The sequence below is a fragment of the Coturnix japonica genome, unplaced genomic scaffold (genome assembly GCF_054131305.1).
Source record: "Coturnix japonica strain WE unplaced genomic scaffold, WE-NBRP24 Scf044, whole genome shotgun sequence".
NCBI classification, from domain to species: Eukaryota; Metazoa; Chordata; class Aves; order Galliformes; family Phasianidae; genus Coturnix; species Coturnix japonica.
The window spans coordinates 778,835-850,923 of NW_028188947.1; positions in this window are offsets into that span (position 1 = coordinate 778,835).

Genomic DNA, 72,089 nt, shown 5'->3' on the forward strand with positions numbered 1-72,089 from the left:
TGGGACAATGGGACAATGGGACAATAATGGGACAATGGGACAATGGGACAAATGGACAATGGGACAATGGGACAATAATGGGACAATGGGACAATGGGACAATAATGGGACAATTGGACAATAATGGAACAATGGGAAAATGAGAAAATGGTACAATGGGACAATAATGGGGACAATGGGACAATGAAACAATAATGGGACAATGGGACAATGGAACAATGGGACAATAGGACAATAATGGGACAATGGGACAATGGGACAATGGGACAATAATGGGACAATGGGACAATTGGAGAATTGGACAATAATGGGACAATGGGACAATGGGACAGTGGGACAATGGGACAATAATGGGACAATGGGACAATGGGACAATAATGGTACAATGGGACAATGGGACAATGGGACAATAATGGGACAATGGGACAATGGGACAATAATGCGACAATGGGACAATAATGGGACAGTGGGACAATAATGGGGACAATGGGACAATGGGACAATGGGACAATGGGACAATAATGGGGACAATGGGACAATGGGACAATGGGACAATAATGGGACAATGGAACAATGGGACAATGGGACAATAATGTGACAATAATGGGACAATAGGACAATAATGGGACAATAATGGGACAATGGGACAATGAGACAATGGGACAATGGGAAAATAATGGGACAATAATGGGACAATGGGACAATGGGACAATGGGACAATAATGGGACAATAATGGGACAATAATGGGACAATGGGACAATGGGACAATGGGATAATAATAAGACAATGGGACAATGGGATAATAATGGGACAATGGGACAATGGGACAATGGGACAATGGGACAATGGGACAATAATGGGACAATGGGACAATGGGACAATAATGGGGACAATGGGACAATGGGACAATGGGACAATGGGACAATAATGGGACAGTGGGACAATGGGACAATGGGACAATAATGGGGACAATGGGACAATGGGACAATGGGACAATAATGGGACAATGGGACAATAATGGCACAATGGGACAATGGGACAATAATGGGAACATGGGACAATAATGGGGACAATGGGACAATGGGACAATGGGACAATAATGGGACAATGGGACAATGGGACATTAATGGGACAATGGGACAATGGGACAATGGGACAATAATGGGACAATAATGGGACAATGGGTCAATGGGACAATAATGGGACAATGGGACAATAATGGGACAATAATGGGACAATGGGACAATGGGACAATAATGGGACAATTATGGGACAATGGGACAATGGGACAATTTTGGGACAATAATGGGACAATGGGACAATGAGACAATGGGACAAAGGGAGAATAATAGGACAATGGGACAATGGGACAATAATGGGACAATGGGACAATGGGACAATAAGACAATGGGACAATAATGGGACAATGGTACAATGGGACAATGGGACAATGGGACAATAATGGGACAATGGGACAATGGGACAATGGCACAATGGGACAATAATTGGACAATGGGACAATAGGACAATAATGGGGACAATGGGACAATGGGACAATAATGGGACAATGGGACAATGGGACAATGGGACAATGGGACAATAATGGGACAATGGGACAATAATGGGGACAATGGGACAATGGGACAATGAGACAATAATGGGACAATGGGACAATGGGACAATGGGACAATAATGGGACAATAATGGGACAATGGGTCAATGGGACAATAATGGGACAATGGGACAATAATGGGACAATAATGGGACAATGGGACAATTTTGGGACAATTTTGGGACAATAATGGGACAATGGGACAATGAGACAATGGGACAATGGGAGAATAATGGGACAATGGGACAATAATGGGACAATGGGACAATGAAACAATGGGACAATGGGACAATAATGGGACAATAATGGGACAATGGGACAATGGGACAATAATGGGACAATGGGACAATAATGGGGACCATGGAACAATGAAACAATAATGGGACAATGGGACACTGGGACAATGGGACAATGGGACAATGGGACAATAATGAGACAATGGGACAATGGGACAATAAGACAATGGGACAATAATGGGACAATGGTACAATGGGACAATGGGACAATGGGACAATAATGAGACAATGTGACAATGTGACAATGGGACAATGGGACAATAATGGGACAATGGGACAATAGGACAATAATGGGGACAATGGGACAATGAGACAATGGGACAATGGGAGAATAATGGGACAATGGGACAATAATGGGACAATGGGACAATGAAACAATGGGACAATGGGACAATAATGGGACAATGGGACAATGAAACAATGGGACAATGGGACAATAATGGGACAATAATGGGACAATAAGACAATGGGACAATGGGACAATAATGGGACAATGGGAAAATAATGGGGACCATGGGACAATGAAACAATAATGGGACAATGGGACACTGGGACAATGGGACAATGGGACAATGGGACAATAATGAGACAATGGGACAATGGGACAATAAGACATTGGGACAATAATGGGACAATGGGACAATGGGACAATGGGACAATGGGACAATAATGAGAGAATGGGACAATGGGACAATGGGACAATAATGGGACAATGGGACAATAGGACAATAATGGGGACAATGGGACAATGGGACAATAATGGGACAATGGGACAATGGGACAATGGGACAATGGGACAATAATGGGACAATAATGGGACAATGGGACAACAATGGGACAATAATGGGACAATTGGACAATGGGACAATGGGGCAATGGGACAATAATGGGACAATGGGACAATTGGACAATGGGACAATGGGACAATGGGACAATAATGGGACAATGGGACAATGGGACAATAATGGTACAATGGGACAATGGGACAATGGGACAATAATGGGACAATGGGACAATGGGACAATAATGTGACAATGGGACAATAATGGGACAGTGGGACAATAATGGGGACAATGGGACAATGGGACAATGGGACAATAATGGGACAATGGAACAATGGGACAATGGGACAATAATGGGACAATAATGGGACAATAGGACAATGAGACAATGGGACAATGGGAAAATAATGGGACAATAATGGGACAATGGGACAATGGGACAATAATGGGACAATGGGACAATGGGACAATGGGACAATAATAAGACAATGGGACAATGGGATAATAATGGGACAATGGGACAATGGGACAATGGGACAATGGGACAATAATGGGACAATGGGACAATGGGACAATGGGACAATAATGGTACAATGGGACAATGGGACAATAATGGGACAATGGGACAATAATGGGGACAATGGTACAATGGTACAATGGGACAATGGGACAATAATGGGACAGTGGGACAATGGGACAATAATGGGGACAATGGGACAATGGGACAATGGGACAATAATGGGAAAATGGGACAATAATGGCACAATGGGACAATGGGACAATAATGGGACAATGGGACAATAATGGGGACAATGGGACAATGGGACAATGGGACAATAATGGGACAATGGGACAATGGGACAATGGGACAATGGGACAATAATTGGACAATGGGACAATAGGACAATAATGGGGACAATGGGACAATGGGACAATAATGGGACAATGGGACAATGGGACAATGGGACAATGGGACAATAATGGGACAATGGGACAATAATGGGGACAATGGGACAATGGGACAATGAGACAATAATGGGACAATGGGACAATGGGACAATGGGACAATAATGGGACAATAATGGGACAATGGGTCAATGGGACAATAATGGGACAATGGGACAATAATGGGACAATAATGGGACAATGGGACAATTTTGGGACAATTTTGGGACAATAATGGGACAATGGGACAATGAGACAATGGGACAATGAGAGAATAATGGGACAATGGGACAATAATGGGACAATGGGACAATGAAACAATGGGATAATGGGACAATAATGGGACAATAATGGCACAATGGGACAATGGGACAATGGGACAATAATGGGACAATGGGACAATAATGGGGACCATGGGACAATGAAACAATAATGGGACAATGTGACACTGGGACAATGGGACAATGGGACAATGGGACAATAATGGGACAATGGGACAATGGGACAATAAGACAATGGGACAATAATGGGACAATGGTACAATGGTACAATGGGACAATGGGACAATAATGGGACAATGGGACAATAGGACAATAATGGGGACAATGGGACAATGGGACAATAATGGGACAATGGGACAATGGGACAATGGGACAATGGGACAATAATGGGACAATAATGGGACAATGGGACAACAATGGGACAATAATGGGACAATTGGACAATGGGACAATGGGACAATGGGACAATAATGGGACAATGGGACAATTGGACAATGGGACAATGGGACAATGGGACAATAATGGGACAATGGGACAATGGGACAATAATGGTACAATGGGACAATGGGACAATGGGACAATAATGGGACAATGGGACAATGGGACAATAATGTGACAATGGGACAATAATGGGACAGTGGGACAATAATGGGGACAATGGGACAATGGGACAATGGGACAATAATGGGACAATTGAACAATGGGACAATGGGACAATAATGGGACAATAATGGGACAATAAGACAATGAGACAATGGGACAATGGGAAAATAATGGGACAATAATGGGACAATGGGACAATGGGACAATAATGGGACAATGGGTCAATGGGACAATGGGACAATGGGACAATGGGACAATAATAAGACAATGGGACAATGGGATAATAATGGGACAATGGGACAATGGGACAATGGGACAATGGGACAATGGGACAATGGGACAATAATGGGACAATGGGACAATGGGACAATGGGACAATAATGGTACAATGGGACAATGGGACAATAATGGGACAATGGGACAATAATGGGGACAATGGTACAATGGGACAATGGGACAATGGGACAATAATGGGACAGTGGGACAATGGGACAATAATGGGGACAATGGGACAATGGGACAATAATGGCACAATGGGACAATGGGACAATAATGGGTCAATGGGACAATAATGGGGACAATGGGACAATGGGACAATGGGACAATAATGGGACAATGGGACAATGGGACAATGGGACAATGGGACAATAATTGGACAATGGGACAATAGGACAATAATGGGGACAATGGGACAATGGGACAATAATGGGACAATGGGACAATGGGACAATGGGACAATGGGACAATAATGGGACAATGGGACAATAATGGGGACAATGGGACAATGGGACAATGAGACAATAATGGGACAATGGGACAATGGGACAATGGGACAATAATGGGACAATAATGGGACAATGGGTCAGTGGGACAATAATGGGACAATGGGACAATAATGGGACAATAATGGGACAATGGGACAATTTTGGGACAATTTTGGGACAATAATGGGACAATGGGACAATGAGACAATGGGACAATGGGAGAATAATGGGACAATGGGACAATAAAGGGACAATGGGACAATGAAACAATGGGATAATGGGACAATAATGGGACAATAATGGCACAATGGGACAATGGGACAATGGGACAATAATGGGACAATGGGACAATAATGGGGACCATGGGACAATGAAACAATAATGGGACAATGTGACACTGGGACAATGGGACAATGGGACAATGGGACAATAATGGGACAATGGGACAATGGGACAATAAGACAATGGGACAATAATGGGACAATGGTACAATGGTACAATGGGACAATAATGGGACAATGGGACAATGGGACAATGGGACAATGGGACAATAATGGGACAATGGGACAATAAGACAATAATGGGGACAATGGGACAATGGGACAATAATGGGACAATGGGACAATGGGACAATGGGACAATGGGACAATAATGGGACAATAATGGGACAATGGGACAATGGGACAATGGGACAACAATGGGACAATAATGGGACAATTGGACAATGGGACAATGGGACAATGGGACAATGGGACAATGGGACAATAATGGGACAATGGGACAATGGGACAATGGGACAATAATGGGACAATGGGACAATAATGGGACAATAATGTGACAATGGGACAATGGGACAATGGGACAATAATGGGACAATGGGACAATAATGGGACAATAATGGGACAATGGGACAATGGGACAATAATAGGACAATGGGACAATGAGACAATGGGACAATGGGACAATAATGGGACATTAATGGGACAATGTGACAATGGGACAATAATGGGACAGTGGGACAATGGGGGACAATGGGAAAATAATGGGACAATAATGGGACAATGGGACAATGGGACAATGGGACAATAATGGGACAATGGGACAATAATGGGACTATGGGACAATGGGACAATGGGACAATAATGGGACAATGAGACAATGGGACAATGGGACAATAATGGGACAATGGGACAATGGGACAATGGGACAATGGGACAATAATGGGACAATAAGAAAATGGGACAATGAGGCAATAATGTGACAATAATGGGACAATGGGAATATAATGGGACAATGGGACAATGGGACAATGGGACAATGGGACAATGGGACAATGGGGGACAATGGGACAATAATGGGACAATAATGGGACAATGGGACAATGGGACAATGGGACAATGGGACAGTAATGGGACAATGGTACAATGGGACAATAATGGGAAAATGGGACAATGGGACAATGGGACAATGGGACAATAATGGGACAATGGGACAATGGGACAATGGGACAATGGGACAATAATGGGACAATAAGTGGACAATGGGACAATGGGACAATGGGACAATAATGGGACAATGAGACAATGGCACAATGGGACAATGGGACAATAATGGGACAATAATGGGACAAGGGGAAAATGGGACAATGGGACAATAATGGGACAATAATGGGACAATGGGACAATGGGACAATGGGACAATAATGGGACACTGGTACAATGGGACAATGGGACAATGGGACTATAATGGGACAATGGGTCAATGGGACAATGGGACAATGGGACAATGACAGAATTACCCGGGTTGTAAGGGACCTCAAGGATCAAAATACATTTTTCTTAACAAATAAAACGCTTTTCAGCCCTAAAAATAGCATTTTCTCCCCAAAATACTGGGTTTCATCCTCAAAAGAAGACAGTTCCTCTAAAAAATGAATATTGGCAGCATAATACGATACATTGTTTACAGAATACCGGAATTCCTTTTTCAAATAATGACACTTCCCCCCTAAAGATCAATTTCTGTTCTAATTTTTGAAATTTACACATGACTTTCACTACATAGATCAGAAATAATAAGTTCTCTCTAAAGCATCACCATTTATCCTGGCAAATATTTGAGTTTCTTTCGAAAATATGAATTTTCATCACTAAAAATAGCATTTTCTATCCCTAATACCTGTTTTCATAACCAAACGAAGATATTTTCTCTAGAAAATGATGCACTGTAGCATTATAGGATGCATTTCTACCAGAATACCAGTTTTCCTCTACAAACTATGGACATTTCCACCCAAAATGACAATTTCTGATAAAATTTTTACAATTTACACATGAATATCACCGCTTCTTCCAGAAATAAAGTGTCCTCCATTAAGCATCAGTTCATATGCTGGCAAAAATATTTTTTCCTTACCTAAGAAAATGCTTTTCATTCCTAAGAATAGCATATTCTTAACCACATCTGCTTTTCATCGCCAAAAGAAGAAATTTTCCCTACAGAATCACAGAATCACACAGAATCACAGAATTACCCGGGTTGGAAGGGACCTCAAGGATCATGTAGTTCCAACCCCCCTGCCTAGCAGGGCCACCAAACATACACCTTTACTAGATCAGGTTGCCCAGGGCCCTGTCAAACCTGGCCTTGAACACCTCCAAGGACGGGGCATCCACAACCTCACTGGGCAGCCTGTTCCAGGACCTAACCACCCTTCTAGTAAAGAACTTTCCCCTAACATCCAACCTAAATCTTCCCTCCTTCAACTTAAAACCATTTCCCCTAGTCCTGCTATTATCAGCCCTTTCGAAGAGTTTACTCCCTTCCTGGGAGTAAGTTCCCTTCAGGTATTGAAAGGCTGCAATGAGGTCACCCCGCAACCTTCTCTTCTCCAGGCTGAACAAACCCAACTCCCTCAGCCTGTCCTCATAGGGGAGGTGCTCCAGCCCCCTGATCATCTTTGTGGCCCTCCTCTGGACCCTTTCCAAAATCTCCATATCTTTTTTGTACTGAGGGCTCCACACCTGGACACAGTACTCCAGATGGGGCCTCACAAGAGCAGAGTAGAGAGGGACGATCACCTCCCTATCCCTGCTGACCACCCCTCTCCTGATGGAGCCCAGGATCCCATTTGCTTTCCGGGCTGCCAGAGCGCACTGCTGGCTCATGTTAAGTTTCTCATCTATCAGGACCCCTAGGTCTTTTTCTGCCGAGCTGCTCTCAAGGACAACTCCTCCCAGCCTGTACAGGTGCCTGGGGTTCTTCCGGCCCAAGTGCAAAACCTTGCACTTTGCCGTGTTGAACCTCATTAGGTTCACCCGAGCCCAGCTTTCCAGCCTGTCAAGGTCCCTCTGAATGGCATCCGTTCCCTCCACCGTATCGACTGCACCACTCAGCTTGGTGTCATCAGCAAACTTGCTGAGGGTGCACTCCATTCCCTCATCGATGTCATTAATAAAGATGTTAAAGAGCACCGGTCCCAAGACAGACCCTTGAGGGACGCCGCTCGTTACCGGCCTCCACCTGGACATAGAGCCATTGACCACCACCCTCTGTCTGCGGCCTTTCAACCAATTGCTTATCCATCTAGTTGTCCACCCATCAAATCCACCTCCCTCCAATTTGGAGATGAGGATGTGATGGGGGACCATGTCAAAGGCCTTGCTCAGGTCCAGGTAAATGACATCGGTCACCTTCCCTTCATCCACCAACGCCGTCACTCCATCATAGAAGGCCACAAGATTAGTTAAGCATGACCTTCCCCTGGTGAAGCCATGCTGGCTGTCTCGGATCACATGCTCGTTCTTTATGTGATCAAGCATGTTGTCCAGGAGGATCTGTTCCATAATCTTCCCAGGCACAGAGGTGAGACTCACCGGCCTGTAGTAACCCGGGTCCTCCCTGCTCCCCTTCTTGTAAATGGGAGTGATGTGACCCTTCCTCCAATCATCCGGGACCTCACCTGACAGCCATGACTTCTCAAATATGATGGAGAGCGGCTCAGCAACCACCTCAGCCAGCTCCTTCAGGACCCTGGGATGCACGCCATCTGGCCCCAAAGAATGATGCTTTGGAGCAAAATAGAATACAGTGTTTCTAAAATTCCCAAATTCCTCTACAAAATAAGGACATTCCCACCAGAAATATCAAGTTGTGTCATAATGTAGAAAACTTTCACACTAATATCCTTGCTTATCTCAGAAATATAAAGGAATCTCATAAGTATCACTAATTATCCTTGCAAAAATTTCATTTTCTTGCCAAAATAATGCTTTTCATTCCTAAAAATAGCATTTTCTAAACAAAATACTGGTTTTCACCCACAAAGGTAGACATTATCTCCACAGAATGTTCCTTTGGAGCCTGATAGAATACAGTGTTTCAAGAATTCCTGTATTCCTCTACAAAATAAGGACATTTCCACCCAAAATATCGATTTCTGTCAAGATTTAGAGAACTTTGACACCAATAGCAGTACTTATCCCAAAAAGAAATAAAAAGTACATTCTTGAGTTTCACTTCTTATCCTTGCCAAAATACATTTTTCTTAACAAATAAAACGCTTTTCAGCCCTAAAAATAGCATTTTCTCCCCAAAATACTGGGTTTCATCCTCAAAAGAAGACAGTTCCTCTAAAAAATGAATATTGGCAGCATAATACGATACATTGTTTACAGAATACCGGAATTCCTTTTTCAAATAAGGACACTTCCCCCCTAAAGATCAATTTCTGTTCTAATTTTTGAAATTTACACATGACTTTCACTACATAGATCAGAAATAATAAGTTCTCTCTAAAGCATCACCATTTATCCTGGCAAATATTTGAGTTTCTTTCGAAAATATGAATTTTCATCACTAAAAATAGCATTTTCTATCCCTAATACCTGTTTTCATAACCAAACGAAGATATTTTCTCTAGAAAATGATGCACTGTAGCATTATAGGATGCATTTCTACCAGAATACCAGTTTTCCTCTACAAACTATGGACATTTCCACCCAAAATGACAATTTCTGATAAAATTTTTACAATTTACACATGAATATCACCGCTTCTTCCAGAAATAAAGTGTCCTCCATTAAGCATCAGTTCATATGCTGGCAAAAATATTTTTTCCTTACCTAAGAAAATGCTTTTCATTCCTAAGAATAGCATATTCTTAACCACATCTGCTTTTCATCGCCAAAAGAAGAAATTTTCCCTACAGAATCACAGAATCACACAGAATCACAGAATTACCCGGGTTGGAAGGGACCTCAAGGATCATGTAGTTCCAACCCCCCTGCCTAGCAGGGCCACCAAACATACACCTTTACTAGATCAGGTTGCCCAGGGCCCTGTCAAACCTGGCCTTGAACACCTCCAAGGACGGGGCATCCACAACCTCACTGGGCAGCCTGTTCCAGGACCTAACCACCCTTCTAGTAAAGAACTTTCCCCTAACATCCAACCTAAATCTTCCCTCCTTCAACTTAAAACCATTTCCCCTAGTCCTGCTATTATCAGCCCTTTCGAAGAGTTTACTCCCTTCCTGGGAGTAAGTTCCCTTCAGGTATTGAAAGGCTGCAATGAGGTCACCCCGCAACCTTCTCTTCTCCAGGCTGAACAAACCCAACTCCCTCAGCCTGTCCTCATAGGGGAGGTGCTCCAGCCCCCTGATCATCTTTGTGGCCCTCCTCTGGACCCTTTCCAAAATCTCCATATCTTCTTTGTACTGAGGGCTCCACACCTGGACACAGTACTCCAGATGGGGCCTCACAAGAGCAGAGTAGAGAGGGACGATCACCTCCCTATCCCTGCTGACCACCCCTCTCCTGATGGAGCCCAGGATCCCATTTGCTTTCCGGGCTGCCAGAGCGCACTGCTGGCTCATGTTAAGTTTCTCATCTATCAGGACCCCTAGGTCTTTTTCTGCCGAGCTGCTCTCAAGGACAACTCCTCCCAGCCTGTACAGGTGCCTGGGGTTCTTCCGGCCCAAGTGCAAAACCTTGCACTTTGCCGTGTTGAACCTCATTAGGTTCACCCGAGCCCAGCTTTCCAGCCTGTCAAGGTCCCTCTGAATGGCATCCGTTCCCTCCACCGTATCGACTGCACCACTCAGCTTGGTGTCATCAGCAAACTTGCTGAGGGTGCACTCCATTCCCTCATCGATGTCATTAATAAAGATGTTAAAGAGCACCGGTCCCAAGACAGACCCTTGAGGGACGCCGCTCGTTACCGGCCTCCACCTGGACATAGAGCCATTGACCACCACCCTCTGTCTGCGGCCTTTCAACCAATTGCTTATCCATCTAGTTGTCCACCCATCAAATCCACCTCCCTCCAATTTGGAGATGAGGATGTGATGGGGGACCATGTCAAAGGCCTTGCTCAGGTCCAGGTAAATGACATCGGTCACCTTCCCTTCATCCACCAACGCCGTCACTCCATCATAGAAGGCCACAAGATTAGTTAAGCATGACCTTCCCCTGGTGAAGCCATGCTGGCTGTCTCGGATCACATGCTCGTTCTTTATGTGATCAAGCATGTTGTCCAGGAGGATCTGTTCCATAATCTTCCCAGGCACAGAGGTGAGACTCACCGGCCTGTAGTAACCCGGGTCCTCCCTGCTCCCCTTCTTGTAAATGGGAGTGATGTGACCCTTCCTCCAATCATCCGGGACCTCACCTGACAGCCATGACTTCTCAAATATGATGGAGAGCGGCTCAGCAACCACCTCAGCCAGCTCCTTCAGGACCCTGGGATGCACGCCATCTGGCCCCAAAGAATGATGCTTTGGAGCAAAATAGAATACAGTGTTTCTAAAATTCCCAAATTCCTCTACAAAATAAGGACATTCCCACCAGAAATATCAAGTTGTGTCATAATGTAGAAAACTTTCACACTAATATCCTTGCTTATCTCAGAAATATAAAGGAATCTCATAAGTATCACTAATTATCCTTGCAAAAATTTCATTTTCTTGCCAAAATAATGCTTTTCATTCCTAAAAATAGCATTTTCTAAACAAAATACTGGTTTTCACCCACAAAGGTAGACATTATCTCCACAGAATGTTCCTTTGGAGCCTGATAGAATACAGTGTTTCAAGAATTCCTGTATTCCTCTACAAAATAAGGACATTTCCACCCAAAATATCGATTTCTGTCAAGATTTAGAGAACTTTGACACCAATAGCAGTACTTATCCCAAAAAGAAATAAAAAGTACATTCTTGAGTTTCACTTCTTATCCTTGCCAAAATACATTTTTCTTAACAAATAAAACGCTTTTCAGCCCTAAAAATAGCATTTTCTCCCCAAAATACTGGGTTTCATCCTCAAAAGAAGACAGTTCCTCTAAAAAATGAATATTGGCAGCATAATACGATACATTGTTTACAGAATACCGGAATTCCTTTTTCAAATAAGGACACTTCCCCCCTAAAGATCAATTTCTGTTCTAATTTTTGAAATTTACACATGACTTTCACTACATAGATCAGAAATAATAAGTTCTCTCTAAAGCATCACCATTTATCCTGGCAAATATTTGAGTTTCTTTCGAAAATATGAATTTTCATCACTAAAAATAGCATTTTCTATCCCTAATACCTGTTTTCATAACCAAACGAAGATATTTTCTCTAGAAAATGATGCACTGTAGCATTATAGGATGCATTTCTACCAGAATACCAGTTTTCCTCTACAAACTATGGACATTTCCACCCAAAATGACAATTTCTGATAAAAGTTTTACAATTTACACATGAATATCACCGCTTCTTCCAGAAATAAAGTGTCCTCCATTAAGTATCAGTTCATATGCTGGCAAAAATATTTTTTCCTTACCTAAGAAAATGCTTTTCATTCCTAAGAATAGCATATTCTTAACCACATCTGCTTTTCATCGCCAAAAGAAGAAATTTTCCCTACAGAATCACAGAATCACACAGAATCACAGAATTACCCGGGTTGGAAGGGACCTCAAGGATCATGTAGTTCCAAACCCCCTGCCTAGCAGGGCCACCAAACATACACCTTTACTAGATCAGGTTGCCCAGGGCCCTGTCCAACCTGGCCTTGAACACCTCCAAGGACGGGGCATCCACAACCTCCCTGGGCAGCCTGTTCCAGGACCTAACCACTCTTCTAGTAAAGAACTTTCCCCTAACATCCAACCTAAATCTTCCCTCCTTCAACTTAAAACCATTTCCCCTAGTCCTGCTATTATCAGCCCTTTCGAAGAGTTTACTCCCTTCCTGGGAGTAAGTTCCCTTCAGGTATTGAAAGGCTGCAATGAGGTCACCCCGCAACCTTCTCTTCTCCAGGCTGAACAAACCCAACTCCCTCAGCCTGTCCTCATAGGGGAGGTGCTCCAGCCCCCTGATCATCTTTGTGGCCCTCCTCTGGACCCTTTCCAAAATCTCCATATCTTCTTTGTACTGAGGGCTCCACACCTGGACACAGTACTCCAGATGGGGCCTCACAAGAGCAGAGTAGAGAGGGACGATCACCTCCCTATCCCTGCTGACCACCCCTCTCCTGATGGAGCCCAGGATCCCATTTGCTTTCCGGGCTGCCAGAGCGCACTGCTGGCTCATGTTAAGTTTCTCATCTATCAGGACCCCTAGGTCTTTTTCTGCCGAGCTGCTCTCAAGGACAACTCCTCCCAGCCTGTACAGGTGCCTGGGGTTCTTCCGGCCCAAGTGCAAAACCTTGCACTTTGCCGTGTTGAACCTCATTAGGTTCACCCGAGCCCAGCTTTCCAGCCTGTCAAGGTCCCTCTGAATGGCATCCGTTCCCTCCACCGTATCGACTGCACCACTCAGCTTGGTGTCATCAGCAAACTTGCTGAGGGTGCACTCCATTCCCTCATCGATGTCATTAATAAAGATGTTAAAGAGCACCGGTCCCAAGACAGACCCTTGAGGGACGCCGCTCGTTACCGGCCTCCACCTGGACATAGAGCCATTGACCACCACCCTCTGTCTGCGGCCTTTCAACCAATTGCTTATCCATCTAGTTGTCCACCCATCAAATCCACCTCCCTCCAATTTGGAGATGAGGATGTGATGGGGGACCATGTCAAAGGCCTTGCTCAGGTCCAGGTAAATGACATCGGTCACCTTCCCTTCATCCACCAACGCCGTCACTCCATCATAGAAGGCCACAAGATTAGTTAAGCATGACCTTCCCCTGGTGAAGCCATGCTGGCTGTCTCGGATCACATGCTCGTTCTTTATGTGATCAAGCATGTTGTCCAGGAGGATCTGTTCCATAATCTTCCCAGGCACAGAGGTGAGACTCACCGGCCTGTAGTAACCCGGGTCCTCCCTGCTCCCCTTCTTGTAAATGGGAGTGATGTGACCCTTCCTCCAATCATCCGGGACCTCACCTGACAGCCATGACTTCTCAAATATGATGGAGAGCGGCTCAGCAACCACCTCAGCCAGCTCCTTCAGGACCCTGGGATGCACGCCATCTGGCCCCAAAGAATGATGCTTTGGAGCAAAATAGAATACAGTGTTTCTAAAATTCCCAAATTCCTCTACAAAATAAGGACATTCCCACCAGAAATATCAAGTTGTGTCATAATGTAGAAAACTTTCACACTAATATCCTTGCTTATCTCAGAAATATAAAGGAATCTCATAAGTATCACTAATTATCCTTGCAAAAATTTCATTTTCTTGCCAAAATAATGCTTTTCATTCCTAAAAATAGCATTTTCTAAACAAAATACTGGTTTTCACCCACAAAGGTAGACATTATCTCCACAGAATGTTCCTTTGGAGCCTGATAGAATACAGTGTTTCAAGAATTCCTGTATTCCTCTACAAAATAAGGACATTTCCACCCAAAATATCGATTTCTGTCAAGATTTAGAGAACTTTGACACCAATAGCAGTACTTATCCCAAAAAGAAATAAAAAGTACATTCTTGAGTTTCACTTCTTATCCTTGCCAAAATACATTTTTCTTAACAAATAAAACGCTTTTCAGCCCTAAAAATAGCATTTTCTCCCCAAAATACTGGGTTTCATCCTCAAAAGAAGACAGTTCCTCTAAAAAATGAATATTGGCAGCATAATACGATACATTGTTTACAGAATACCGGAATTCCTTTTTCAAATAAGGACACTTCCCCCCTAAAGATCAATTTCTGTTCTAATTTTTGAAATTTACACATGACTTTCACTACATAGATCAGAAATAATAAGTTCTCTCTAAAGCATCACCATTTATCCTGGCAAATATTTGAGTTTCTTTCGAAAATATGAATTTTCATCACTAAAAATAGCATTTTCTATCCCTAATACCTGTTTTCATAACCAAACGAAGATATTTTCTCTAGAAAATGATGCACTGTAGCATTATAGGATGCATTTCTACCAGAATACCAGTTTTCCTCTACAAACTATGGACATTTCCACCCAAAATGACAATTTCTGATAAAAGTTTTACAATTTACACATGAATATCACCGCTTCTTCCAGAAATAAAGTGTCCTCCATTAAGTATCAGTTCATATGCTGGCAAAAATATTTTTTCCTTACCTAAGAAAATGCTTTTCATTCCTAAGAATAGCATATTCTTAACCACATCTGCTTTTCATCGCCAAAAGAAGAAATTTTCCCTACAGAATCACAGAATCACACAGAATCACAGAATTACCCGGGTTGGAAGGGACCTCAAGGATCATGTAGTTCCAACCCCCCTGCCTAGCAGGGCCACCAAACATACACCTTTACTAGATCAGGTTGCCCAGGGCCCTGTCCAACCTGGCCTTGAACACCTCCAAGGACGGGGCATCCACAACCTCACTGGGCAGCCTGTTCCAGGACCTAACCACTCTTCTAGTAAAGAACTTTCCCCTAACATCCAACCTAAATCTTCCCTCCTTCAACTTAAAACCATTTCCCCTAGTCCTGCTATTATCAGCCCTTTCGAAGAGTTTACTCCCTTCCTGGGAGTAAGTTCCCTTCAGGTATTGAAAGGCTGCAATGAGGTCACCCCGCAACCTTCTCTTCTCCAGGCTGAACAAACCCAACTCCCTCAGCCTGTCCTCATAGGGGAGGTGCTCCAGCCCCCTGATCATCTTTGTGGCCCTCCTCTGGACCCTTTCCAAAATCTCCATATCTTTTTTGTACTGAGGGCTCCACACCTGGACACAGTACTCCAGATGGGGCCTCACAAGAGCAGAGTAGAGAGGGACGATCACCTCCCTATCCCTGCTGACCACCCCTCTCCTGATGGAGCCCAGGATCCCATTTGCTTTCCGGGCTGCCAGAGCGCACTGCTGGCTCATGTTAAGTTTCTCATCTATCAGGACCCCTAGGTCTTTTTCTGCCGAGCTGCTCTCAAGGACAACTCCTCCCAGCCTGTACAGGTGCCTGGGGTTCTTCCGGCCCAAGTGCAAAACCTTGCACTTTGCCGTGTTGAACCTCATTAGGTTCACCCGAGCCCAGCTTTCCAGCCTGTCAAGGTCCCTCTGAATGGCATCCGTTCCCTCCACCGTATCGACTGCACCACTCAGCTTGGTGTCATCAGCAAACTTGCTGAGGGTGCACTCCATTCCCTCATCGATGTCATTAATAAAGATGTTAAAGAGCACCGGTCCCAAGACAGACCCTTGAGGGACGCCGCTCGTTACCGGCCTCCACCTGGACATAGAGCCATTGACCACCACCCTCTGTCTGCGGCCTTTCAACCAATTGCTTATCCATCTAGTTGTCCACCCATCAAATCCACCTCCCTCCAATTTGGAGATGAGGATGTGATGGGGGACCATGTCAAAGGCCTTGCTCAGGTCCAGGTAAATGACATCGGTCACCTTCCCTTCATCCACCAACGCCGTCACTCCATCATAGAAGGCCACAAGATTAGTTAAGCATGACCTTCCCCTGGTGAAGCCATGCTGGCTGTCTCGGATCACATGCTCGTTCTTTATGTGATCAAGCATGTTGTCCAGGAGGATCTGTTCCATAATCTTCCCAGGCACAGAGGTGAGACTCACCGGCCTGTAGTAACCCGGGTCCTCCCTGCTCCCCTTCTTGTAAATGGGAGTGATGTGACCCTTCCTCCAATCATCCGGGACCTCACCTGACAGCCATGACTTCTCAAATATGATGGAGAGCGGCTCAGCAACCACCTCAGCCAGCTCCTTCAGGACCCTGGGATGCACGCCATCTGGCCCCAAAGAATGATGCTTTGGAGCAAAATAGAATACAGTGTTTCTAAAATTCCCAAATTCCTCTACAAAATAAGGACATTCCCACCAGAAATATCAAGTTGTGTCATAATGTAGAAAACTTTCACACTAATATCCTTGCTTATCTCAGAAATATAAAGGAATCTCATAAGTATCACTAATTATCCTTGCAAAAATTTCATTTTCTTGCCAAAATAATGCTTTTCATTCCTAAAAATAGCATTTTCTAAACAAAATACTGGTTTTCACCCACAAAGGTAGACATTATCTCCACAGAATGTTCCTTTGGAGCCTGATAGAATACAGTGTTTCAAGAATTCCTGTATTCCTCTACAAAATAAGGACATTTCCACCCAAAATATCGATTTCTGTCAAGATTTAGAGAACTTTGACACCAATAGCAGTACTTATCCCAAAAAGAAATAAAAAGTACATTCTTGAGTTTCACTTCTTATCCTTGCCAAAATACATTTTTCTTAACAAATAAAACGCTTTTCAGCCCTAAAAATAGCATTTTCTCCCCAAAATACTGGGTTTCATCCTCAAAAGAAGACAGTTCCTCTAAAAAATGAATATTGGCAGCATAATACGATACATTGTTTACAGAATACCGGAATTCCTTTTTCAAATAAGGACACTTCCCCCCTAAAGATCAATTTCTGTTCTAATTTTTGAAATTTACACATGACTTTCACTACATAGATCAGAAATAATAAGTTCTCTCTAAAGCATCACCATTTATCCTGGCAAATATTTGAGTTTCTTTCGAAAATATGAATTTTCATCACTAAAAATAGCATTTTCTATCCCTAATACCTGTTTTCATAACCAAACGAAGATATTTTCTCTAGAAAATGATGCACTGTAGCATTATAGGATGCATTTGTACCAGAATACCAATTTTCCTTTACAAACTATGGACATTTCCACCCAAAATGACAATTTCTGATAAAAGTTTTACAATTTACACATGAATATCACCGCTTCTTCCAGAAATAAAGTGTCCTCCATTAAGTATCAGTTCATATGCTGGCAAAAATATTTTTTCCTTACCTAAGAAAATGCTTTTCATTCCTAAGAATAGCATATTCTTAACCACATCTGCTTTTCATCGCCAAAAGAAGAAATTTTCCCTACAGAATCACAGAATCACAGAATTACCCGGGTTGGAAGGGACCTCAAGGATCATGTAGTTCCAACCCCCCTGCCTAGCAGGGCCACCAAACATACACCTTTACTAGATCAGGTTGCCCAGGGCCCTGTCCAACCTGGCCTTGAACACCTCCAAGGACGGGGCATCCACAACCTCCCTGGGCAGCCTGTTCCAGGACCTAACCACTCTTCTAGTAAAGAACTTTCCCCTAACATCCAACCTAAATCTTCCCTCCTTCAACTTAAAACCATTTCCCCTAGTCCTGCTATTATCAGCCCTTTCGAAGAGTTTACTCCCTTCCTGGGAGTAAGTTCCCTTCAGGTATTGAAAGGCTGCAATGAGGTCACCCCGCAACCTTCTCTTCTCCAGGCTGAACAAACCCAACTCCCTCAGCCTGTCCTCATAGGGGAGGTGCTCCAGCCCCCTGATCATCTTTGTGGCCCTCCTCTGGACCCTTTCCAAAATCTCCATATCTTTTTTGTACTGAGGGCTCCACACCTGGACACAGTACTCCAGATGGGGCCTCACAAGAGCAGAGTAGAGAGGGACGATCACCTCCCTATCCCTGCTGACCACCCCTCTCCTGATGGAGCCCAGGATCCCATTTGCTTTCCGGGCTGCCAGAGCGCACTGCTGGCTCATGTTAAGTTTCTCATCTATCAGGACCCCTAGGTCTTTTTCTGCCGAGCTGCTCTCAAGGACAACTCCTCCCAGCCTGTACAGGTGCCTGGGGTTCTTCCGGCCCAAGTGCAAAACCTTGCACTTTGCCGTGTTGAACCTCATTAGGTTCACCCGAGCCCAGCTTTCCAGCCTGTCAAGGTCCCTCTGAATGGCATCCGTTCCCTCCACCGTATCGACTGCACCACTCAGCTTGGTGTCATCAGCAAACTTGCTGAGGGTGCACTCCATTCCCTCATCGATGTCATTAATAAAGATGTTAAAGAGCACCGGTCCCAAGACATACACTTGAGGGACGCCGCTCGTTACCGGCCTCCACCTGGACATAGAGCCATTGACCACCACCCTCTGTCTGCGGCCTTTCAACCAATTGCTTATCCATCTAGTTGTCCACCCATCAAATCCACCTCCCTCCAATTTGGAGATGAGGATGTGATGGGGGACCATGTCAAAGGCCTTGCTCAGGTCCAGGTAAATGACATCGGTCACCTTCCCTTCATCCACCAACGCCGTCACTCCATCATAGAAGGCCACAAGATTAGTTAAGCATGACCTTCCCCTGGTGAAGCCATGCTGGCTGTCTCGGATCACATGCTCGTTCTTTATGTGATCAAGCATGTTGTCCAGGAGGATCTGTTCCATAATCTTCCCAGGCACAGAGGTGAGACTCACCGGCCTGTAGTAACCCGGGTCCTCCCTGCTCCCCTTCTTGTAAATGGGAGTGATGTGACCCTTCCTCCAATCATCCGGGACCTCACCTGACAGCCATGACTTCTCAAATATGATGGAGAGCGGCTCAGCAACCACCTCAGCCAGCTCCTTCAGGACCCTGGGATGCACGCCATCTGGCCCCAAAGAATGATGCTTTGGAGCAAAATAGAATACAGTGTTTCTAAAATTCCCAAATTCCTCTACAAAATAAGGACATTCCCACCAGAAATATCAAGTTGTGTCATAATGTAGAAAACTTTCACACTAATATCCTTGCTTATCTCAGAAATATAAAGGAATCTCATAAGTATCACTAATTATCCTTGCAAAAATTTCATTTTCTTGCCAAAATAATGCTTTTCATTCCTAAAAATAGCATTTTCTAAACAAAATACTGGTTTTCACCCACAAAGGTAGACATTATCTCCACAGAATGTTCCTTTGGAGCCTGATAGAATACAGTGTTTCAAGAATTCCTGTATTCCTCTACAAAATAAGGACATTTCCACCCAAAATATCGATTTCTGTCAAGATTTAGAGAACTTTGACACCAATAGCAGTACTTATCCCAAAAAGAAATAAAAAGTACATTCTTGAGTTTCACTTCTTATCCTTGCCAAAATACATTTTTCTTAACAAATAAAACGCTTTTCAGCCCTAAAAATAGCATTTTCTCCCCAAAATACTGGGTTTCATCCTCAAAAGAAGACAGTTCCTCTAAAAAATGAATATTGGCAGCATAATACGATACATTGTTTACAGAATACCGGAATTCCTTTTTCAAATAAGGACACTTCCCCCCTAAAGATCAATTTCTGTTCTAATTTTTGAAATTTACACATGACTTTCACTACATAGATCAGAAATAATAAGTTCTCTCTAAAGCATCACCATTTATCCTGGCAAATATTTGAGTTTCTTTCGAAAATATGAATTTTCATCACTAAAAATAGCATTTTCTATCCCTAATACCTGTTTTCATAACCAAACGAAGATATTTTCTCTAGAAAATGATGCACTGTAGCATTATAGGATGCATTTCTACCAGAATACCAGTTTTCCTCTACAAACTATGGACATTTCCACCCAAAATGACAATTTCTGATAAAAGTTTTACAATTTACACATGAATATCACCGCTTCTTCCAGAAATAAAGTGTCCTCCATTAAGTATCAGTTCATATGCTGGCAAAAATATTTTTTCCTTACCTAAGAAAATGCTTTTCATTCCTAAGAATAGCATATTCTTAACCACATCTGCTTTTCATCGCCAAAAGAAGAAATTTTCCCTACAGAATCACAGAATCACACAGAATCACAGAATTACCCGGGTTGGAAGGGACCTCAAGGATCATGTAGTTCCAACCCCCCTGCCTAGCAGGGCCACCAAACATACACCTTTACTAGATCAGGTTGCCCAGGGCCCTGTCCAACCTGGCCTTGAACACCTCCAAGGACGGGGCATCCACAACCTCACTGGGCAGCCTGTTCCAGGACCTAACCACTCTTCTAGTAAAGAACTTTCCCCTAACATCCAACCTAAATCTTCCCTCCTTCAACTTAAAACCATTTCCCCTAGTCCTGCTATTATCAGCCCTTTCGAAGAGTTTACTCCCTTCCTGGGAGTAAGTTCCCTTCAGGTATTGAAAGGCTGCAATGAGGTCACCCCGCAACCTTCTCTTCTCCAGGCTGAACAAACCCAACTCCCTCAGCCTGTCCTCATAGGGGAGGTGCTCCAGCCCCCTGATCATCTTTGTGGCCCTCCTCTGGACCCTTTCCAAAATCTCCATATCTTTTTTGTACTGAGGGCTCCACACCTGGACACAGTACTCCAGATGGGGCCTCACAAGAGCAGAGTAGAGAGGGACGATCACCTCCCTATCCCTGCTGACCACCCCTCTCCTGATGGAGCCCAGGATCCCATTTGCTTTCCGGGCTGCCAGAGCGCACTGCTGGCTCATGTTAAGTTTCTCATCTATCAGGACCCCTAGGTCTTTTTCTGCCGAGCTGCTCTCAAGGACAACTCCTCCCAGCCTGTACAGGTGCCTGGGGTTCTTCCGGCCCAAGTGCAAAACCTTGCACTTTGCCGTGTTGAACCTCATTAGGTTCACCCGAGCCCAGCTTTCCAGCCTGTCAAGGTCCCTCTGAATGGCATCCGTTCCCTCCACCGTATCGACTGCACCACTCAGCTTGGTGTCATCAGCAAACTTGCTGAGGGTGCACTCCATTCCCTCATCAATGTCATTAATAAAGATGTTAAAGAGCACCGGTCCCAAGACAGACCCTTGAGGGACGCCGCTCGTTACCGGCCTCCACCTGGACATAGAGCCATTGACCACCACCCTCTGTCTGCGGCCTTTCAACCAATTGCTTATCCATCTAGTTGTCCACCCATCAAATCCACCTCCCTCCAATTTGGAGATGAGGATGTGATGGGGGACCATGTCAAAGGCCTTGCTCAGGTCCAGGTAAATGACATCGGTCACCTTCCCTTCATCCACCAACGCCGTCACTCCATCATAGAAGGCCACAAGATTAGTTAAGCATGACCTTCCCCTGGTGAAGCCATGCTGGCTGTCTCGGATCACATGCTCGTTCTTTATGTGATCAAGCATGTTGTCCAGGAGGATCTGTTCCATAATCTTCCCAGGCACAGAGGTGAGACTCACCGGCCTGTAGTAACCCGGGTCCTCCCTGCTCCCCTTCTTGTAAATGGGAGTGATGTGACCCTTCCTCCAATCATCCGGGACCTCACCTGACAGCCATGACTTCTCAAATATGATGGAGAGCGGCTCAGCAACCACCTCAGCCAGCTCCTTCAGGACCCTGGGATGCACGCCATCTGGCCCCAAAGAATGATGCTTTGGAGCAAAATAGAATACAGTGTTTCTAAAATTCCCAAATTCCTCTACAAAATAAGGACATTCCCACCAGAAATATCAAGTTGTGTCATAATGTAGAAAACTTTCACACTAATATCCTTGCTTATCTCAGAAATATAAAGGAATCTCATAAGTATCACTAATTATCCTTGCAAAAATTTCATTTTCTTGCCAAAATAATGCTTTTCATTCCTAAAAATAGCATTTTCTAAACAAAATACTGGTTTTCACCCACAAAGGTAGACATTATCTCCACAGAATGTTCCTTTGGAGCCTGATAGAATACAGTGTTTCAAGAATTCCTGTATTCCTCTACAAAATAAGGACATTTCCACCCAAAATATCGATTTCTGTCAAGATTTAGAGAACTTTGACACCAATAGCAGTACTTATCCCAAAAAGAAATAAAAAGTACATTCTTGAGTTTCACTTCTTATCCTTGCCAAAATACATTTTTCTTAACAAATAAAACGCTTTTCAGCCCTAAAAATAGCATTTTCTCCCCAAAATACTGGGTTTCATCCTCAAAAGAAGACAGTTCCTCTAAAAAATGAATATTGGCAGCATAATACGATACATTGTTTACAGAATACCGGAATTCCTTTTTCAAATAAGGACACTTCCCCCCTAAAGATCAATTTCTGTTCTAATTTTTGAAATTTACACATGACTTTCACTACATAGATCAGAAATAATAAGTTCTCTCTAAAGCATCACCATTTATCCTGGCAAATATTTGAGTTTCTTTCGAAAATATGAATTTTCATCACTAAAAATAGCATTTTCTATCCCTAATACCTGTTTTCATAACCAAACGAAGATATTTTCTCTAGAAAATGATGCACTGTAGCATTATAGGATGCATTTCTACCAGAATACCAGTTTTCCTCTACAAACTATGGACATTTCCACCCAAAATGACAATTTCTGATAAAATTCTTACAATTTACACATGAATATCACCGCTTCTTCCAGAAATAAAGTGTCCTCCATTAAGTATCAGTTCATATGCTGGCAAAAATATTTTTTCCTTACCTAAGAAAATGCTTTTCATTCCTAAGAATAGCATATTCTTAACCACATCTGCTTTTCATCGCCAAAAGAAGAAATTTTCCCTACAGAATCACAGAATCACAGAATTACCCGGGTTGGAAGGGACCTCAAGGATCATGTAGTTCCAACCCCCCTGCCTAGCAGGGCCACCAAACATACACCTTTACTAGATCAGGTTGCCCAGGGCCCTGTCCAACCTGGCCTTGAACACCTCCAAGGACGGGGCATCCACAACCTCCCTGGGCAGCCTGTTCCAGGACCTAACCACTCTTCTAGTAAAGAACTTTCCCCTAACATCCAACCTAAATCTTCCCTCCTTCAACTTAAAACCATTTCCCCTAGTCCTGCTATTATCAGCCCTTTCGAAGAGTTTACTCCCTTCCTGGGAGTAAGTTCCCTTCAGGTATTGAAAGGCTGCAATGAGGTCACCCCGCAACCTTCTCTTCTCCAGGCTGAACAAACCCAACTCCCTCAGCCTGTCCTCATAGGGGAGGTGCTCCAGCCCCCTGATCATCTTTGTGGCCCTCCTCTGGACCCTTTCCAAAATCTCCATATCTTTTTTGTACTGAGGGCTCCACACCTGGACACAGTACTCCAGATGGGGCCTCACAAGAGCAGAGTAGAGAGGGACGATCACCTCCCTATCCCTGCTGACCACCCCTCTCCTGATGGAGCCCAGGATCCCATTTGCTTTCCGGGCTGCCAGAGCGCACTGCTGGCTCATGTTAAGTTTCTCATCTATCAGGACCCCTAGGTCTTTTTCTGCCGAGCTGCTCTCAAGGACAACTCCTCCCAGCCTGTACAGGTGCCTGGGGTTCTTCCGGCCCAAGTGCAAAACCTTGCACTTTGCCGTGTTGAACCTCATTAGGTTCACCCGAGCCCAGCTTTCCAGCCTGTCAAGGTCCCTCTGAATGGCATCCGTTCCCTCCACCGTATCGACTGCACCACTCAGCTTGGTGTCATCAGCAAACTTGCTGAGGGTGCACTCCATTCCCTCATCGATGTCATTAATAAAGATGTTAAAGAGCACCGGTCCCAAGACATACACTTGAGGGACGCCGCTCGTTACCGGCCTCCACCTGGACATAGAGCCATTGACCACCACCCTCTGTCTGCGGCCTTTCAACCAATTGCTTATCCATCTAGTTGTCCACCCATCAAATCCACCTCCCTCCAATTTGGAGATGAGGATGTGATGGGGGACCATGTCAAAGGCCTTGCTCAGGTCCAGGTAAATGACATCGGTCACCTTCCCTTCATCCACCAACGCCGTCACTCCATCATAGAAGGCCACAAGATTAGTTAAGCATGACCTTCCCCTGGTGAAGCCATGCTGGCTGTCTCGGATCACATGCTCGTTCTTTATGTGATCAAGCATGTTGTCCAGGAGGATCTGTTCCATAATCTTCCCAGGCACAGAGGTGAGACTCACCGGCCTGTAGTAACCCGGGTCCTCCCTGCTCCCCTTCTTGTAAATGGGAGTGATGTGACCCTTCCTCCAATCATCCGGGACCTCACCTGACAGCCATGACTTCTCAAATATGATGGAGAGCGGCTCAGCAACCACCTCAGCCAGCTCCTTCAGGACCCTGGGATGCACGCCATCTGGCCCCAAAGAATGATGCTTTGGAGCAAAATAGAATACAGTGTTTCTAAAATTCCCAAATTCCTCTACAAAATAAGGACATTCCCACCAGAAATATCAAGTTGTGTCATAATGTAGAAAACTTTCACACTAATATCCTTGCTTATCTCAGAAATATAAAGGAATCTCATAAGTATCACTAATTATCCTTGCAAAAATTTCATTTTCTTGCCAAAATAATGCTTTTCATTCCTAAAAATAGCATTTTCTAAACAAAATACTGGTTTTCACCCACAAAGGTAGACATTATCTCCACAGAATGTTCCTTTGGAGCCTGATAGAATACAGTGTTTCAAGAATTCCTGTATTCCTCTACAAAATAAGGACATTTCCACCCAAAATATCGATTTCTGTCAAGATTTAGAGAACTTTGACACCAATAGCAGTACTTATCCCAAAAAGAAATAAAAAGTACATTCTTGAGTTTCACTTCTTATCCTTGCCAAAATACATTTTTCTTAACAAATAAAACGCTTTTCAGCCCTAAAAATAGCATTTTCTCCCCAAAATACTGGGTTTCATCCTCAAAAGAAGACAGTTCCTCTAAAAAATGAATATTGGCAGCATAATACGATACATTGTTTACAGAATACCGGAATTCCTTTTTCAAATAAGGACACTTCCCCCCTAAAGATCAATTTCTGTTCTAATTTTTGAAATTTACACATGACTTTCACTACATAGATCAGAAATAATAAGTTCTCTCTAAAGCATCACCATTTATCCTGGCAAATATTTGAGTTTCTTTCGAAAATATGAATTTTCATCACTAAAAATAGCATTTTCTATCCCTAATACCTGTTTTCATAACCAAACGAAGATATTTTCTCTAGAAAATGATGCACTGTAGCATTATAGGATGCATTTCTACCAGAATACCAGTTTTCCTCTACAAACTATGGACATTTCCACCCAAAATGACAATTCCTGATAAAATTCTTACAATTTACACATGAATATCACCGCTTCTTCCAGAAATAAAGTGTCCTCCATTAAGTATCAGTTCATATGCTGGCAAAAATATTTTTTCCTTACCTAAGAAAATGCTTTTCATTCCTAAGAATAGCATATTCTTAACCACATCTGCTTTTCATCGCCAAAAGAAGAAATTTTCCCTACAGAATCACAGAATCACACAGAATCACAGAATTACCCGGGTTGGAAGGGACCTCAAGGATCATGTAGTTCCAACCCCCCTGCCTAGCAGGGCCACCAAACATACACCTTTACTAGATCAGGTTGCCCAGGGCCCTGTCCAACCTGGCCTTGAACACCTCCAAGGACGGGGCATCCACAACCTCCCTGGGCAGCCTGTTCCAGGACCTAACCACTCTTCTAGTAAAGAACTTTCCCCTAACATCCAACCTAAATCTTCCCTCCTTCAACTTAAAACCATTTCCCCTAGTCCTGCTATTATCAGCCCTTTCGAAGAGTTTACTCCCTTCCTGGGAGTAAGTTCCCTTCAGGTATTGAAAGGCTGCAATGAGGTCACCCCGCAACCTTCTCTTCTCCAGGCTGAACAAACCCAACTCCCTCAGCCTGTCCTCATAGGGGAGGTGCTCCAGCCCCCTGATCATCTTTGTGGCCCTCCTCTGGACCCTTTCCAAAATCTCCATATCTTTTTTGTACTGAGGGCTCCACACCTGGACACAGTACTCCAGATGGGGCCTCACAAGAGCAGAGTAGAGAGGGACGATCACCTCCCTATCCCTGCTGACCACCCCTCTCCTGATGGAGCCCAGGATCCCATTTGCTTTCCGGGCTGCCAGAGCGCACTGCTGGCTCATGTTAAGTTTCTCATCTATCAGGACCCCTAGGTCTTTTTCTGCCGAGCTGCTCTCAAGGACAACTCCTCCCAGCCTGTACAGGTGCCTGGGGTTCTTCCGGCCCAAGTGCAAAACCTTGCACTTTGCCGTGTTGAACCTCATTAGGTTCACCCGAGCCCAGCTTTCCAGCCTGTCAAGGTCCCTCTGAATGGCATCCGTTCCCTCCACCGTATCGACTGCACCACTCAGCTTGGTGTCATCAGCAAACTTGCTGAGGGTGCACTCCATTCCCTCATCGATGTCATTAATAAAGATGTTAAAGAGCACCGGTCCCAAGACAGACCCTTGAGGGACGCCGCTCGTTACCGGCCTCCACCTGGACATAGAGCCATTGACCACCACCCTCTGTCTGCGGCCTTTCAACCAATTGCTTATCCATCTAGTTGTCCACCCATCAAATCCACCTCCCTCCAATTTGGAGATGAGGATGTGATGGGGGACCATGTCAAAGGCCTTGCTCAGGTCCAGGTAAATGACATCGGTCACCTTCCCTTCATCCACCAACGCCGTCACTCCATCATAGAAGGCCACAAGATTAGTTAAGCATGACCTTCCCCTGGTGAAGCCATGCTGGCTGTCTCGGATCACATGCTCGTTCTTTATGTGATCAAGCATGTTGTCCAGGAGGATCTGTTCCATAATCTTCCCAGGCACAGAGGTGAGACTCACCGGCCTGTAGTAACCCGGGTCCTCCCTGCTCCCCTTCTTGTAAATGGGAGTGATGTGACCCTTCCTCCAATCATCCGGGACCTCACCTGACAGCCATGACTTCTCAAATATGATGGAGAGCGGCTCAGCAACCACCTCAGCCAGCTCCTTCAGGACCCTGGGATGCACGCCATCTGGCCCCAAAGAATGATGCTTTGGAGCAAAATAGAATACAGTGTTTCTAAAATTCCCAAATTCCTCTACAAAATAAGGACATTCCCACCAGAAATATCAAGTTGTGTCATAATGTAGAAAACTTTCACACTAATATCCTTGCTTATCTCAGAAATATAAAGGAATCTCATAAGTATCACTAATTATCCTTGCAAAAATTTCATTTTCTTGCCAAAATAATGCTTTTCATTCCTAAAAATAGCATTTTCTAAACAAAATACTGGTTTTCACCCACAAAGGTAGACATTATCTCCACAGAATGTTCCTTTGGAGCCTGATAGAATACAGTGTTTCAAGAATTCCTGTATTCCTCTACAAAATAAGGACATTTCCACCCAAAATATCGATTTCTGTCAAGATTTAGAGAACTTTGACACCAATAGCAGTACTTATCCCAAAAAGAAATAAAAAGTACATTCTTGAGTTTCACTTCTTATCCTTGCCAAAATACATTTTTCTTAACAAATAAAACGCTTTTCAGCCCTAAAAATAGCATTTTCTCCCCAAAATACTGGGTTTCATCCTCAAAAGAAGACAGTTCCTCTAAAAAATGAATATTGGCAGCATAATACGATACATTGTTTACAGAATACCGGAATTCCTTTTTCAAATAAGGACACTTCCCCCCTAAAGATCAATTTCTGTTCTAATTTTTGAAATTTACACATGACTTTCACTACATAGATCAGAAATAATAAGTTCTCTCTAAAGCATCACCATTTATCCTGGCAAATATTTGAGTTTCTTTCGAAAATATGAATTTTCATCACTAAAAATAGCATTTTCTATCCCTAATACCTGTTTTCATAACCAAACGAAGATATTTTCTCTAGAAAATGATGCACTGTAGCATTATAGGATGCATTTCTACCAGAATACCAGTTTTCCTCTACAAACTATGGACATTTCCACCCAAAATGACAATTTCTGATAAAATTCTTACAATTTACACATGAATATCACCGCTTCTTCCAGAAATAAAGTGTCCTCCATTAAGTATCAGTTCATATGCTGGCAAAAATATTTTTTCCTTACCTAAGAAAATGCTTTTCATTCCTAAGAATAGCATATTCTTAACCACATCTGCTTTTCATCGCCAAAAGAAGAAATTTTCCCTACAGAATCACAGAATCACACAGAATCACAGAATTACCCGGGTTGGAAGGGACCTCAAGGATCATGTAGTTCCAACCCCCCTGCCTAGCAGGGCCACCAAACATACACCTTTACTAGATCAGGTTGCCCAGGGCCCTGTCCAACCTGGCCTTGAACACCTCCAAGGACGGGGCATCCACAACCTCCCTGGGCAGCCTGTTCCAGGACCTAACCACTCTTCTAGTAAAGAACTTTCCCCTAACATCCAACCTAAATCTTCCCTCCTTCAACTTAAAACCATTTCCCCTAGTCCTGCTATTATCAGCCCTTTCGAAGAGTTTACTCCCTTCCTGGGAGTAAGTTCCCTTCAGGTATTGAAAGGCTGCAATGAGGTCACCCCGCAACCTTCTCTTCTCCAGGCTGAACAAACCCAACTCCCTCAGCCTGTCCTCATAGGGGAGGTGCTCCAGCCCCCTGATCATCTTTGTGGCCCTCCTCTGGACCCTTTCCAAAATCTCCATATCTTTTTTGTACTGAGGGCTCCACACCTGGACACAGTACTCCAGATGGGGCCTCACAAGAGCAGAGTAGAGAGGGACGATCACCTCCCTATCCCTGCTGACCACCCCTCTCCTGATGGAGCCCAGGATCCCATTTGCTTTCCGGGCTGCCAGAGCGCACTGCTGGCTCATGTTAAGTTTCTCATCTATCAGGACCCCTAGGTCTTTTTCTGCCGAGCTGCTCTCAAGGACAACTCCTCCCAGCCTGTACAGGTGCCTGGGGTTCTTCCGGCCCAAGTGCAAAACCTTGCACTTTGCCGTGTTGAACCTCATTAGGTTCACCCGAGCCCAGCTTTCCAGCCTGTCAAGGTCCCTCTGAATGGCATCCGTTCCCTCCACCGTATCGACTGCACCACTCAGCTTGGTGTCATCAGCAAACTTGCTGAGGGTGCACTCCATTCCCTCATCGATGTCATTAATAAAGATGTTAAAGAGCACCGGTCCCAAGACAGACCCTTGAGGGACGCCGCTCGTTACCGGCCTCCACCTGGACATAGAGCCATTGACCACCACCCTCTGTCTGCGGTCTTTCAACCAATTGCTTATCCATCTAGTTGTCCACCCATCAAATCCACCTCCCTCCAATTTGGAGATGAGGATGTGATGGGGGACCATGTCAAAGGCCTTGCTCAGGTCCAGGTAAATGACATCGGTCACCTTCCCTTCATCCACCAACGCCGTCACTCCATCATAGAAGGCCACAAGATTAGTTAAGCATGACCTTCCCCTGGTGAAGCCATGCTGGCTGTCTCGGATCACATGCTCGTTCTTTATGTGATCAAGCATGTTGTCCAGGAGGATCTGTTCCATAATCTTCCCAGGCACAGAGGTGAGACTCACCGGCCTGTAGTAACCCGGGTCCTCCCTGCTCCCCTTCTTGTAAATGGGAGTGATGTGACCCTTCCTCCAATCATCCGGGACCTCATCTGACAGCCATGACTTCTCAAATATGATGGAGAGCGGCTCAGCAACCACCTCAGCCAGCTCTTTCAGGACCCTGGGATGCACGCCATCTGGCCTTAAAGAATGATGCTTTGGAGCAAAATAGAATACAGTGTTTCTAAAATTCCCAAATTCCTCTACAAAATAAGGACATTCCCACCAGAAATATCAAGTTGTGTCATAATGTAGAAAACTTTCACACTAATATCCTTGCTTATCTCAGAAATATAAAGGAATCTCATAAGTATCACTAATTATCCTTGCAAAAATTTCATTTTCTTGCCAAAATAATGCTTTTCATTCCTAAAAATAGCATTTTCTAAACAAAATACTGGTTTTCACCCACAAAGGTAGACATTATCTCCACAGAATGTTCCTTTGGAGCCTGATAGAATACAGTGTTTCAAGAATTCCTGTATTCCTCTACAAAATAAGGACATTTCCACCCAAAATATCGATTTCTGTCAAGATTTAGAGAACTTTGACACCAATAGCAGTACTTATCCCAAAAAGAAATAAAAAGTACATTCTTGAGTTTCACTTCTTATCCTTGCCAAAATACATTTTTCTTAACAAATAAAACGCTTTTCAGCCCTAAAAATAGCATTTTCTCCCCAAAATACTGGGTTTCATCCTCAAAAGAAGACAGTTCCTCTAAAAAATGAATATTGGCAGCATAATACGATACATTGTTTACAGAATACCGGAATTCCTTTTTCAAATAAGGACACTTCCCCCCTAAAGATCAATTTCTGTTCTAATTTTTGAAATTTACACATGACTTTCACTACATAGATCAGAAATAATAAGTTCTCTCTAAAGCATCACCATTTATCCTGGCAAATATTTGAGTTTCTTTCGAAAATATGAATTTTTATCACTAAAAATAGCATTTTCTGTCCCTAATACCTGTTTTCATAACCAAACGAAGATATTTTCTCTAGAAAATGATGCACTGTAGCATTATAGGATGCATTTGTACCAGAATACCAGTTTTCCTCTACAAACTATGGACATTTCCACCCAAAATGACAATTTCTGATAAAATTTTTACAATTTACACATGAATATCACCGCTTCTTCCAGAAATAAAGTGTCCTCCATTAAGTATCAGTTCATATGCTGGCAAAAATATTTTTTCCTTACCTAAGAAAATGCTTTTCATTCCTAAGAATAGCATATTCTTAACCACATCTGCTTTTCATCGCCAAAAGAAGAAATTTTCCCTACAGAATCACAGAATCACACAGAATCACAGAATTACCCGGGTTGGAAGGGACCTCAAGGATCATGTAGTTCCAACCCCCCTGCCTAGCAGGGCCACCAAACATACACCTTTACTAGATCAGGTTGCCCAGGGCCCTGTCCAACCTGGCCTTGAACACCTCCAAGGACGGGGCATCCACAACCTCCCTGGGCAGCCTGTTCCAGGACCTAACCACTCTTCTAGTAAAGAACTTTCCCCTAACATCCAACCTAAATCTTCCCTCCTTCAACTTAAAACCATTTCCCCTAGTCCTGCTATTATCAGCCCTTTCGAAGAGTTTACTCCCTTCCTGGGAGTAAGTTCCCTTCAGGTATTGAAAGGCTGCAATGAGGTCACCCCGCAACCTTCTCTTCTCCAGGCTGAACAAACCCAACTCCCTCAGCCTGTCCTCATAGGGGAGGTGCTCCAGCCCCCTGATCATCTTTGTGGCCCTCCTCTGGACCCTTTCCAAAATCTCCATATCTTTTTTGTACTGAGGGCTCCACACCTGGACACAGTACTCCAGATGGGGCCTCACAAGAGCAGAGTAGAGAGGGACGATCACCTCCCTATCCCTGCTGACCACCCCTCTCCTGATGGAGCCCAGGATCCCATTTGCTTTCCGGGCTGCCAGAGCGCACTGCTGGCTCATGTTAAGTTTCTCATCTATCAGGACCCCTAGGTCTTTTTCTGCCGAGCTGCTCTCAAGGACAACTCCTCCCAGCCTGTACAGGTGCCTGGGGTTCTTCCGGCCCAAGTGCAAAACCTTGCACTTTGCCGTGTTGAACCTCATTAGGTTCACCCGAGCCCAGCTTTCCAGCCTGTCAAGGTCCCTCTGAATGGCATCCGTTCCCTCCACCGTATCGACTGCACCACTCAGCTTGGTGTCATCAGCAAACTTGCTGAGGGTGCACTCCATTCCCTCATTGATGTCATTAATAAAGATGTTAAAGAGCACCGGTCCCAAGACAGACCCTTGAGGGACGCCGCTCGTTACCGGCCTCCACCTGGACATAGAGCCATTGACCACCACCCTCTGTCTGCGGCCTTTCAACCAATTGCTTATCCATCTAGTTGTCCACCCATCAAATCCACCTCCCTCCAATTTGGAGATGAGGATGTGATGGGGGACCATGTCAAAGGCCTTGCTCAGGTCCAGGTAAATGACATCGGTCACCTTCCCTTCATCCACCAACGCCGTCACTCCATCATAGAAGGCCACAAGATTAGTTAAGCATGACCTTCCCCTGGTGAAGCCATGCTGGCTGTCTCGGATCACATGCTCGTTCTTTATGTGATCAAGCATGTTGTCCAGGAGGATCTGTTCCATAATCTTCCCAGGCACAGAGGTGAGACTCACCGGCCTGTAGTAACCCAGGTCCTCCCTGCTCCCCTTCTTGTAAATGGGAGTGATGTGACCCTTCCTCCAATCATCCGGGACCTCACCTGACAGCCATGACTTCTCAAATATGATGGAGAGCGGCTCAGCAACCACCCCAGCCAGCTCTTTCAGGACCCTGGGATGCACGCCATCTGGCCCCAAAGAATGATGCTTTGGAGCAAAATAGAATACAGTGTTTCTAAAATTCCCAAATTCCTCTACAAAATAAGGACATTCCCACCAGAAATATCAAGTTGTGTCATAATGTAGAAAACTTTCACACTAATATCCTTGCTTATCTCAGAAATATAAAGGAATCTCATAAGTATCACTAATTATCCTTGCAAAAATTTCATTTTCTTGCCAAAATAATGCTTTTCATTCCTAAAAATAGCATTTTCTAAACAAAATACTGGTTTTCACCCACAAAGGTAGACATTATCTCCACAGAATGTTCCTTTGGAGCCTGATAGAATACAGTGTTTCAAGAATTCCTGTATTCCTCTACAAAATAAGGACATTTCCACCCAAAATATCGATTTCTGTCAAGATTTAGAGAACTTTGACACCAATAGCAGTACTTATCCCAAAAAGAAATAAAAAGTACATTCTTGAGTTTCACTTCTTAACCTTGCCAAAATACATTTTTCTTAACAAATAAAACGCTTTTCAGCCCTAAAAATAGCATTTTCTCCCCAAAATACTGGGTTTCATCCTCAAAAGAAGACAGTTCCTGTAAAAAATGAATATTGGCAGCATAATACGATACATTGTTTACAGAATACCGGAATTCCTTTTTCAAATAAGGACACTTCCCCCCTAAAGATCAATTTCTGTTCTAATTTTTGAAATTTACACATGACTTTCACTACATAGATCAGAAATAATAAGTTCTCTCTAAAGCATCACCATTTATCCTGGCAAATATTTGAGTTTCTTTCGAAAATATGAATTTTCATCACTAAAAATAGCATTTTCTATCCCTAATACCTGTTTTCATAACCAAACGAAGATATTTTCTCTAGAAAATGATGCACTGTAGCATTATAGGATGCATTTCTACCAGAATACCAGTTTTCCTCTACAAACTATGGACATTTCCACCCAAAATGACAATTTCTGATAAAATTCTTACAATTTACACATGAATATCACCGCTTCTTCCAGAAATAAAGTGTCCTCCATTAAGTATCAGTTCATATGCTGGCAAAAATATTTTTTCCTTACCTAAGAAAATGCTTTTCATTCCTAAGAATAGCATATTCTTAACCACATCTGCTTTTCATCGCCAAAAGAAGAAATTTTCCCTACAGAATCACAGAATCACACAGAATCACAGAATTACCCGGGTTGGAAGGGACCTCAAGGATCATGTAGTTCCAAACCCCCTGCCTAGCAGGGCCACCAAACATACACCTTTACTAGATCAGGTTGCCCAGGGCCCTGTCCAACCTGGCCTTGAACACCTCCAAGGACGGGGCATCCACAACCTCACTGGGCAGCCTGTTCCAGGACCTAACCACTCTTCTAGTAAAGAACTTTCCCCTAACATCCAACCTAAATCTTCCCTCCTTCAACTTAAAACCATTTCCCCTAGTCCTGCTATTATCAGCCCTTTCGAAGAGTTTACTCCCTTCCTGGGAGTAAGTTCCCTTCAGGTATTGAAAGGCTGCAATGAGGTCACCCCGCAACCTTCTCTTCTCCAGGCTGAACAAACCCAACTCCCTCAGCCTGTCCTCATAGGGGAGGTGCTCCAGCCCCCTGATCATCTTTGTGGCCCTCCTCTGGACCCTTTCCAAAATCTCCATATCTTCTTTGTACTGAGGGCTCCACACCTGGACACAGTACTCCAGATGGGGCCTCACAAGAGCAGAGTAGAGAGGGACGATCACCTCCCTATCCCTGCTGACCACCCCTCTCCTGATGGAGCCCAGGATCCCATTTGCTTTCCGGGCTGCCAGAGCGCACTGCTGGCTCATGTTAAGTTTCTCATCTATCAGGACCCCTAGGTCTTTTTCTGCCGAGCTGCTCTCAAGGACAACTCCTCCCAGCCTGTACAGGTGCCTGGGGTTCTTCCGGCCCAAGTGCAAAACCTTGCACTTTGCCGTGTTGAACCTCATTAGGTTCACCCGAGCCCAGCTTTCCAGCCTGTCAAGGTCCCTCTGAATGGCATCCGTTCCCTCCACCGTATCGACTGCACCACTCAGCTTGGTGTCATCAGCAAACTTGCTGAGGGTGCACTCCATTCCCTCATCGATGTCATTAATAAAGATGTTAAAGAGCACCGGTCCCAAGACAGACCCTTGAGGGACGCCGCTCGTTACCGGCCTCCACCTGGACATAGAGCCATTGACCACCACCCTCTGTCTGCGGCCTTTCAACCAATTGCTTATCCATCTAGTTGTCCACCCATCAAATCCACCTCCCTCCAATTTGGAGATGAGGATGTGATGGGGGACCATGTCAAAGGCCTTGCTCAGGTCCAGGTAAATGACATCGGTCACCTTCCCTTCATCCACCAACGCCGTCACTCCATCATAGAAGGCCACAAGATTAGTTAAGCATGACCTTCCCCTGGTGAAGCCATGCTGGCTGTCTCGGATCACATGCTCGTTCTTTATGTGATCAAGCATGTTGTCCAGGAGGATCTGTTCCATAATCTTCCCAGGCACAGAGGTGAGACTCACCGGCCTGTAGTAACCCGGGTCCTCCCTGCTCCCCTTCTTGTAAATGGGAGTGATGTGACCCTTCCTCCAATCATCCGGGACCTCACCTGACAGCCATGACTTCTCAAATATGATGGAGAGCGGCTCAGCAACCACCTCAGCCAGCTCCTTCAGGACCCTGGGATGCACGCCATCTGGCCCCAAAGAATGATGCTTTGGAGCAAAATAGAATACAGTGTTTCTAAAATTCCCAAATTCCTCTACAAAATAAGGACATTCCCACCAGAAATATCAAGTTGTGTCATAATGTAGAAAACTTTCACACTAATATCCTTGCTTATCTCAGAAATATAAAGGAATCTCATAAGTATCACTAATTATCCTTGCAAAAATTTCATTTTCTTGCCAAAATAATGCTTTTCATTCCTAAAAATAGCATTTTCTAAACAAAATACTGGTTTTCACCCACAAAGGTAGACATTATCTCCACAGAATGTTCCTTTGGAGCCTGATAGAATACAGTGTTTCAAGAATTCCTGTATTCCTCTACAAAATAAGGACATTTCCACCCAAAATATCGATTTCTGTCAAGATTTAGAGAACTTTGACACCAATAGCAGTACTTATCCCAAAAAGAAATAAAAAGTACATTCTTGAGTTTCACTTCTTATCCTTGCCAAAATACATTTTTCTTAACAAATAAAACGCTTTTCAGCCCTAAAAATAGCATTTTCTCCCCAAAATACTGGGTTTCATCCTCAAAAGAAGACAGTTCCTCTAAAAAATGAATATTGGCAGCATAATACGATACATTGTTTACAGAATACCGGAATTCCTTTTTCAAATAAGGACACTTCCCCCCTAAAGATCAATTTCTGTTCTAATTTTTGAAATTTACACATGACTTTCACTACATAGATCAGAAATAATAAGTTCTCTCTAAAGCATCACCATTTATCCTGGCAAATATTTGAGTTTCTTTCGAAAATATGAATTTTCATCACTAAAAATAGCATTTTCTATCCCTAATACCTGTTTTCATAACCAAACGAAGATATTTTCTCTAGAAAATGATGCACTGTAGCATTATAGGATGCATTTCTACCAGAATACCAGTTTTCCTCTACAAACTATGGACATTTCCACCCAAAATGACAATTTCTGATAAAATTTTTACAATTTACACATGAATATCACCGCTTCTTCCAGAAATAAAGTGTCCTCCATTAAGTATCAGTTCATATGCTGGCAAAAATATTTTTTCCTTACCTAAGAAAATGCTTTTCATTCCTAAGAATAGCATATTCTTAACCACATCTGCTTTTCATCGCCAAAAGAAGAAATTTTCCCTACAGAATCACAGAATCACACAGAATCACAGAATTACCCGGGTTGGAAGGGACCTCAAGGATCATGTAGTTCCAACCCCCCTGCCTAGCAGGGCCACCAAACATACACCTTTACTAGATCAGGTTGCCCAGGGCCCTGTCCAACCTGGCCTTGAACACCTCCAAGGACGGGGCATCCACAACCTCACTGGGCAGCCTGTTCCAGGACCTAACCACTCTTCTAGTAAAGAACTTTCCCCTAACATCCAACCTAAATCTTCCCTCCTTCAACTTAAAACCATTTCCCCTAGTCCTGCTATTATCAGCCCTTTCGAAGAGTTTACTCCCTTCCTGGGAGTAAGTTCCCTTCAGGTATTGAAAGGCTGCAATGAGGTCACCCCGCAACCTTCTCTTCTCCAGGCTGAACAAACCCAACTCCCTCAGCCTGTCCTCATAGGGGAGGTGCTCCAGCCCCCTGATCATCTTTGTGGCCCTCCTCTGGACCCTTTCCAAAATCTCCATATCTTCTTTGTACTGAGGGCTCCACACCTGGACACAGTACTCCAGATGGGGCCTCACAAGAGCAGAGTAGAGAGGGACGATCACCTCCCTATCCCTGCTGACCACCCCTCTCCTGATGGAGCCCAGGATCCCATTTGCTTTCCGGGCTGCCAGAGCGCACTGCTGGCTCATGTTAAGTTTCTCATCTATCAGGACCCCTAGGTCTTTTTCTGCCGAGCTGCTCTCAAGGACAACTCCTCCCAGCCTGTACAGGTGCCTGGGGTTCTTCCGGCCCAAGTGCAAAACCTTGCACTTTGCCGTGTTGAACCTCATTAGGTTCACCCGAGCCCAGCTTTCCAGCCTGTCAAGGTCCCTCTGAATGGCATCCGTTCCCTCCACCGTATCGACTGCACCACTCAGCTTGGTGTCATCAGCAAACTTGCTGAGGGTGCACTCCATTCCCTCATCGATGTCATTAATAAAGATGTTAAAGAGCACCGGTCCCAAGACAGACCCTTGAGGGACGCCGCTCGTTACCGGCCTCCACCTGGACATAGAGCCATTGACCACCACCCTCTGTCTGCGGCCTTTCAACCAATTGCTTATCCATCTAGTTGTCCACCCATCAAATCCACCTCCCTCCAATTTGGAGATGAGGATGTGATGGGGGACCATGTCAAAGGCCTTGCTCAGGTCCAGGTAAATGACATCGGTCACCTTCCCTTCATCCACCAACGCCGTCACTCCATCATAGAAGGCCACAAGATTAGTTAAGCATGACCTTCCCCTGGTGAAGCCATGCTGGCTGTCTCGGATCACATGCTCGTTCTTTATGTGATCAAGCATGTTGTCCAGGAGGATCTGTTCCATAATCTTCCCAGGCACAGAGGTGAGACTCACCGGCCTGTAGTAACCCGGGTCCTCCCTGCTCCCCTTCTTGTAAATGGGAGTGATGTGACCCTTCCTCCAATCATCCGGGACCTCACCTGACAGCCATGACTTCTCAAATATGATGGAGAGCGGCTCAGCAACCACCCCAGCCAGCTCTTTCAGGACCCTGGGATGCACGCCATCTGGCCCCAAAGAATGATGCTTTGGAGCAAAATAGAATACAGTGTTTCTAAAATTCCCAAATTCCTCTACAAAATAAGGACATTCCCACCAGAAATATCAAGTTGTGTCATAATGTAGAAAACTTTCACACTAATATCCTTGCTTATCTCAGAAATATAAAGGAATCTCATAAGTATCACTAATTATCCTTGCAAAAATTTCATTTTCTTGCCAAAATAATGCTTTTCATTCCTAAAAATAGCATTTTCTAAACAAAATACTGGTTTTCACCCACAAAGGTAGACATTATCTCCACAGAATGTTCCTTTGGAGCCTGATAGAATACAGTGTTTCAAGAATTCCTGTATTCCTCTACAAAATAAGGACATTTCCACCCAAAATATCGATTTCTGTCAAGATTTAGAGAACTTTGACACCAATAGCAGTACTTATCCCAAAAAGAAATAAAAAGTACATTCTTGAGTTTCACTTCTTATCCTTGCCAAAATACATTTTTCTTAACAAATAAAACGCTTTTCAGCCCTAAAAATAGCATTTTCTCCCCAAAATACTGGGTTTCATCCTCAAAAGAAGACAGTTCCTCTAAAAAATGAATATTGGCAGCATAATACGATACATTGTTTACAGAATACCGGAATTCCTTTTTCAAATAAGGACACTTCCCCCCTAAAGATCAATTTCTGTTCTAATTTTTGAAATTTACACATGACTTTCACTACATAGATCAGAAATAATAAGTTCTCTCTAAAGCATCACCATTTATCCTGGCAAATATTTGAGTTTCTTTCGAAAATATGAATTTTCATCACTAAAAATAGCATTTTCTATCCCTAATACCTCTTTTCATAACCAAACGAAGATATTTTCTCTAGAAAATGATGCACTGTAGCATTATAGGATGCATTTCTACCAGAATACCAGTTTTCCTCTACAAACTATGGACATTTCCACCCAAAATGACAATTTCTGATAAAATTTTTACAATTTACACATGAATATCACCGCTTCTTCCAGAAATAAAGTGTCCTCCATTAAGTATCAGTTCATATGCTGGCAAAAATATTTTTTCCTTACCTAAGAAAATGCTTTTCATTCCTAAGAATAGCATATTCTTAACCACATCTGCTTTTCATCGCCAAAAGAAGAAATTTTCCCTACATAATCACAGAATCACACAGAATCACAGAATTACCCGGGTTGGAAGGGACCTCAAGGATCATGTAGTTCCAACAACCCCTGCCTAGCAGGGCCACCAAACATACACCTTTACTAGATCAGGTTGCCCAGGGCCCTGTCCAACCTGGCCTTGAACACCTCCAAGGACGGGGCATCCACAACCTCCCTGGGCAGCCTGTTCCAGGACCTAACCACTCTTCTAGTAAAGAACTTTCCCCTAACATCCAACCTAAATCTTCCCTCCTTCAACTTAAAACCATTTCCCCTAGTCCTGCTATTATCAGCCCTTTCGAAGAGTTTACTCCCTTCCTGGGAGTAAGTTCCCTTCAGGTATTGAAAGGCTGCAATGAGGTCACCCCGCAACCTTCTCTTCTCCAGGCTGAACAAACCCAACTCCCTCAGCCTGTCCTCATAGGGGAGGTGCTCCAGCCCCCTGATCATCTTTGTGGCCCTCCTCTGGACCCTTTCCAAAATCTCCATATCTTTTTTGTACTGAGGGCTCCACACCTGGACACAGTACTCCAGATGGGGCCTCACAAGAGCAGAGTAGAGAGGGACGATCACCTCCCTATCCCTGCTGACCACCCCTCTCCTGATGGAGCCCAGGATCCCATTTGCTTTCCGGGCTGCCAGAGCGCACTGCTGGCTCATGTTAAGTTTCTCATCTATCAGGACCCCTAGGTCTTTTTCTGCCGAGCTGCTCTCAAGGACAACTCCTCCCAGCCTGTACAGGTGCCTGGGGTTCTTCCGGCCCAAGTGCAAAACCTTGCACTTTGCCGTGTTGAACCTCATTAGGTTCACCCGAGCCCAGCTTTCCAGCCTGTCAAGGTCCCTCTGAATGGCATCCGTTCCCTCCACCGTATCGACTGCACCACTCAGCTTGGTGTCATCAGCAAACTTGCTGAGGGTGCACTCCATTCCCTCATCGATGTCATTAATAAAGATGTTAAAGAGCACCGGTCCCAAGACAGACCCTTGAGGGACGCCGCTCGTTACCGGCCTCCACCTGGACATAGAGCCATTGACCACCACCCTCTGTCTGCGGCCTTTCAACCAATTGCTTATCCATCTAGTTGTCCACCCATCAAATCCACCTCCCTCCAATTTGGAGATGAGGATGTGATGGGGGACCATGTCAAAGGCCTTGCTCAGGTCCAGGTAAATGACATCGGTCACCTTCCCTTCATCCACCAACGCCGTCACTCCATCATAGAAGGCCACAAGATTAGTTAAGCATGACCTTCCCCTGGTGAAGCCATGCTGGCTGTCTCGGATCACATGCTCGTTCTTTATGTGATCAAGCATGTTGTCCAGGAGGATCTGTTCCATAATCTTCCCAGGCACAGAGGTGAGACTCACCGGCCTGTAGTAACCCGGGTCCTCCCTGCTCCCCTTCTTGTAAATGGGAGTGATGTGACCCTTCCTCCAATCATCCGGGACCTCACCTGACAGCCATGACTTCTCAAATATGATGGAGAGCGGCTCAGCAACCACCTCAGCCAGCTCCTTCAGGACCCTGGGATGCACGCCATCTGGCCCCAAAGAATGATGCTTTGGAGCAAAATAGAATACAGTGTTTCTAAAATTCCCAAATTCCTCTACAAAATAAGGACATTCCCACCAGAAATATCAAGTTGTGTCATAATGTAGAAAACTTTCACACTAATATCCTTGCTTATCTCAGAAATATAAAGGAATCTCATAAGTATCACTAATTATCCTTGCAAAAATTTCATTTTCTTGCCAAAATAATGCTTTTCATTCCTAAAAATAGCATTTTCTAAACAAAATACTGGTTTTCACCCACAAAGGTAGACATTATCTCCACAGAATGTTCCTTTGGAGCCTGATAGAATACAGTGTTTCAAGAATTCCTGTATTCCTCTACAAAATAAGGACATTTCCACCCAAAATATCGATTTCTGTCAAGATTTAGAGAACTTTGACACCAATAGCAGTACTTATCCCAAAAAGAAATAAAAAGTACATTCTTGAGTTTCACTTCTTATCCTTGCCAAAATACATTTTTCTTAACAAATAAAACGCTTTTCAGCCCTAAAAATAGCATTTTCTCCCCAAAATACTGGGTTTCATCCTCAAAAGAAGACAGTTCCTCTAAAAAATGAATATTGGCAGCATAATACGATACATTGTTTACAGAATACCGGAATTCCTTTTTCAAATAAGGACACTTCCCCCCTAAAGATCAATTTCTGTTCTAATTTTTGAAATTTACACATGACTTTCACTACATAGATCAGAAATAATAAGTTCTCTCTAAAGCATCACCATTTATCCTGGCAAATATTTGAGTTTCTTTCGAAAATATGAATTTTCATCACTAAAAATAGCATTTTCTATCCCTAATACCTCTTTTCATAACCAAACGAAGATATTTTCTCTAGAAAATGATGCACTGTAGCATTATAGGATGCATTTCTACCAGAATACCAGTTTTCCTCTACAAACTATGGACATTTCCACCCAAAATGACAATTTCTGATAAAATTTTTACAATTTACACATGAATATCACCGCTTCTTCCAGAAATAAAGTGTCCTCCATTAAGTATCAGTTCATATGCTGGCAAAAATATTTTTTCCTTACCTAAGAAAATGCTTTTCATTCCTAAGAATAGCATATTCTTAACCACATCTGCTTTTCGTCGCCAAAAGAAGAAATTTTCCCTACAGAATCACAGAATCACACAGAATCACAGAATTACCCGGGTTGGAAGGGACCTCAAGGATCATGTAGTTCCAACCCCCCTGCCTAGCAGGGCCACCAAACATACACCTTTACTAGATCAGGTTGCCCAGGGCCCTGTCCAACCTGGCCTTGAACACCTCCAAGGACGGGGCATCCACAACCTCACTGGGCAGCCTGTTCCAGGACCTAACCACTCTTCTAGTAAAGAACTTTCCCCTAACATCCAACCTAAATCTTCCCTCCTTCAACTTAAAACCATTTCCCCTAGTCCTGCTATTATCAGCCCTTTCGAAGAGTTTACTCCCTTCCTGGGAGTAAGTTCCCTTCAGGTATTGAAAGGCTGCAATGAGGTCACCCCGCAACCTTCTCTTCTCCAGGCTGAACAAACCCAACTCCCTCAGCCTGTCCTCATAGGGGAGGTGCTCCAGCCCCCTGATCATCTTTGTGGCCCTCCTCTGGACCCTTTCCAAAATCTCCATATCTTCTTTGTACTGAGGGCTCCACACCTGGACACAGTACTCCAGATGGGGCCTCACAAGAGCAGAGTAGAGAGGGACGATCACCTCCCTATCCCTGCTGACCACCCCTCTCCTGATGGAGCCCAGGATCCCATTTGCTTTCCGGGCTGCCAGAGCGCACTGCTGGCTCATGTTAAGTTTCTCATCTATCAGGACCCCTAGGTCTTTTTCTGCCGAGCTGCTCTCAAGGACAACTCCTCCCAGCCTGTACAGGTGCCTGGGGTTCTTCCGGCCCAAGTGCAAAACCTTGCACTTTGCCGTGTTGAACCTCATTAGGTTCACCCGAGCCCAGCTTTCCAGCCTGTCAAGGTCCCTCTGAATGGCATCCGTTCCCTCCACCGTATCGACTGCACCACTCAGCTTGGTGTCATCAGCAAACTTGCTGAGGGTGCACTCCATTCCCTCATCGATGTCATTAATAAAGATGTTAAAGAGCACCGGTCCCAAGACAGACCCTTGAGGGACGCCGCTCGTTACCGGCCTCCACCTGGACATAGAGCCATTGACCACCACCCTCTGTCTGCGGCCTTTCAACCAATTGCTTATCCATCTAGTTGTCCACCCATCAAATCCACCTCCCTCCAATTTGGAGATGAGGATGTGATGGGGGACCATGTCAAAGGCCTTGCTCAGGTCCAGGTAAATGACATCGGTCACCTTCCCTTCATCCACCAACGCCGTCACTCCATCATAGAAGGCCACAAGATTAGTTAAGCATGACCTTCCCCTGGTGAAGCCATGCTGGCTGTCTCGGATCACATGCTCGTTCTTTATGTGATCAAGCATGTTGTCCAGGAGGATCTGTTCCATAATCTTCCCAGGCACAGAGGTGAGACTCACCGGCCTGTAGTAACCCGGGTCCTCCCTGCTCCCCTTCTTGTAAATGGGAGTGATGTGACCCTTCCTCCAATCATCCGGGACCTCACCTGACAGCCATGACTTCTCAAATATGATGGAGAGCGGCTCAGCAACCACCTCAGCCAGCTCCTTCAGGACCCTGGGATGCACGCCATCTGGCCCCAAAGAATGATGCTTTGGAGCAAAATAGAATACAGTGTTTCTAAAATTCCCAAATTCCTCTACAAAATAAGGACATTCCCACCAGAAATATCAAGTTGTGTCATAATGTAGAAAACTTTCACACTAATATCCTTGCTTATCTCAGAAATATAAAGGAATCTCATAAGTATCACTAATTATCCTTGCAAAAATTTCATTTTCTTGCCAAAATAATGCTTTTCATTCCTAAAAATAGCATTTTCTAAACAAAATACTGGTTTTCACCCACAAAGGTAGACATTATCTCCACAGAATGTTCCTTTGGAGCCTGATAGAATACAGTGTTTCAAGAATTCCTGTATTCCTCTACAAAATAAGGACATTTCCACCCAAAATATCGATTTCTGTCAAGATTTAGAGAACTTTGACACCAATAGCAGTACTTATCCCAAAAAGAAATAAAAAGTACATTCTTGAGTTTCACTTCTTATCCTTGCCAAAATACATTTTTCTTAACAAATAAAACGCTTTTCAGCCCTAAAAATAGCATTTTCTCCCCAAAATACTGGGTTTCATCCTCAAAAGAAGACAGTTCCTCTAAAAAATGAATATTGGCAGCATAATACGATACATTGTTTACAGAATACCGGAATTCCTTTTTCAAATAAGGACACTTCCCCCCTAAAGATCAATTTCTGTTCTAATTTTTGAAATTTACACATGACTTTCACTACATAGATCAGAAATAATAAGTTCTCTCTAAAGCATCACCATTTATCCTGGCAAATATTTGAGTTTCTTTCGAAAATATGAATTTTCATCACTAAAAATAGCATTTTCTATCCCTAATACCTCTTTTCATAACCAAACGAAGATATTTTCTCTAGAAAATGATGCACTGTAGCATTATAGGATGCATTTCTACCAGAATACCAGTTTTCCTCTACAAACTATGGACATTTCCACCCAAAATGACAATTTCTGATAAAATTTTTACAATTTACACATGAATATCACCGCTTCTTCCAGAAATAAAGTGTCCTCCATTAAGTATCAGTTCATATGCTGGCAAAAATATTTTTTCCTTACCTAAGAAAATGCTTTTCATTCCTAAGAATAGCATATTCTTAACCACATCTGCTTTTCGTCGCCAAAAGAAGAAATTTTCCCTACAGAATCACAGAATCACACAGAATCACAGAATTACCCGGGTTGGAAGGGACCTCAAGGATCATGTAGTTCCAACCCCCCTGCCTAGCAGGGCCACCAAACATACACCTTTACTAGATCAGGTTGCCCAGGGCCCTGTCCAACCTGGCCTTGAACACCTCCAAGGACGGGGCATCCACAACCTCCCTGGGCAGCCTGTTCCAGGACCTAACCACTCTTCTAGTAAAGAACTTTCCCCTAACATCCAACCTAAATCTTCCCTCCTTCAACTTAAAACCATTTCCCCTAGTCCTGCTATTATCAGCCCTTTCGAAGAGTTTACTCCCTTCCTGGGAGTAAGTTCCCTTCAGGTATTGAAAGGCTGCAATGAGGTCACCCCGCAACCTTCTCTTCTCCAGGCTGAACAAACCCAACTCCCTCAGCCTGTCCTCATAGGGGAGGTGCTCCAGCCCCCTGATCATCTTTGTGGCCCTCCTCTGGACCCTTTCCAAAATCTCCATATCTTTTTTGTACTGAGGGCTCCACACCTGGACACAGTACTCCAGATGGGGCCTCACAAGAGCAGAGTAGAGAGGGACGATCACCTCCCTATCCCTGCTGACCACCCCTCTCCTGATGGAGCCCAGGATCCCATTTGCTTTCCGGGCTGCCAGAGCGCACTGCTGGCTCATGTTAAGTTTCTCATCTATCAGGACCCCTAGGTCTTTTTCTGCCGAGCTGCTCTCAAGGACAACTCCTCCCAGCCTGTACAGGTGCCTGGGGTTCTTCCGGCCCAAGTGCAAAACCTTGCACTTTGCCGTGTTGAACCTCATTAGGTTCACCCGAGCCCAGCTTTCCAGCCTGTCAAGGTCCCTCTGAATGGCATCCGTTCCCTCCACCGTATCGACTGCACCACTCAGCTTGGTGTCATCAGCAAACTTGCTGAGGGTGCACTCCATTCCCTCATCGATGTCATTAATAAAGATGTTAAAGAGCACCGGTCCCAAGACAGACCCTTGAGGGACGCCGCTCGTTACCGGCCTCCACCTGGACATAGAGCCATTGACCACCACCCTCTGTCTGCGGCCTTTCAACCAATTGCTTATCCATCTAGTTGTCCACCCATCAAATCCACCTCCCTCCAATTTGGAGATGAGGATGTGATGGGGGACCATGTCAAAGGCCTTGCTCAGGTCCAGGTAAATGACATCGGTCACCTTCCCTTCATCCACCAACGCCGTCACTCCATCATAGAAGGCCACAAGATTAGTTAAGCATGACCTTCCCCTGGTGAAGCCATGCTGGCTGTCTCGGATCACATGCTCGTTCTTTATGTGATCAAGCATGTTGTCCAGGAGGATCTGTTCCATAATCTTCCCAGGCACAGAGGTGAGACTCACCGGCCTGTAGTAACCCGGGTCCTCCCTGCTCCCCTTCTTGTAAATGGGAGTGATGTGACCCTTCCTCCAATCATCCGGGACCTCACCTGACAGCCATGACTTCTCAAATATGATGGAGAGCGGCTCAGCAACCACCCCAGCCAGCTCTTTCAGGACCCTGGGATGCACGCCATCTGGCCCCAAAGAATGATGCTTTGGAGCAAAATAGAATACAGTGTTTCTAAAATTCCCAAATTCCTCTACAAAATAAGGACATTCCCACCAGAAATATCAAGTTGTGTCATAATGTAGAAAACTTTCACACTAATATCCTTGCTTATCTCAGAAATATAAAGGAATCTCATAAGTATCACTAATTATCCTTGCAAAAATTTCATTTTCTTGCCAAAATAATGCTTTTCATTCCTAAAAATAGCATTTTCTAAACAAAATACTGGTTTTCACCCACAAAGGTAGACATTATCTCCACAGAATGTTCCTTTGGAGCCTGATAGAATACAGTGTTTCAAGAATTCCTGTATTCCTCTACAAAATAAGGACATTTCCACCCAAAATATCGATTTCTGTCAAGATTTAGAGAACTTTGACACCAATAGCAGTACTTATCCCAAAAAGAAATAAAAAGTACATTCTTGAGTTTCACTTCTTATCCTTGCCAAAATACATTTTTCTTAACAAATAAAACGCTTTTCAGCCCTAAAAATAGCATTTTCTCCCCAAAATACTGGGTTTCATCCTCAAAAGAAGACAGTTCCTCTAAAAAATGAATATTGGCAGCATAATACGATACATTGTTTACAGAATACCGGAATTCCTTTTTCAAATAAGGACACTTCCCCCCTAAAGATCAATTTCTGTTCTAATTTTTGAAATTTACACATGACTTTCACTACATAGATCAGAAATAATAAGTTCTCTCTAAAGCATCACCATTTATCCTGGCAAATATTTGAGTTTCTTTCGAAAATATGAATTTTCATCACTAAAAATAGCATTTTCTATCCCTAATACCTCTTTTCATAACCAAACGAAGATATTTTCTCTAGAAAATGATGCACTGTAGCATTATAGGATGCATTTCTACCAGAATACCAGTTTTCCTCTACAAACTATGGACATTTCCACCCAAAATGACAATTTCTGATAAAATTTTTACAATTTACACATGAATATCACCGCTTCTTCCAGAAATAAAGTGTCCTCCATTAAGTATCAGTTCATATGCTGGCAAAAATATTTTTTCCTTACCTAAGAAAATGCTTTTCATTCCTAAGAATAGCATATTCTTAACCACATCTGCTTTTCGTCGCCAAAAGAAGAAATTTTCCCTACAGAATCACAGAATCACACAGAATCACAGAATTACCCGGGTTGGAAGGGACCTCAAGGATCATGTAGTTCCAACCCCCCTGCCTAGCAGGGCCACCAAACATACACCTTTACTAGATCAGGTTGCCCAGGGCCCTGTCCAACCTGGCCTTGAACACCTCCAAGGACGGGGCATCCACAACCTCACTGGGCAGCCTGTTCCAGGACCTAACCACTCTTCTAGTAAAGAACTTTCCCCTAACATCCAACCTAAATCTTCCCTCCTTCAACTTAAAACCATTTCCCCTAGTCCTGCTATTATCAGCCCTTTCGAAGAGTTTACTCCCTTCCTGGGAGTAAGTTCCCTTCAGGTATTGAAAGGCTGCAATGAGGTCACCCCGCAACCTTCTCTTCTCCAGGCTGAACAAACCCAACTCCCTCAGCCTGTCCTCATAGGGGAGGTGCTCCAGCCCCCTGATCATCTTTGTGGCCCTCCTCTGGACCCTTTCCAAAATCTCCATATCTTTTTTGTACTGAGGGCTCCACACCTGGACACAGTACTCCAGATGGGGCCTCACAAGAGCAGAGTAGAGAGGGACGATCACCTCCCTATCCCTGCTGACCACCCCTCTCCTGATGGAGCCCAGGATCCCATTTGCTTTCCGGGCTGCCAGAGCGCACTGCTGGCTCATGTTAAGTTTCTCATCTATCAGGACCCCTAGGTCTTTTTCTGCCGAGCTGCTCTCAAGGACAACTCCTCCCAGCCTGTACAGGTGCCTGGGGTTCTTCCGGCCCAAGTGCAAAACCTTGCACTTTGCCGTGTTGAACCTCATTAGGTTCACCCGAGCCCAGCTTTCCAGCCTGTCAAGGTCCCTCTGAATGGCATCCGTTCCCTCCACCGTATCGACTGCACCACTCAGCTTGGTGTCATCAGCAAACTTGCTGAGGGTGCACTCCATTCCCTCATCGATGTCATTAATAAAGATGTTAAAGAGCACCGGTCCCAAGACAGACCCTTGAGGGACGCCGCTCGTTACCGGCCTCCACCTGGACATAGAGCCATTGACCACCACCCTCTGTCTGCGGCCTTTCAACCAATTGCTTATCCATCTAGTTGTCCACCCATCAAATCCACCTCCCTCCAATTTGGAGATGAGGATGTGATGGGGGACCATGTCAAAGGCCTTGCTCAGGTCCAGGTAAATGACATCGGTCACCTTCCCTTCATCCACCAACGCCGTCACTCCATCATAGAAGGCCACAAGATTAGTTAAGCATGACCTTCCCCTGGTGAAGCCATGCTGGCTGTCTCGGATCACATGCTCGTTCTTTATGTGATCAAGCATGTTGTCCAGGAGGATCTGTTCCATAATCTTCCCAGGCACAGAGGTGAGACTCACCGGCCTGTAGTAACCCGGGTCCTCCCTGCTCCCCTTCTTGTAAATGGGAGTGATGTGACCCTTCCTCCAATCATCCGGGACCTCACCTGACAGCCATGACTTCTCAAATATGATGGAGAGCGGCTCAGCAACCACCCCAGCCAGCTCTTTCAGGACCCTGGGATGCACGCCATCTGGCCCCAAAGAATGATGCTTTGGAGCAAAATAGAATACAGTGTTTCTAAAATTCCCAAATTCCTCTACAAAATAAGGACATTCCCACCAGAAATATCAAGTTGTGTCATAATGTAGAAAACTTTCACACTAATATCCTTGCTTATCTCAGAAATATAAAGGAATCTCATAAGTATCACTAATTATCCTTGCAAAAATTTCATTTTCTTGCCAAAATAATGCTTTTCATTCCTAAAAATAGCATTTTCTAAACAAAATACTGGTTTTCACCCACAAAGGTAGACATTATCTCCACAGAATGTTCCTTTGGAGCCTGATAGAATACAGTGTTTCAAGAATTCCTGTATTCCTCTACAAAATAAGGACATTTCCACCCAAAATATCGATTTCTGTCAAGATTTAGAGAACTTTGACACCAATAGCAGTACTTATCCCAAAAAGAAATAAAAAGTACATTCTTGAGTTTCACTTCTTATCCTTGCCAAAATACATTTTTCTTAACAAATAAAACGCTTTTCAGCCCTAAAAATAGCATTTTCTCCCCAAAATACTGGGTTTCATCCTCAAAAGAAGACAGTTCCTCTAAAAAATGAATATTGGCAGCATAATACGATACATTGTTTACAGAATACCGGAATTCCTTTTTCAAATAAGGACACTTCCCCCCTAAAGATCAATTTCTGTTCTAATTTTTGAAATTTACACATGACTTTCACTACATAGATCAGAAATAATAAGTTCTCTCTAAAGCATCACCATTTATCCTGGCAAATATTTGAGTTTCTTTCGAAAATATGAATTTTCATCACTAAAAATAGCATTTTCTATCCCTAATACCTGTTTTCATAACCAAACGAAGATATTTTCTCTAGAAAATGATGCACTGTAGCATTATAGGATGCATTTCTACCAGAATACCAGTTTTCCTCTACAAACTATGGACATTTCCACCCAAAATGACAATTTCTGATAAAATTTTTACAATTTACACATGAATATCACCGCTTCTTCCAGAAATAAAGTGTCCTCCATTAAGTATCAGTTCATATGCTGGCAAAAATATTTTTTCCTTACCTAAGAAAATGCTTTTCATTCCTAAGAATAGCATATTCTTAACCACATCTGCTTTTCATCGCCAAAAGAAGAAATTTTCCCTACAGAATCACAGAATCACACAGAATCACAGAATTACCCGGGTTGGAAGGGACCTCAAGGATCATGTAGTTCCAACCCCCCTGCCTAGCAGGGCCACCAAACATACACCTTTACTAGATCAGGTTGCCCAGGGCCCTGTCCAACCTGGCCTTGAACACCTCCAAGGACGGGGCATCCACAACCTCACTGGGCAGCCTGTTCCAGGACCTAACCACTCTTCTAGTAAAGAACTTTCCCCTAACATCCAACCTAAATCTTCCCTCCTTCAACTTAAAACCATTTCCCCTAGTCCTGCTATTATCAGCCCTTTCGAAGAGTTTACTCCCTTCCTGGGAGTAAGTTCCCTTCAGGTATTGAAAGGCTGCAATGAGGTCACCCCGCAACCTTCTCTTCTCCAGGCTGAACAAACCCAACTCCCTCAGCCTGTCCTCATAGGGGAGGTGCTCCAGCCCCCTGATCATCTTTGTGGCCCTCCTCTGGACCCTTTCCAAAATCTCCATATCTTTTTTGTACTGAGGGCTCCACACCTGGACACAGTACTCCAGATGGGGCCTCACAAGAGCAGAGTAGAGAGGGACGATCACCTCCCTATCCCTGCTGACCACCCCTCTCCTGATGGAGCCCAGGATCCCATTTGCTTTCCGGGCTGCCAGAGCGCACTGCTGGCTCATGTTAAGTTTCTCATCTATCAGGACCCCTAGGTCTTTTTCTGCCGAGCTGCTCTCAAGGACAACTCCTCCCAGCCTGTACAGGTGCCTGGGGTTCTTCCGGCCCAAGTGCAAAACCTTGCACTTTGCCGTGTTGAACCTCATTAGGTTCACCCGAGCCCAGCTTTCCAGCCTGTCAAGGTCCCTCTGAATGGCATCCGTTCCCTCCACCGTATCGACTGCACCACTCAGCTTGGTGTCATCAGCAAACTTGCTGAGGGTGCACTCCATTCCCTCATCGATGTCATTAATAAAGATGTTAAAGAGCACCGGTCCCAAGACAGACCCTTGAGGGACGCCGCTCGTTACCGGCCTCCACCTGGACATAGAGCCATTGACCACCACCCTCTGTCTGCGGCCTTTCAACCAATTGCTTATCCATCTAGTTGTCCACCCATCAAATCCACCTCCCTCCAATTTGGAGATGAGGATGTGATGGGGGACCATGTCAAAGGCCTTGCTCAGGTCCAGGTAAATGACATCGGTCACCTTCCCTTCATCCACCAACGCCGTCACTCCATCATAGAAGGCCACAAGATTAGTTAAGCATGACCTTCCCCTGGTGAAGCCATGCTGGCTGTCTCGGATCACATGCTCGTTCTTTATGTGATCAAGCATGTTGTCCAGGAGGATCTGTTCCATAATCTTCCCAGGCACAGAGGTGAGACTCACCGGCCTGTAGTAACCCGGGTCCTCCCTGCTCCCCTTCTTGTAAATGGGAGTGATGTGACCCTTCCTCCAATCATCCGGGACCTCACCTGACAGCCATGACTTCTCAAATATGATGGAGAGCGGCTCAGCAACCACCCCAGCCAGCTCTTTCAGGACCCTGGGATGCACGCCATCTGGCCCCAAAGAATGATGCTTTGGAGCAAAATAGAATACAGTGTTTCTAAAATTCCCAAATTCCTCTACAAAATAAGGACATTCCCACCAGAAATATCAAGTTGTGTCATAATGTAGAAAACTTTCACACTAATATCCTTGCTTATCTCAGAAATATAAAGGAATCTCATAAGTATCACTAATTATCCTTGCAAAAATTTCATTTTCTTGCCAAAATAATGCTTTTCATTCCTAAAAATAGCATTTTCTAAACAAAATACTGGTTTTCACCCACAAAGGTAGACATTATCTCCACAGAATGTTCCTTTGGAGCCTGATAGAATACAGTGTTTCAAGAATTCCTGTATTCCTCTACAAAATAAGGACATTTCCACCCAAAATATCGATTTCTGTCAAGATTTAGAGAACTTTGACACCAATAGCAGTACTTATCCCAAAAAGAAATAAAAAGTACATTCTTGAGTTTCACTTCTTATCCTTGCCAAAATACATTTTTCTTAACAAATAAAACGCTTTTCAGCCCTAAAAATAGCATTTTCTCCCCAAAATACTGGGTTTCATCCTCAAAAGAAGACAGTTCCTCTAAAAAATGAATATTGGCAGCATAATACGATACATTGTTTACAGAATACCGGAATTCCTTTTTCAAATAAGGACACTTCCCCCCTAAAGATCAATTTCTGTTCTAATTTTTGAAATTTACACATGACTTTCACTACATAGATCAGAAATAATAAGTTCTCTCTAAAGCATCACCATTTATCCTGGCAAATATTTGAGTTTCTTTCGAAAATATGAATTTTCATCACTAAAAATAGCATTTTCTATCCCTAATACCTGTTTTCATAACCAAACGAAGATATTTTCTCTAGAAAATGATGCACTGTAGCATTATAGGATGCATTTCTACCAGAATACCAGTTTTCCTCTACAAACTATGGACATTTCCACCCAAAATGACAATTTCTGATAAAATTCTTACAATTTACACATGAATATCACCGCTTCTTCCAGAAATAAAGTGTCCTCCATTAAGTATCAGTTCATATGCTGGCAAAAATATTTTTTCCTTACCTAAGAAAATGCTTTTCATTCCTAAGAATAGCATATTCTTAACCACATCTGCTTTTCATCGCCAAAAGAAGAAATTTTCCCTACAGAATCACAGAATCACACAGAATCACAGAATTACCCGGGTTGGAAGGGACCTCAAGGATCATGTAGTTCCAACCCCCCTGCCTAGCAGGGCCACCAAACATACACCTTTACTAGATCAGGTTGCCCAGGGCCCTGTCCAACCTGGCCTTGAACACCTCCAAGGACGGGGCATCCACAACCTCCCTGGGCAGCCTGTTCCAGGACCTAACCACTCTTCTAGTAAAGAACTTTCCCCTAACATCCAACCTAAATCTTCCCTCCTTCAACTTAAAACCATTTCCCCTAGTCCTGCTATTATCAGCCCTTTCGAAGAGTTTACTCCCTTCCTGGGAGTAAGTTCCCTTCAGGTATTGAAAGGCTGCAATGAGGTCACCCCGCAACCTTCTCTTCTCCAGGCTGAACAAACCCAACTCCCTCAGCCTGTCCTCATAGGGGAGGTGCTCCAGCCCCCTGATCATCTTCGTGGCCCTCCTCTGGACCCTTTCCAAAATCTCCATATCTTTTTTGTACTGAGGGCTCCACACCTGGACACAGTACTCCAGATGGGGCCTCACAAGAGCAGAGTAGAGAGGGACGATCACCTCCCTATCCCTGCTGACCACCCCTCTCCTGATGGAGCCCAGGATCCCATTTGCTTTCCGGGCTGCCAGAGCGCACTGCTGGCTCATGTTAAGTTTCTCATCTATCAGGACCCCTAGGTCTTTTTCTGCCGAGCTGCTCTCAAGGACAACTCCTCCCAGCCTGTACAGGTGCCTGGGGTTCTTCCGGCCCAAGTGCAAAACCTTGCACTTTGCCGTGTTGAACCTCATTAGGTTCACCCGAGCCCAGCTTTCCAGCCTGTCAAGGTCCCTCTGAATGGCATCCGTTCCCTCCACCGTATCGACTGCACCACTCAGCTTGGTGTCATCAGCAAACTTGCTGAGGGTGCACTCCATTCCCTCATCGATGTCATTAATAAAGATGTTAAAGAGCACCGGTCCCAAGACAGACCCTTGAGGGACGCCGCTCGTTACCGGCCTCCACCTGGACATAGAGCCATTGACCACCACCCTCTGTCTGCGGCCTTTCAACCAATTGCTTATCCATCTAGTTGTCCACCCATCAAATCCACCTCCCTCCAATTTGGAGATGAGGATGTGATGGGGGACCATGTCAAAGGCCTTGCTCGGGTCCAGGTAAATGACATCGGTCACCTTCCCTTCATCCACCAACGCCGTCACTCCATCATAGAAGGCCACAAGATTAGTTAAGCATGACCTTCCCCTGGTGAAGCCATGCTGGCTGTCTCGGATCACATGCTCGTTCTTTATGTGATCAAGCATGTTGTCCAGGAGGATCTGTTCCATAATCTTCCCAGGCACAGAGGTGAGACTCACCGGCCTGTAGGAACCCGGGTCCTCCCTGCTCCCCTTCTTGTAAATGGGAGTGATGTGACCCTTCCTCCAATCATCCGGGACCTCACCTGACAGCCATGACTTCTCAAATATGATGGAGAGCGGCTCAGCAACCACCCCAGCCAGCTCTTTCAGGACCCTGGGATGCACGCCATCTGGCCCCAAAGAATGATGCTTTGGAGCAAAATAGAATACAGTGTTTCTAAAATTCCCAAATTCCTCTACAAAATAAGGACATTCCCACCAGAAATATCAAGTTGTGTCATAATGTAGAAAACTTTCACACTAATATCCTTGCTTATCTCAGAAATATAAAGGAATCTCATAAGTATCACTAATTATCCTTGCAAAAATTTCATTTTCTTGCCAAAATAATGCTTTTCATTCCTAAAAATAGCATTTTCTAAACAAAATACTGGTTTTCACCCACAAAGGTAGACATTATCTCCACAGAATGTTCCTTTGGAGCCTGATAGAATACAGTGTTTCAAGAATTCCTGTATTCCTCTACAAAATAAGGACATTTCCACCCAAAATATCGATTTCTGTCAAGATTTAGAGAACTTTGACACCAATAGCAGTACTTATCCCAAAAAGAAATAAAAAGTACATTCTTGAGTTTCACTTCTTATCCTTGCCAAAATACATTTTTCTTAACAAATAAAACGCTTTTCAGCCCTAAAAATAGCATTTTCTCCCCAAAATACTGGGTTTCATCCTCAAAAGAAGACAGTTCCTCTAAAAAATGAATATTGGCAGCATAATACGATACATTGTTTACAGAATACCGGAATTCCTTTTTCAAATAAGGACACTTCCCCCCTAAAGATCAATTTCTGTTCTAATTTTTGAAATTTACACATGACTTTCACTACATAGATCAGAAATAATAAGTTCTCTCTAAAGCATCACCATTTATCCTGGCAAATATTTGAGTTTCTTTCGAAAATATGAATTTTCATCACTAAAAATAGCATTTTCTATCCCTAATACCTCTTTTCATAACCAAACGAAGATATTTTCTCTAGAAAATGATGCACTGTAGCATTATAGGATGCATTTCTACCAGAATACCAGTTTTCCTCTACAAACTATGGACATTTCCACCCAAAATGACAATTTCTGATAAAATTTTTACAATTTACACATGAATATCACCGCTTCTTCCAGAAATAAAGTGTCCTCCATTAAGTATCAGTTCATATGCTGGCAAAAATATTTTTTCCTTACCTAAGAAAATGCTTTTCATTCCTAAGAATAGCATATTCTTAACCACATCTGCTTTTCATCGCCAAAAGAAGAAATTTTCCCTACAGAATCACACAGAATCACAGAATTACCCGGGTTGGAAGGGACCTCAAGGATCATGTAGTTCCAACCCCCCTGCCTAGCAGGGCCACCAAACATACAACTTTACTAGATCAGGTTGCCCAGGGCCCTGTCCAACCTGGCCTTGAACACCTCCAAGGACGGGGCATCCACAACCTCACTGGGCAGCCTGTTCCAGGACCTAACCACTCTTCTAGTAAAGAACTTTCCCCTAACATCCAACCTAAATCTTCCCTCCTTCAACTTAAAACCATTTCCCCTAGTCCTGCTATTATCAGCCCTTTCGAAGAGTTTACTCCCTTCCTGGGAGTAAGTTCCCTTCAGGTATTGAAAGGCTGCAATGAGGTCACCCCGCAACCTTCTCTTCTCCAGGCTGAACAAACCCAACTCCCTCAGCCTGTCCTCATAGGGGAGGTGCTCCAGCCCCCTGATCATCTTTGTGGCCCTCCTCTGGACCCTTTCCAAAATCTCCATATCTTTTTTGTACTGAGGGCTCCACACCTGGACACAGTACTCCAGATGGGGCCTCACAAGAGCAGAGTAGAGAGGGACGATCACCTCCCTATCCCTGCTGACCACCCCTCTCCTGATGGAGCCCAGGATCCCATTTGCTTTCCGGGCTGCCAGAGCGCACTGCTGGCTCATGTTAAGTTTCTCATCTATCAGGACCCCTAGGTCTTTTTCTGCCGAGCTGCTCTCAAGGACAACTCCTCCCAGCCTGTACAGGTGCCTGGGGTTCTTCCGGCCCAAGTGCAAAACCTTGCACTTTGCCGTGTTGAACCTCATTAGGTTCACCCGAGCCCAGCTTTCCAGCCTGTCAAGGTCCCTCTGAATGGCATCCGTTCCCTCCACCGTATCGACTGCACCACTCAGCTTGGTGTCATCAGCAAACTTGCTGAGGGTGCACTCCATTCCCTCATCGATGTCATTAATAAAGATGTTAAAGAGCACCGGTCCCAAGACAGACCCTTGAGGGACGCCGCTCGTTACCGGCCTCCACCTGGACATAGAGCCATTGACCACCACCCTCTGTCTGCGGCCTTTCAACCAATTGCTTATCCATCTAGTTGTCCACCCATCAAATCCACCTCCCTCCAATTTGGAGATGAGGATGTGATGGGGGACCATGTCAAAGGCCTTGCTCAGGTCCAGGTAAATGACATCGGTCACCTTCCCTTCATCCACCAACGCCGTCACTCCATCATAGAAGGCCACAAGATTAGTTAAGCATGACCTTCCCCTGGTGAAGCCATGCTGGCTGTCTCGGATCACATGCTCGTTCTTTATGTGATCAAGCATGTTGTCCAGGAGGATCTGTTCCATAATCTTCCCAGGAACAGAGGTGAGACTCACCGGCCTGTAGTAACCCGGGTCCTCCCTGCTCCCCTTCTTGTAAATGGGAGTGATGTGACCCTTCCTCCAATCATCCGGGACCTCACCTGACAACCATGACTTCTCAAATATGATGGAGAGCGGCTCAGCAACCACCCCAGCCAGCTCCTTCAGGACCCTGGGATGCACGCCATCTGGCCCCAAAGAATGATGCTTTGGAGCAAAATAGAATACAGTGTTTCTAAAATTCCCAAATTCCTCTACAAAATAAGGACATTCCCACCAGAAATATCAAGTTGTGTCATAATGTAGAAAACTTTCACACTAATATCCTTGCTTATCTCAGAAATATAAAGGAATCTCATAAGTATCACTAATTATCCTTGCAAAAATTTCATTTTCTTGCCAAAATAATGCTTTTCATTCCTAAAAATAGCATTTTCTAAACAAAATACTGGTTTTCACCCACAAAGGTAGACATTATCTCCACAGAATGTTCCTTTGGAGCCTGATAGAATACAGTGTTTCAAGAATTCCTGTATTCCTCTACAAAATAAGGACATTTCCACCCAAAATATCGATTTCTGTCAAGATTTAGAGAACTTTGACACCAATAGCAGTACTTATCCCAAAAAGAAATAAAAAGTACATTCTTGAGTTTCACTTCTTATCCTTGCCAAAATACATTTTTCTTAACAAATAAAACGCTTTTCAGCCCTAAAAATAGCATTTTCTCCCCAAAATACTGGGTTTCATCCTCAAAAGAAGACAGTTCCTCTAAAAAATGAATATTGGCAGCATAATACGATACATTGTTTACAGAATACCGGAATTCCTTTTTCAAATAAGGACACTTCCCCCCTAAAGATCAATTTCTGTTCTAATTTTTGAAATTTACACATGACTTTCACTACATAGATCAGAAATAATAAGTTCTCTCTAAAGCATCACCATTTATCCTGGCAAATATTTGAGTTTCTTTCGAAAATATGAATTTTCATCACTAAAAATAGCATTTTCTATCCCTAATACCTCTTTTCATAACCAAACGAAGATATTTTCTCTAGAAAATGATGCACTGTAGCATTATAGGATGCATTTCTACCAGAATACCAGTTTTCCTCTACAAACTATGGACATTTCCACCCAAAATGACAATTTCTGATAAAATTCTTACAATTTACACATGAATATCACCGCTTCTTCCAGAAATAAAGTGTCCTCCATTAAGTATCAGTTCATATGCTGGCAAAAATATTTTTTCCTTACCTAAGAAAATGCTTTTCATTCCTAAGAATAGCATATTCTTAACCACATCTGCTTTTCATCGCCAAAAGAAGAAATTTTCCCTACAGAATCACAGAATCACACAGAATCACAGAATTACCCGGGTTGGAAGGGACCTCAAGGATCATGTAGTTCCAACCCCCCTGCCTAGCAGGGCCACCAAACATACACCTTTACTAGATCAGGTTGCCCAGGGCCCTGTCCAACCTGGCCTTGAACACCTCCAAGGACGGGGCATCCACAACCTCCCTGGGCAGCCTGTTCCAGGACCTAACCACTCTTCTAGTAAAGAACTTTCCCCTAACATCCAACCTAAATCTTCCCTCCTTCAACTTAAAACCATTTCCCCTAGTCCTGCTATTATCAGCCCTTTCGAAGAGTTTACTCCCTTCCTGGGAGTAAGTTCCCTTCAGGTATTGAAAGGCTGCAATGAGGTCACCCCGCAACCTTCTCTTCTCCAGGCTGAACAAACCCAACTCCCTCAGCCTGTCCTCATAGGGGAGGTGCTCCAGCCCCCTGATCATCTTTGTGGCCCTCCTCTGGACCCTTTCCAAAATCTCCATATCTTTTTTGTACTGAGGGCTCCACACCTGGACACAGTACTCCAGATGGGGCCTCACAAGAGCAGAGTAGAGAGGGACGATCACCTCCCTATCCCTGCTGACCACCCCTCTCCTGATGGAGCCCAGGATCCCATTTGCTTTCCGGGCTGCCAGAGCGCACTGCTGGCTCATGTTAAGTTTCTCATCTATCAGGACCCCTAGGTCTTTTTCTGCCGAGCTGCTCTCAAGGACAACTCCTCCCAGCCTGTACAGGTGCCTGGGGTTCTTCCGGCCCAAGTGCAAAACCTTGCACTTTGCCGTGTTGAACCTCATTAGGTTCACCCGAGCCCAGCTTTCCAGCCTGTCAAGGTCCCTCTGAATGGCATCCGTTCCCTCCACCGTATCGACTGCACCACTCAGCTTGGTGTCATCAGCAAACTTGCTGAGGGTGCACTCCATTCCCTCATCGATGTCATTAATAAAGATGTTAAAGAGCACCGGTCCCAAGACAGACCCTTGAGGGACGCCGCTCGTTACCGGCCTCCACCTGGACATAGAGCCATTGACCACCACCCTCTGTCTGCGGCCTTTCAACCAATTGCTTATCCATCTAGTTGTCCACCCATCAAATCCACCTCCCTCCAATTTGGAGATGAGGATGTGATGGGGGACCATGTCAAAGGCCTTGCTCAGGTCCAGGTAAATGACATCGGTCACCTTCCCTTCATCCACCAACGCCGTCACTCCATCATAGAAGGCCACAAGATTAGTTAAGCATGACCTTCCCCTGGTGAAGCCATGCTGGCTGTCTCGGATCACATGCTCGTTCTTTATGTGATCAAGCATGTTGTCCAGGAGGATCTGTTCCATAATCTTCCCAGGCACAGAGGTGAGACTCACCGGCCTGTAGTAACCCGGGTCCTCCCTGCTCCCCTTCTTGTAAATGGGAGTGATGTGACCCTTCCTCCAATCATCCGGGACCTCACCTGACAACCATGACTTCTCAAATATGATGGAGAGCGGCTCAGCAACCACCCCAGCCAGCTCCTTCAGGACCCTGGGATGCACGCCATCTGGCCCCAAAGAATGATGCTTTGGAGCAAAATAGAATACAGTGTTTCTAAAATTCCCAAATTCCTCTACAAAATAAGGACATTCCCACCAGAAATATCAAGTTGTGTCATAATGTAGAAAACTTTCACACTAATATCCTTGCTTATCTCAGAAATATAAAGGAATCTCATAAGTATCACTAATTATCCTTGCAAAAATTTCATTTTCTTGCCAAAATAATGCTTTTCATTCCTAAAAATAGCATTTTCTAAACAAAATACTGGTTTTCACCCACAAAGGTAGACATTATCTCCACAGAATGTTCCTTTGGAGCCTGATAGAATACAGTGTTTCAAGAATTCCTGTATTCCTCTACAAAATAAGGACATTTCCACCCAAAATATCGATTTCTGTCAAGATTTAGAGAACTTTGACACCAATAGCAGTACTTATCCCAAAAAGAAATAAAAAGTACATTCTTGAGTTTCACTTCTTATCCTTGCCAAAATACATTTTTCTTAACAAATAAAACGCTTTTCAGCCCTAAAAATAGCATTTTCTCCCCAAAATACTGGGTTTCATCCTCAAAAGAAGACAGTTCCTCTAAAAAATGAATATTGGCAGCATAATACGATACATTGTTTACAGAATACCGGAATTCCTTTTTCAAATAAGGACACTTCCCCCCTAAAGATCAATTTCTGTTCTAATTTTTGAAATTTACACATGACTTTCACTACATAGATCAGAAATAATAAGTTCTCTCTAAAGCATCACCATTTATCCTGGCAAATATTTGAGTTTCTTTCGAAAATATGAATTTTCATCACTAAAAATAGCATTTTCTATCCCTAATACCTGTTTTCATAACCAAACGAAGATATTTTCTCTAGAAAATGATGCACTGTAGCATTATAGGATGCATTTCTACCAGAATACCAGTTTTCCTCTACAAACTATGGACATTTCCACCCAAAATGACAATTTCTGATAAAATTCTTACAATTTACACATGAATATCACCGCTTCTTCCAGAAATAAAGTGTCCTCCATTAAGTATCAGTTCATATGCTGGCAAAAATATTTTTTCCTTACCTAAGAAAATGCTTTTCATTCCTAAGAATAGCATATTCTTAACCACATCTGCTTTTCATCGCCAAAAGAAGAAATTTTCCCTACAGAATCACAGAATCACACAGAATCACAGAATTACCCGGGTTGGAAGGGACCTCAAGGATCATGTAGTTCCAACCCCCCTGCCTAGCAGGGCCACCAAACATACACCTTTACTAGATCAGGTTGCCCAGGGCCCTGTCCAACCTGGCCTTGAACACCTCCAAGGACGGGGCATCCACAACCTCCCTGGGCAGCCTGTTCCAGGACCTAACCACTCTTCTAGTAAAGAACTTTCCCCTAACATCCAACCTAAATCTTCCCTCCTTCAACTTAAAACCATTTCCCCTAGTCCTGCTATTATCAGCCCTTTCGAAGAGTTTACTCCCTTCCTGGGAGTAAGTTCCCTTCAGGTATTGAAAGGCTGCAATGAGGTCACCCCGCAACCTTCTCTTCTCCAGGCTGAACAAACCCAACTCCCTCAGCCTGTCCTCATAGGGGAGGTGCTCCAGCCCCCTGATCATCTTTGTGGCCCTCCTCTGGACCCTTTCCAAAATCTCCATATCTTTTTTGTACTGAGGGCTCCACACCTGGACACAGTACTCCAGATGGGGCCTCACAAGAGCAGAGTAGAGAGGGACGATCACCTCCCTATCCCTGCTGACCACCCCTCTCCTGATGGAGCCCAGGATCCCATTTGCTTTCCGGGCTGCCAGAGCGCACTGCTGGCTCATGTTAAGTTTCTCATCTATCAGGACCCCTAGGTCTTTTTCTGCCGAGCTGCTCTCAAGGACAACTCCTCCCAGCCTGTACAGGTGCCTGGGGTTCTTCCGGCCCAAGTGCAAAACCTTGCACTTTGCCGTGTTGAACCTCATTAGGTTCACCCGAGCCCAGCTTTCCAGCCTGTCAAGGTCCCTCTGAATGGCATCCGTTCCCTCCACCGTATCGACTGCACCACTCAGCTTGGTGTCATCAGCAAACTTGCTGAGGGTGCACTCCATTCCCTCATCGATGTCATTAATAAAGATGTTAAAGAGCACCGGTCCCAAGACAGACCCTTGAGGGACGCCGCTCGTTACCGGCCTCCACCTGGACATAGAGCCATTGACCACCACCCTCTGTCTGCGGCCTTTCAACCAATTGCTTATCCATCTAGTTGTCCACCCATCAAATCCACCTCCCTCCAATTTGGAGATGAGGATGTGATGGGGGACCATGTCAAAGGCCTTGCTCAGGTCCAGGTAAATGACATCGGTCACCTTCCCTTCATCCACCAACGCCGTCACTCCATCATAGAAGGCCACAAGATTAGTTAAGCATGACCTTCCCCTGGTGAAGCCATGCTGGCTGTCTCGGATCACATGCTCGTTCTTTATGTGATCAAGCATGTTGTCCAGGAGGATCTGTTCCATAATCTTCCCAGGCACAGAGGTGAGACTCACCGGCCTGTAGTAACCCGGGTCCTCCCTGCTCCCCTTCTTGTAAATGGGAGTGATGTGACCCTTCCTCCAATCATCCGGGACCTCACCTGACAGCCATGACTTCTCAAATATGATGGAGAGCGGCTCAGCAACCACCTCAGCCAGCTCCTTCAGGACCCTGGGATGCACGCCATCTGGCCCCAAAGAATGATGCTTTGGAGCAAAATAGAATACAGTGTTTCTAAAATTCCCAAATTCCTCTACAAAATAAGGACATTCCCACCAGAAATATCAAGTTGTGTCATAATGTAGAAAACTTTCACACTAATATCCTTGCTTATCTCAGAAATATAAAGGAATCTCATAAGTATCACTAATTATCCTTGCAAAAATTTCATTTTCTTGCCAAAATAATGCTTTTCATTCCTAAAAATAGCATTTTCTAAACAAAATACTGGTTTTCACCCACAAAGGTAGACATTATCTCCACAGAATGTTCCTTTGGAGCCTGATAGAATACAGTGTTTCAAGAATTCCTGTATTCCTCTACAAAATAAGGACATTTCCACCCAAAATATCGATTTCTGTCAAGATTTAGAGAACTTTGACACCAATAGCAGTACTTATCCCAAAAAGAAATAAAAAGTACATTCTTGAGTTTCACTTCTTATCCTTGCCAAAATACATTTTTCTTAACAAATAAAACGCTTTTCAGCCCTAAAAATAGCATTTTCTCCCCAAAATACTGGGTTTCATCCTCAAAAGAAGACAGTTCCTCTAAAAAATGAATATTGGCAGCATAATACGATACATTGTTTACAGAATACCGGAATTCCTTTTTCAAATAAGGACACTTCCCCCCTAAAGATCAATTTCTGTTCTAATTTTTGAAATTTACACATGACTTTCACTACATAGATCAGAAATAATAAGTTCTCTCTAAAGCATCACCATTTATCCTGGCAAATATTTGAGTTTCTTTCGAAAATATGAATTTTCATCACTAAAAATAGCATTTTCTATCCCTAATACCTGTTTTCATAACCAAACGAAGATATTTTCTCTAGAAAATGATGCACTGTAGCATTATAGGATGCATTTGTACCAGAATACCAGTTTTCCTCTACAAACTATGGACATTTCCACCCAAAATGACAATTTCTGATAAAATTCTTACAATTTACACATGAATATCACCGCTTCTTCCAGAAATAAAGTGTCCTCCATTAAGTATCAGTTCATATGCTGGCAAAAATATTTTTTCCTTACCTAAGAAAATGCTTTTCATTCCTAAGAATAGCATATTCTTAACCACATCTGCTTTTCATCGCCAAAAGAAGAAATTTTCCCTACAGAATCACAGAATCACACAGAATCACAGAATTACCCGGGTTGGAAGGGACCTCAAGGATCATGTAGTTCCAACCCCCCTGCCTAGCAGGGCCACCAAACATACACCTTTACTAGATCAGGTTGCCCAGGGCCCTGTCCAACCTGGCCTTGAACACCTCCAAGGACGGGGCATCCACAACCTCCCTGGGCAGCCTGTTCCAGGACCTAACCACTCTTCTAGTAAAGAACTTTCCCCTGACATCCAACCTAAATCTTCCCTCCTTCAACTTAAAACCATTTCCCCTAGTCCTGCTATTATCAGCCCTTTCGAAGAGTTTACTCCCTTCCTGGGAGTAAGTTCCCTTCAGGTATTGAAAGGCTGCAATGAGGTCACCCCGCAACCTTCTCTTCTCCAGGCTGAACAAACCCAACTCCCTCAGCCTGTCCTCATAGGGGAGGTGCTCCAGCCCCCTGATCATCTTTGTGGCCCTCCTCTGGACCCTTTCCAAAATCTCCATATCTTTTTTGTACTGAGGGCTCCACACCTGGACACAGTACTCCAGATGGGGCCTCACAAGAGCAGAGTAGAGAGGGACGATCACCTCCCTATCCCTGCTGACCACCCCTCTCCTGATGGAGCCCAGGATCCCATTTGCTTTCCGGGCTGCCAGAGCGCACTGCTGGCTCATGTTAAGTTTCTCATCTATCAGGACCCCTAGGTCTTTTTCTGCCGAGCTGCTCTCAAGGACAACTCCTCCCAGCCTGTACAGGTGCCTGGGGTTCTTCCGGCCCAAGTGCAAAACCTTGCACTTTGCCGTGTTGAACCTCATTAGGTTCACCCGAGCCCAGCTTTCCAGCCTGTCAAGGTCCCTCTGAATGGCATCCGTTCCCTCCACCGTATCGACTGCACCACTCAGCTTGGTGTCATCAGCAAACTTGCTGAGGGTGCACTCCATTCCCTCATCGATGTCATTAATAAAGATGTTAAAGAGCACCGGTCCCAAGACAGACCCTTGAGGGACGCCGCTCGTTACCGGCCTCCACCTGGACATAGAGCCATTGACCACCACCCTCTGTCTGCGGCCTTTCAACCAATTGCTTATCCATCTAGTTGTCCACCCATCAAATCCACCTCCCTCCAATTTGGAGATGAGGATGTGATGGGGGACCATGTCAAAGGCCTTGCTCAGGTCCAGGTAAATGACATCGGTCACCTTCCCTTCATCCACCAACGCCGTCACTCCATCATAGAAGGCCACAAGATTAGTTAAGCATGACCTTCCCCTGGTGAAGCCATGCTGGCTGTCTCGGATCACATGCTCGTTCTTTATGTGATCAAGCATGTTGTCCAGGAGGATCTGTTCCATAATCTTCCCAGGCACAGAGGTGAGACTCACCGGCCTGTAGTAACCCGGGTCCTCCCTGCTCCCCTTCTTGTAAATGGGAGTGATGTGACCCTTCCTCCAATCATCCGGGACCTCACCTGACAGCCATGACTTCTCAAATATGATGGAGAGCGGCTCAGCAACCACCTCAGCCAGCTCCTTCAGGACCCTGGGATGCACGCCATCTGGCCCCAAAGAATGATGCTTTGGAGCAAAATAGAATACAGTGTTTCTAAAATTCCCAAATTCCTCTACAAAATAAGGACATTCCCACCAGAAATATCAAGTTGTGTCATAATGTAGAAAACTTTCACACTAATATCCTTGCTTATCTCAGAAATATAAAGGAATCTCATAAGTATCACTAATTATCCTTGCAAAAATTTCATTTTCTTGCCAAAATAATGCTTTTCATTCCTAAAAATAGCATTTTCTAAACAAAATACTGGTTTTCACCCACAAAGGTAGACATTATCTCCACAGAATGTTCCTTTGGAGCCTGATAGAATACAGTGTTTCAAGAATTCCTGTATTCCTCTACAAAATAAGGACATTTCCACCCAAAATATCGATTTCTGTCAAGATTTAGAGAACTTTGACACCAATAGCAGTACTTATCCCAAAAAGAAATAAAAAGTACATTCTTGAGTTTCACTTCTTATCCTTGCCAAAATACATTTTTCTTAACAAATAAAACGCTTTTCAGCCCTAAAAATAGCATTTTCTCCCCAAAATACTGGGTTTCATCCTCAAAAGAAGACAGTTCCTCTAAAAAATGAATATTGGCAGCATAATACGATACATTGTTTACAGAATATCGGAATTCCTTTTTCAAATAAGGACACTTCCCCCCTAAAGATCAATTTCTGTTCTAATTTTTGAAATTTACACATGACTTTCACTACATAGATCAGAAATAATAAGTTCTCTCTAAAGCATCACCATTTATCCTGGCAAATATTTGAGTTTCTTTCGAAAATATGAATTTTCATCACTAAAAATAGCATTTTCTATCCCTAATACCTGTTTTCATAACCAAACGAAGATATTTTCTCTAGAAAATGATGCACTGTAGCATTATAGGATGCATTTCTACCAGAATACCAGTTTTCCTCTACAAACTATGGACATTTCCACCCAAAATGACAATTTCTGATAAAATTCTTACAATTTACACATGAATATCACCGCTTCTTCCAGAAATAAAGTGTCCTCCATTAAGTATCAGTTCATATGCTGGCAAAAATATTTTTTCCTTACCTAAGAAAATGCTTTTCATTCCTAAGAATAGCATATTCTTAACCACATCTGCTTTTCATCGCCAAAAGAAGAAATTTTCCCTACAGAATCACAGAATCACACAGAATCACGGAATTACCCGGGTTGGAAGGGACCTCAAGGATCATGTAGTTCCAACCCCCCTGCCTAGCAGGGCCACCAAACATACACCTTTACTAGATCAGGTTGCCCAGGGCCCTGTCCAACCTGGCCTTGAACACCTCCAAGGACGGGGCATCCACAACCTCACTGGGCAGCCTGTTCCAGGACCTAACCACTCTTCTAGTAAAGAACTTTCCCCTAACATCCAACCTAAATCTTCCCTCCTTCAACTTAAAACCATTTCCCCTAGTCCTGCTATTATCAGCCCTTTCGAAGAGTTTACTCCCTTCCTGGGAGTAAGTTCCCTTCAGGTATTGAAAGGCTGCAATGAGGTCACCCCACAACCTTCTCTTCTCCAGGCTGAACAAACCCAACTCCCTCAGCCTGTCCTCATAGGGGAGGTGCTCCAGCCCCCTGATCATCTTTGTGGCCCTCCTCTGGACCCTTTCCAAAATCTCCATATCTTTTTTGTACTGAGGGCTCCACACCTGGACACAGTACTCCAGATGGGGCCTCACAAGAGCAGAGTAGAGAGGGACGATCACCTCCCTATCCCTGCTGACCACCCCTCTCCTGATGGAGCCCAGGATCCCATTTGCTTTCCGGGCTGCCAGAGCGCACTGCTGGCTCATGTTAAGTTTCTCATCTATCAGGACCCCTAGGTCTTTTTCTGCCGAGCTGCTCTCAAGGACAACTCCTCCCAGCCTGTACAGGTGCCTGGGGTTCTTCCGGCCCAAGTGCAAAACCTTGCACTTTGCCGTGTTGAACCTCATTAGGTTCACCCGAGCCCAGCTTTCCAGCCTGTCAAGGTCCCTCTGAATGGCATGCGTTCCCTCCACCGTATCGACTGCACCACTCAGCTTGGTGTCATCAGCAAACTTGCTGAGGGTGCACTCCATTCCCTCATCGATGTCATTAATAAAGATGTTAAAGAGCACCGGTCCCAAGACAGACCCTTGAGGGACGCCGCTCGTTACCGGCCTCCACCTGGACATAGAGCCATTGACCACCACCCTCTGTCTGCGGCCTTTCAACCAATTGCTTATCCATCTAGTTGTCCACCCATCAAATCCACCTCCCTCCAATTTGGGGATGAGGATGTGATGGGGGACCATGTCAAAGGCCTTGCTCAGGTCCAGGTAAATGACATCGGTCACCTTCCCTTCATCCACCAACGCCGTCACTCCATCATAGAAGGCCACAAGATTAGTTAAGCATGACCTTCCCCTGGTGAAGCCATGCTGGCTGTCTCGGATCACATGCTCGTTCTTTATGTGATCAAGCATGTTGTCCAGGAGGATCTGTTCCATAATCTTCCCAGGCACAGAGGTGAGACTCACCGGCCTGTAGTAACCCGGGTCCTCCCTGCTCCCCTTCTTGTAAATGGGAGTGATGTGACCCTTCCTCCAATCATCCGGGACCTCACCTGACAGCCATGACTTCTCAAATATGATGGAGAGCGGCTCAGCAACCACCCCAGCCAGCTCTTTCAGGACCCTGGGATGCACGCCATCTGGCCCCAAAGAATGATGCTTTGGAGCAAAATAGAATACAGTGTTTCTAAAATTCCCAAATTCCTCTACAAAATAAGGACATTCCCACCAGAAATATCAAGTTGTGTCATAATGTAGAAAACTTTCACACTAATATCCTTGCTTATCTCAGAAATATAAAGGAATCTCATAAGTATCACTAATTATCCTTGCAAAAATTTCATTTTCTTGCCAAAATAATGCTTTTCATTCCTAAAAATAGCATTTTCTAAACAAAATACTGGTTTTCACCCACAAAGGTAGACATTATCTCCACAGAATGTTCCTTTGGAGCCTGATAGAATACAGTGTTTCAAGAATTCCTGTATTCCTCTACAAAATAAGGACATTTCCACCCAAAATATCGATTTCTGTCAAGACTTAGAGAACTTTGACACCAATAGCAGTACTTATCCCAAAAAGAAATAAAAAGTACATTCTTGAGTTTCACTTCTTATCCTTGCCAAAATACATTTTTCTTAACAAATAAAACGCTTTTCAGTCCTAAAAATAGCATTTTCTCCCCAAAATACTGGGTTTCATCCTCAAAAGAAGACAGTTCCTCTAAAAAATGAATATTGGCAGCATAATACGATACATTGTTTACAGAATACCGGAATTCCTTTTTCAAATAAGGACACTTCCCCCCTAAAGATCAATTTCTGTTCTAATTTTTGAAATTTACACATGACTTTCACTACATAGATCAGAAATAATAAGTTCTCTCTAAAGCATCACCATTTATCCTGGCAAATATTTGAGTTTCTTTCGAAAATATGAATTTTCATCACTAAAAATAGCATTTTCTATCCCTAATACCTGTTTTCATAACCAAACGAAGATATTTTCTCTAGAAAATGATGCACTGTAGCATTATAGGATGCATTTCTACCAGAATACCAGTTTTCCTCTACAAACTATGGACATTTCCACCCAAAATGACAATTTCTGATAAAATTTTTACAATTTACACATGAATATCACCGCTTCTTCCAGAAATAAAGTGTCCTCCATTAAGTATCAGTTCATATGCTGGCAAAAATATTTTTTCCTTACCTAAGAAAATGCTTTTCATTCCTAAGAATAGCATATTCTTAACCACATCTGCTTTTCATCGCCAAAAGAAGAAATTTTCCCTACAGAATCACAGAATCACACAGAATCACAGAATTACCCGGGTTGGAAGGGACCTCAAGGATCATGTAGTTCCAACCCCTCTGCCTAGCAGGGCCACCAAACATACACCTTTACTAGATCAGGTTGCCCAGGGCCCTGTCCAACCTGGCCTTGAACACCTCCAAGGACGGGGCATCCACAACCTCCCTGGGCAGCCTGTTCCAGGACCTAACCACTCTTCTAGTAAAGAACTTTCCCCTAACATCCAACCTAAATCTTCCCTCCTTCAACTTAAAACCATTTCCCCTAGTCCTGCTATTATCAGCCCTTTCGAAGAGTTTACTCCCTTCCTGGGAGTAAGTTCCCTTCAGGTATTGAAAGGCTGCAATGAGGTCACCCCGCAACCTTCTCTTCTCCAGGCTGAACAAACCCAACTCCCTCAGCCTGTCCTCATAGGGGAGGTGCTCCAGCCCCCTGATCATCTTTGTGGCCCTCCTCTGGACCCTTTCCAAAATCTCCATATCTTTTTTGTACTGAGGGCTCCACACCTGGACACAGTACTCCAGATGGGGCCTCACAAGAGCAGAGTAGAGAGGGACGATCACCTCCCTATCCCTGCTGACCACCCCTCTCCTGATGGAGCCCAGGATCCCATTTGCTTTCCGGGCTGCCAGAGCGCACTGCTGGCTCATGTTAAGTTTCTCATCTATCAGGACCCCTAGGTCTTTTTCTGCCGAGCTGCTCTCAAGGACAACTCCTCCCAGCCTGTACAGGTGCCTGGGGTTCTTCCGGCCCAAGTGCAAAACCTTGCACTTTGCCGTGTTGAACCTCATTAGGTTCACCCGAGCCCAGCTTTCCAGCCTGTCAAGGTCCCTCTGAATGGCATCCGTTCCCTCCACCGTATCGACTGCACCACTCAGCTTGGTGTCATCAGCAAACTTGCTGAGGGTGCACTCCATTCCCTCATCGATGTCATTAATAAAGATGTTAAAGAGCACCGGTCCCAAGACAGACCCTTGAGGGACGCCGCTCGTTACCGGCCTCCACCTGGACATAGAGCCATTGACCACCACCCTCTGTCTGCGGCCTTTCAACCAATTGCTTATCCATCTAGTTGTCCACCCATCAAATCCACCTCCCTCCAATTTGGGGATGAGGATGTGATGGGGGACCATGTCAAAGGCCTTGCTCAGGTCCAGGTAAATGACATCGGTCACCTTCCCTTCATCCACCAACGCCGTCACTCCATCATAGAAGGCCACAAGATTAGTTAAGCATGACCTTCCCCTGGTGAAGCCATGCTGGCTGTCTCGGATCACATGCTCGTTCTTTATGTGATCAAGCATGTTGTCCAGGAGGATCTGTTCCATAATCTTCCCAGGCACAGAGGTGAGACTCACCGGCCTGTAGTTACCCGGGTCCTCCCTGCTCCCCTTCTTGTAAATGGGAGTGATGTGACCCTTCCTCCAATCATCCGGGACCTCACCTGACAGCCATGACTTCTCAAATATGATGGAGAGCGGCTCAGCAACCACCCCAGCCAGCTCTTTCAGGACCCTGGGATGCACGCCATCTGGCCCCAAAGAATGATGCTTTGGAGCAAAATAGAATACAGTGTTTCTAAAATTCCCAAATTCCTCTACAAAATAAGGACATTCCCACCAGAAATATCAAGTTGTGTCATAATGTAGAAAACTTTCACACTAATATCCTTGCTTATCTCAGAAATATAAAGGAATCTCATAAGTATCACTAATTATCCTTGCAAAAATTTCATTTTCTTGCCAAAATAATGCTTTTCATTCCTAAAAATAGCATTTTCTAAACAAAATACTGGTTTTCACCCACAAAGGTAGACATTATCTCCACAGAATGTTCCTTTGGAGCCTGATAGAATACAGTGTTTCAAGAATTCCTGTATTCCTCTACAAAATAAGGACATTTCCACCCAAAATATCGATTTCTGTCAAGATTTAGAGAACTTTGACACCAATAGCAGTACTTATCCCAAAAAGAAATAAAAAGTACATTCTTGAGTTTCACTTCTTATCCTTGCCAAAATACATTTTTCTT